Source organism: Staurois parvus, unplaced genomic scaffold (genome assembly GCF_062004578.1).
Source record: "Staurois parvus isolate SC_StPar_1 unplaced genomic scaffold, SC_StPar_1.0 ptg000893l, whole genome shotgun sequence".
NCBI classification, from domain to species: Eukaryota; Metazoa; Chordata; class Amphibia; order Anura; family Ranidae; genus Staurois; species Staurois parvus.
Window position 1 is genome coordinate 1 of NW_028318689.1, and position 66,800 is coordinate 66,800.

A 66,800-nucleotide genomic window follows, 5' to 3' on the forward strand; every position below is an offset into this window, starting at 1 on the left:
ATCTATTATCTATCTATCTATTATCTATCTATTATCTATCTATCTATCATCTATCTATCTATCTATCTATCTATCTATCTATCTATCTATCTATCTATTATCTATCTATCTATTATCTATCTATCTATTAATTATCTATCTATCTATCTATCTATCTATCTATCTATCTATCTATCTATCTATCTATCTATCTATTATCTATTATCTATCTATTATCTATCTATTATCTATCTATCTATCTATCTATCTATCTATCTATCTATCTATTATCTATTATCTATCTATGGTTGAATTGGATGGACTTTTGTCTTTTTTCAGCCAAACTAACTATGTAACTATACGACTCCAATCACACATTTATCACTTCCATCATCTTTACCCCCACAGTTATAACCCTTTGTACCACTTGTCCCACCCTATTAGATTGTGAGCTCTTATGTGCCGGGCCCTCTTAATTATTTGCATTGTAACTGTATTGTCTCCCTTTATAATGTAAAGATCTGTGCAATCTGTTGGCGCTATAAATCCTGTATAATAATAACAGGACAACTCTGAATTTCTGACATAATCAACAGCTATTTTTTTTTTATTTGCCTTCATTTTTAAAACAAAATGTTTACAATGGTATATTTAAGAGGCCAAACGGTATGAAAAAAGAGATGTTAATTTTTAGGGTTTTCAGACAATTACATTGAAATTCTCCATTATCACTTTTTGTGAGTACTATAATGTACTGTAAATAGTATTTATGTGTTAATATCACTTGACCAGTAGATAGCACTGTACACTAAGGTCACTAGTTGTGCATATCTGTAAAACCTGTTGGTTCTCCCTCTTCCTCTCTTCTCTCTCATCTCTTCAGGAAGTAAGATGTCTGCTATTACAACCTGCTGAAATGTGCTCTATACGTTTGCAACTTAAGCCACACAAGTAAAGTCTGAATTCTGCCATCACTACCAGTGTCTTCTCTAACACATAACCAACACTTTTTGCCTATTTATTTTTCATGTCTTTTTTTTTCTTTTCGTGCTTTTTTTTAAGCACATGGTAATGTGCATAATGTGCAGCCTCTACACATAGGAGTTCAACTGTGTGATATCTATTATCTATCTATTATCTATCTATTATCTATCTATTATCTATTATCTATCTATCTATCTATCTATCTATCTATCTATCTATCTATTATCTATTATCTATCTATCTATTATCTATCATCTATCTATTATCTATCTATCTATCTATCTATCTATCTATCTATCTATTATCTATCTATCTATCTATCTATCTATTATCTATCTATCTATTATCTATCTATCTATCTATCTATCTATCTATCTATCTATTATCTATCTATCTATTATCTATCTATCTATCTATCTATTATCTATCTATCTATCTATCTATCTATCTATCTATCTATCTATTATCTATCTATCTATTATCTATCTATCTATCTATCTATTATCTATCTATCTATCTATCTATCTATCTATCTATCTATCTATTATCTATCTATCTATCTATCTATCTATTATCTATCTATCTATCTATCTATCTATCTATCTATCTATCTATCTATTATCTATCTATCTATCTATCTATCTATCTATCTATCTATTATCTATCTATCTATCTATCTATCTATTATCTATCTATTATCTATTATCTATCTATCTATCTATTATCTATCTATCTATTATCTATCTATCTATCTATCTATCTATCTATCTATCTATCTATTATCTATCTATCTATCCATCTATCTATCTATCTATCCATCTATCTATCTATCTATCTATCTATCTATCTATCTATCTATCTATTATCTATCTATCTATCTATCTATCTATCTATCTATCTATCTATTATCTATCTATTATCTATCTATCTATCTATCTATCTATTATCTATCTATTATCTATCTATCTATTATCTATCTATTATCTATCTATCTATCTATCTATCTATTATCTATCTATTATCTATCTATCTATTATCTATCTATTATCTATCTATCTATTATCTATCTATCTATTATCTATCTATTATCTATCTATCCATTATCTATCTATCTATCTATCTATCTATCTATCTATCCATCTATCTATCCATCTATCTATTACCTATCTATCTATCTATTATCTATCTATCTATCTATCTATCTATCTATCTATCTATCCATCTATCTATTATCTATCTATCTATCTATCTATCTATCTATCTATCTATCTATTATCTATCTATCTATCTATCTATCTATCTATCTATCTATCTATCTCCCACAATTCTCTGATGGAAATCCCATTGCTAGCTGTGAGACAACACAAGACAGTTCATTTCCTCAGAAGCTCTGACCCCGATGCTCATTGTGTTTGTATTGTTCTTCCTGCAGACAGTGAAAACTGCATGAAATGTCCTGACGATGAATGGCCAAATGAGAAGAAGGATCGCTGTGTTCCAAGAGTGGTGGAATTTCTCTCCTACACTGATGACACCATTGTTGCAGTATTTTCAGCCGTCTCCATCCTCTGTTGCCTTCTGACTGGTTTAATATTGGGGATATTTATATATTACCAGGACACCCCCATTGTTAAAGCCAATAACCGGAACCTGAGCTATCTTCTCCTGGTCTCCATCATGCTGAGCTTCCTCTGTGTCTTCTTGTTCCTCGGCCATCCAGTAGATGTGACCTGCATGCTGCGTGTCACCTCTTTTGGTGTCATCTTCTCAGTTGCCGTCTCTTCTTTACTTGCCAAAAGTATCATGGTGTGTATTGCCTTTAAGGCCACCAAACCTGGGAGTCCCTGGAGGAAATGGATGGGAACCAAACTGGCCAATTGTATCATTTGTGTCTTCTCACTGGTCCAAGTCATAATCTGTGTCACTTGGTTGTCTATTTCTCCCCCCTTCCAGGATCGAGACACTCACTCTTATCAGGGGAAGATCATCATTCTGTGTAATGAGGGTTCAGTTATCGGCTTCTACTCTGTCCTGGGATATATGGGGCTTCTGGCAGCTGTGAGCTTCATTATCGCTTTTATTGCCAGGACATTACCGGACAGTTTTAATGAGGCCAAGTACATCACCTTCAGCATGCTGGTGTTCTGCAGTGTCTGGATTGCCATGATCCCGGCCTATCTGAGCACCAGAGGGAAATACATGGTGGCTGTGGAGGTCTTTGCCATAATGGCATCAAGTTCTGGACTTCTTGGCTGTATATTCTTCCCAAAATGTTACATAATTCTGTTCAGACCTGACCTGAATACAAAGACAGTTATCCGCTGATATGTGAGGAGCAACACTGGGCTACCTGTAGTTACGGCATTATCTCTATTAGTGTTCATTGTAGTATTTTGCTAGTGTATTGAGAATGAACACTGTATAGAAAAACATTTCATACTTATTTTTCTGGTGGATGGTGCATTTAATTTTTGCTCTGGACACCGTTGGTATCAGACACTTTGGGTTTGTTGGAAACCTTGTCCCCTGCTGGGTGTAGTGGTTCCTCCCATCGAACATTACATCACTACAGAACAATGTAATCACTTAGTGAGGAGGAACCACAGAGACCAGAGGGGGGGAGAATCCAAAACTTCCTAAAGTGTCAGATACCAGAGCCAATCACTCTTCAAGAGAGGGAAGATTTCACTCACCACCTTCCAGGAAGATAGATATTAAACGTTCTTCTGTAAGCTGATTGTGATTTATATAGTGTCAGGGTCACTTTTAATTATATTGTATGTAAATGTATCCTGCTATATCAATAAATACAATTTGCTTTGGGCATTCTAAAATCATTTTTAATATTACATATTTCTCCATGTATACTTTTTTTTTTAACTGCTGCCACAAAGGAGTATTTGGCTGCCCCATACAATGCTGGAGGGACAACACTCCTACTCCAGACCTTGCTGAGAGGCTAAGCCAGTTGCTGGTCCAGGCTCCTAGGTGGATCCCGACCAAATGGACCAGCTGAGTGAAGGCAGCGGACTGTCAGCTGAAAATGGGTGTGGTCTACCTTCTTGAGGGTCTGTGGATATTTTGGATCCCCCTAAGCTCTGTACAGCCAGGCAGCACACATTTTCCACCCTTTCTTCTAAAGTCAGTACAACAGTCCTTGAGCTTGGTTTTGTTGTTTTTATTATGGGTTAACAACTTGGATAGGGTCTAGGCGTATATGGGACCCGTACAACTTCAGAGGATAACTTCTTAGCAAAAATGGACAAAAACAGCAACAGTCTTAGTAAGGAGCACTGGGTCCCCTTTGGTGAACCTCCTCAGACCCCAGATGAAAATCTCCTCATCCACCCGGCTGTCCTGAGAGTATCCCTGGAGAAGGGATTCCAAGATCCACAGTAAAGTAGCCCCAGTGAGAACTAGTTGGGTATTGCACCTGACTGCCCTCTCCCTTCTCTGGCACAAGGGGTGTAGAAGTACCTGCACCGTCCTTTCCTATATCTTATCTTAGTTGGTTGCAGCTGCTTTCAGGCCTTATGCTGGGCTGGCTTCTTCCATGCTAACAGGCTGTCTTTCCTAGCAGATGGTGGGACAGTGAAAGTGGAGCTTCTTCTGCCAAGCTTCAGCATGTAGGTAGGCCCCCACTGCTGAGCCCCCTTCTACGTTCTATACTCCAGCACCTTCCTTCACTCCATCTTCCAACCGACTCCCCTGTTGTTCTGGCTCTTTCACATTTAAGGGCTGTCCTAGTCGCCATGCCAGGTCTCCTGCCTAAGGATTTGCCAGGTTCTGTCTTCTAGAAACTTCCATCAGTTTCTAAAGGGTGGGAGGGCTTCAGAAGCCCTGACCAGTAGAGCCTTCCAGCCAGTAGAGCCTGCCAGCTTGACCTGAGGTAACCTCCCTGCCTTACTCCCAGGCTGACTCATCCTAGGCATCTAGCAAGCCTCTGACTAGCACACACAAAAAAATCCTATTTAACTAGAGGGAGCTACAAAAGTAACAGGAGTGCAGAACAAACCATAGGAAAGGACAAACTACCCTTGGCTGTACTTTTCTTTTAAATGAGGCCCTATCAACACAAAATAATAAACAAGATACCAGGAATGAAATGCAAACACACAAATACCCCCCTCCTGAATCAAAAGCCAGAAGAAAGGGACGCAATGCAATAAAAAAAATGGATCCTTGCCTAGCAGAAGTGATGGCTACAAGGAATGCCACCTAGGGGAGAGTAGAGAGAGGGGACTCTCTAATGGGTTACAAAAAAACATTTCTAAAGGCCAGAAAGAACCAGATTTTCATGGATGAAGTGAATAGTGGACCCTCTGTGCTGTCTGCACATTGGAGAGGGTGGGAGCCCTTAAAAGGACTGAGGAACAGAGTCTATAGTACAGAGACCAGATCTTCACCAGAGACCCCGCAAAAGGCAGAAACTTCACCTTCGATAGTAGTGAGAGCAAAACGCTGGTCCAGACCCAGTCATTTCACACCCGCCACCACCGTTTTATTTTTTAATTTTTTTTCATTTTCTAAAGTTTTTTTTTTTTTTTAATAACCTTTTCTTTTTTTTTACATTATCTTTATTTTTTCCTTGTACGGCTGTTCTTGCCCTGATCAAGCAAACCAAGGCAGGGAAGGCAAGGCTACAACGAAAGTGTCATCATATCATCACATCTTTGGATTAGCGGGTGTGAAGGATGTACCATTGGCTGGAGGTGGCCAGTATGCCCTTGAGGTAGTAGGCTGTCCTGCTGTACATGTCATAGAAGGGAAAAGACCTCAATTAATATAAAAACAAAAGATAAGGTGTTGGCCATTGAAGAGTTAGCTATCAGTCATTTGTTGCAGATAGATATTGGTCCATAAAATGATTTTTGGTTGTAAAAATCTGTGCACACGTAAAAATGTCCCCCAGCACTGCAGTTCAAAGAACTCAAACATATTGATGTAAACCCAACCACTTACATCACATAGAAGCTTTAACACCATAGCATTACTTGTAACGCCTATTCATATTTCAATTACTAGTTTTCAAGAGATGCCCTTAGCGAAAAGGAAGAAAAAGAAGAATGGTGCAGGGCAGATATGACTAGGGGGGGGGAGGAAAGAAAGGGAAAGGGTTAAAGAAAAAAGGCGGGAGTTAGAATATGGGCAAGTTACCGGATTGGTGACAGGTGTGCAGGGTGGGGCCTTCGACATCTTTGGGTGTGGATGGGAGGGTCGTCCAGTTCAGTGCAGGAGGAGACAGCGGTGAGCGAGCTTCCCTCCCACCCTCCCTTGGGGTTTGTTTGGGTGTTTTGTCGATTCCTGGTTTTTGTTCTGGTTTCGGGGGCGGTTGTTGGTCTTTGGAGGCGGCACAAACTGTTAAGCTAAAGCTAATGGTTGGGCCCCTGGGCCACAGTTATGAGACCACTGGTGTAGTGTTAACAGAACCCTGTACTACAAACACCTACACTAGATGATTTTGACGGCTGGCCACACAATTTGGACCTTTTCAAGAGTATGAAGAGCTTGAAAAGTTATTTTTTTCTTTATTAAGAAAACACAAGTCAAACAAAAAGTACAAAGAGATACAATGTGTCAATGAAAATCACAAAGTACAACAATTAGCAAATACCATGCAGTGAGAGATGCTAAGATAAGCAGACAGAGACAACGATCTCATTTCACACATATTATCAATGGCATTCGATTAGAGAAGACAACATAGGATGACGGCAAAAATAAAGCCCATAATAACCATAACCATAATAAGGCTTCAGAAATCCACAAGACAGGCGGGATAATTTGTTTGTTCCCCCACAGGCCTTTCGTCATATAAAAGCAGGGTAGAGGGGCAGAAGGTATGAGTAGAGGCTCTAGGCATCTTATAGTGGAAAGATGGCATAGAGAACTCCAAGCTGTCCATGAGGTAAAGCGGGGGCTACGATTGGTGGTTGCCAGTGTATGAGGAGATGTCTTCGTGAATCAAATGAAGCACTTTTGCAGGTTGTGTATGGGTATGGGAGCATGTCACCTATGGGCAGGGGAAAGAGTGACAAGGGCAGGAAGAGAAGAGGAAGGTAAGACATAGAAAGGAAGAAAAGGAAGGGAAAGGGGATGGTGAAGAAAGAGTCAGAGGGGGGTAAGGAAGGTAAAGGGAAGGGGGGCAAGGGAGGGGAAAGGAGGGAGAGAGAAGAAAAAAAAGGGGGGGGGAGGTAAAGGAGAGGGGGAGGATGGGGGGGGGGCAGTGGGGTAGAAAGGTTTTTAACAAGTTTGAAAAGATTGAAAATAATATTGAAGTCACACACAAGCTATAATTAAAATTAATTAATGAAAGAATGAAATTATTGTAATTATTTATTTTCGTTTCTCAATCTTAACAGGTTTTCTTCTTGAAAATGACTTAAATAAGGCAGCAATAAATATTTAACATCAAAATTCTTTAGCAATTGCATTTCATATCTGTCGTTGTCTTTTAGTCCTATTTATGCTTTAATTAATATCATAATGACGATGACTATCGCAGCTACATGACTGAATGTGTTCATTCTGGTCTACAACATTATACATGGCTCAGTGTGCGGTATATTTACAGCATTCTTTTACCCAACATTGCGCTCCTTGTGTTCAGTTCTGGTTTTAAAAGCAAAATGTACAGTTTTGGACCAAACATACACAATAATATTCCAGCACTGGAGGTCAGTATGGCGAATACCTCCACAGCCACCATGTATTTCCCTCTGGTGCTCAGATAGGCCGGGATCATGGCAATCCAGACACTGCAGAACACCAGCATGCTGAAGGTGATGTATTTGGCCTCATTAAAACTGTCCGGTAATGTCCTCACCATGAAAGCCAGAACAAAACTCACAGCTGCCAGAAACCCCATATAACCCAACATAGAGTAGAAGCCGATAACTGACCCCTCATTACACTGTATGACGATCTTCTCAGGATAGGAGTCCATGTCATACTCCTGAAATGGTGAGGAGATGGACAACCAAAAAATGCAATTTGTAACCTGAATGGATGAGCAGAATACCATGACTGTATTGGGAAGATTGACTCCCACCCATTTACTACAAGAGCTTCCTGGTCTGGAGGCTTTAAACGCAACGAAGACCATGATGGTTTTTGCTAGAATAGAAGATACTGAGATGGTGAAGGGGACTCCAAAGGAGACTTGTTGCAGCATACAAGTGATGTCCACAGGACGGCCAAGGAACAGGAACACAGAAAGGAAGCTCAGCATGAGGGAGAAGAGCAGAATGAAGCTGAGGTTCCGGTTATTGGCTCTGACAATGGGAGAGCTCCGAAACCATAAAAACAGTCCAAATGTAAAGAGAGATGTTGTAGCAAACAGGACTGAAGTTGTAGAAAACAATAAAACTAGAATATCCTCCTCGTATGATAAATACTCATTGAACTTGTCAATACAAACATTTTTAGCTTTGTTAGGCCATTGATATTCAGGACATTTCATGCAGTTTTCACTGTCTGTAGAGTAAGAGAGAAAATACCAGTAAATGTGATGTACCGAGAATGCAGCTACCTAACATGTTACCAGTTGTTGAAGTGTAACCAGGCAGCACAATGGCTAAATGGTTAGTACTTCCGCCTGGCAGTACTCGGGTCATTGGTTCAAATCCCAACCACGGCCCCCCTGCCTGGAGTTTGCATGTTCTCCCTATACCTGCGTGGGTTTCCTCCGGGTACTCTGGTTTCCTTCCACACCCCAAAGACATGCTGGTAGGTTAATTGTTTCCTGTCCAAATTGGCTGTAATATGTATGAATGTAAATTAGGGACCTTAGATTGTACACCCCTTGAGGGTTAGGGAGTGATGTGAATGTACAATATATATGTAAAAGTGCTGCGTAAATTGACAGCCCTATATACAGTAAGTACCTGAAATAAATAAATAAACTAAACCCCGGACCTGCATTCACTGTATCCACTCTCCCCGGACCCCACATTCACTATATCCGCTCTCCCCAAACCCCACATTCACTATATCTGCTCTCCCCAAACCCCACATTCACTATATCTGCTCTCCCCGGACCCCGCATTCACTGTATCTGCTCTCCCCAAACCCCACATTCACTATATCTGCTCTCCCTGGCCCCCACATTTACTATATCCGCTCTCCCCAGACCCCGTATTCACTATATCCGCTCTCCCCGGACCCCGCATTCACTATATCCGCTCTCCCCGGACCCCGCATTCACTGTATCTGCTCTCCCCAAACCCCACATTCACTATATCCGGTCTCCCCGGACCCCGCATTCACTATATCCGCTCTCCCCGGACCCCGCATTCACTATATCTGCTCTCCCCGGACCCCGCATTCACTATATCCGCTCTCCCCGGACCCCGCATTCAGTATATCCGCTCTCCCCGGACCCCGCATTCACTATATCCGCTCTCCCCGGACCCCGCATTCACTGTATCTGCTCTCCCCACATTCACTATATCCGCTCTCCCCGGACCCCGCATTCACTATATCTGATCTCCCCGGACCCCGCATTCACTATATCCGCTCTCCCCGGACCCCGCATTCACTATATCCGCTCTCCCCGGACCCCGCATTCACTATATAGTTTTCCTCGGACCCCGCATTCACTATATCCGCTCTCCCCGGACCCCGCATTCACTATATCCGCTCTCCCCGGACCCCGCATTCACTATATCTGATCTCCCCGGACCCCGCATTCACTATATAGTTTTCCTCGGACCCTGCATTCACTATATCCGCTCTCCCCGGACCCCGCATTCAGCTGTATCCTGAAGGTTTTTTGCCTTCATCCTTTAGAACTACATTAGCATTGTTATTGTAGTTCAGATGTAATACTGAACATGAATTAAAAGTCAAGAAAACTTACTGGGAGTTGATTTCCTAAAGGCAAATGGGCTGTTCACTTTGGGATGGAATTTTTCCTTAGCTTAGTGAATACGGTTAAAAAAAAACACTTATGAATATCCAATCACATGCAAAGTAAATATAAAAACATTTTTGTGTGTGCAGATGATTGGATGATGGAAGTCAGCAGAGCTTCACCTCGTTCATAAAGCTAAGGGAAAAGTAAAGTGAATATCCTGTGAATATCTCCAGAAAGCTTTAGTCATGAACAAAGCGTATGATGCCCTCAGGTAATGCCATGACCCCATCCTCTATCTGTAACTGCATGTACTGTACACTAGATTGCCAAAAGTATTGGGCCGCCGGCCTTTACACACACATGAACTTTAATGGCCTCCCAGTCTTAGTCCGTAGGGTTCAATATTGAGTTGGTCCCACCCTTTACACACACATGACCTTTAATGGCCCCCCAGTCTTAGTCCGTAGGGTTCAATATTGAGTTGGCCCCGCCCTTTGCACCTATAACAGCTTCAACTCTTCTGGGAAGGCCGTCCACAAGGTTTAGGAGGGTGTCTATGGGAAGGTTGGACCATTCTTCCAGAAGCACATTTGTCAGGTCAGGCACTGATGTCGGGGGAGGAGGCCTGGCTCGCAGTCTCCGCTCTAATTCATCCCAAAGGTGTTCTATGGGGTTGAGGTCAGGACTCTGTGCAGGCCAGTCAAGTTCCTCCACCCCAAACTGGCTCCTCCATGTCTTTATGGACCTTGCTTTGTGCACTGGTGCGCAGTCATATTGGAACAGGAGGGGCCATCCCCAAACTCTTCCCACAAAGTTGGAGCATGAACTTGTCCAAAATGTCTTAGTATACTGATGCCTAAAGATTTCCCTTCACTGGAACTAGGGGGCTAAGCCCAATCCCTGAAGAACAACCCCACATCATAATCCCCCCTCCACCAAACTTTACACTTGGCACAATGCAGTCAGGCAAGTACCGTTCTCCTGGCAACAGCCAAACCCAGACACAGCCATCGGATTGCCAGACAGAGAAGCATGATTGGTCACTCCAGAGAACACGTCTCCACTACTCTAGAGTCCAGTGGCGGCATGCTTTACACCACTACATCTGATGCTTTGCATTGCTCTTGGTGATGGAAGGCTTGGATGCAGCTGCTCGGCCATGGAAACCCATTCCATGAAGCTCTCTACGCACTGTTGTTGGGCTCATCTGAAGGCCACACCAAGTTTGGAGGTCTTTAGCTATTGACTCTGCAGACAGTTGGTGACTTCTGCGCACTGTGCGCTTCAGCATGCTCTGACCCCGCCCTGTCATGTGACGTGGCCTACCACTTGGTGGCTGAGTTGCTGTTGTTCCCAGTTGCTTCCACTTTGTTATAATCCCACTAACAGTTGAGCGTGGAATATTTAGTAGCCAGGAAATGTCACGGATGGACTTATTGCCCAGGTGGCCACCTATCACGGGACCACGCTTGGAGTCACTGAGCTCCTGAGAGCGACCCATTCTTTCACCAATGTTTGTAGAAGCCGTCTGCATGCCTAGGGGCATGATTGTATACACCTGTGTCCATGGAGGGGATTGGAACACCTGAATCACATGATATGGAGGGGATTGGAACACCTGAATCACATGATTGGAGGGGATTGGAACACCCGAATCACATGATATGGAGGGGATTGGAATACCTGAATCTCATGATATGGAGGGGATTGGAATACCTGAATCCAATGATTTGGAGGGGTGTCCCAATACTTTTGGCAATATATGGTATGTAACAATTAAATTCTCTTCAACAAAATGGTGGCCATCTGCACACAGACCCCAACTCCCTGTTGCATAAATGTAATGTTATAGGTAAAAGATGGCCTCAGCTCCTGTTCTCCACCTGTTGGGAACTCCTCAGACACGTTTTGCCCCTTTTGAGGTTTAATCCTAGAATGGCCACCATTTTGTTGAAGTCTACTGGATCCTGACAGCCTGTCTTGCACCAGAATTTCCACATGCTGATCCGACTGACACAGTTTAGAGGGACATTCGACCCATACTATTCTCTTTGTTTTGGGCTACAAATGAATTTCTCTTATTTGATTCCTTTTGGTCTGTTCAGTACACCATTGAAAGTGTTTTATAGACAGTATCTGTGTGAGAAGAACAAAAATGTTGCAGAAGATCTCAAGAAGAAAGTAGGAGGAATACGTCTCTTCCTGTCTGCTTGAGACAACCTCCAACACTCTGGGGGTGTGGATGGAAGAAGAAAAGTGCAGACACTTCCCTGACAAATGACTTCACAAGTTTTCATTTTCTACTTCAGTTTCAGACTTTTTATGTAAAGAAACATGAAGCTTACCAGACTGATTTGATATTTCTCCTTGTGGGCACGGAGCGCAATTATAACAACACGGGTGATATCCTTCTCTTACAGATCTCCTGAACCCCGGAAGACATTCCTCGCAGCACCGACCTTTCGGGACCTAAGATAATATAAGATGATATGAACTATTCAGGAGCAATCCTGCAGATATAATAGTCCGATCTTCTGGTGTCCGAAATGTTATGTTAAGCATTTGTTTTTAGAATTTATCATATTTTTCACTCCATAAGTCGCACCTAGATTATAGAGGAGGAACACAAGAAAAGAAATATTCTGAACCAATGGACTGCAGACACAGAACAGGGGATGACCAGAGACTGCGGACATAGCACAGGAGATGACCAGAGACTGCAGACATAGTACAAGAGATGACCAGAGACTGCGGACACAGTACAGGAGATGACCAGAGACTGTGGACACAGTACAGGAGATGACCAGAGACTGCAGACATAGTGCAGGGGATGACCAGAGACTGCAGAAACAGTACAGGGGATGACCAGAGACTGCGGACACAGTACAGGGGATGACCAGAGACTGCGGACATAGCACAGGAGATGACCAGAGACTGCGGACATAGTACAGGAGATGACCAGAGACTGCGGACACAGTACAGGAGATGACCAGAGACTGCGGACATAGTACAGGAGATGACCAGAGACTGCAGACACAGTACAGGAGATGACCAGAGACTGCGGACACAGTACAGGAGATGACCAGAGACTGCGGACACAGTACAGGAGATGACCAGAGACTGCGGACATAGTACATGAGATGACCAGAGACTTCGGACACAGTACAGGAGATGACCAGAGACTGCGGACACAGTACAGGGGACGACCAGAGACTGCGGACACAGTACAGGAGATGACCAGAGACTGTGGACATAGTACAGGAGATGACCAGAGACTGCTGACACAGTACAGGAGATGACCAGAGACTGCAGACAAAGTACAGGAGATGACCAGAGACTGCAGACAGTACAGGGGATGACCAGAGACTGCGGACACAGTACAGGAGATGACCAGAGACTGAGGACACAGTACAGGAGATGACCAGAGACTGCGGACATAGTACAGGAGATGACCAGAGACTGCAGACATAGTACAGGAGATGACCAGAGACTGCAGACATAGTGCAGGGGATGACCAGAGACTGCAGACAGTACAGGAGATGACCAGAGACTGCAGACAGTACAGGGGATGACCAGAGACTGCGGACACAGTACAGGAGATGACCAGAGACTGTGGACATAGTACAGGAGATGACCAGAGACTGCGGACATAGTACAGGAGATGACCAGAGACTGTGGACATAATACAGGAGATGACCAGAGACTGCAGACAGTACAGGGGATGACTAGAGACTGCGGACATAGTACAGGAGATGACCAGAGACTGCGGACACAGTACAGGAGATGACCAGAGACTGCGGACACAGTACAGGAGATGACCAGAGACTGCGGACACAGTACAGGAGATGACCAGAGACTGCGGACATAGTACAGGAGATGACCAGAGACAGCAGACATAGCACAGGAGATGACCAGAGACTGAGGACACAGTACAGGAGATGACCAGAGACTGCGGACATAGTACAGGAGATGACCAGAGACTGAGGACACAGTACAGGAGATGACCAGAGACTGCAGACAGTACAGGAGATGACCAGAGACTGCGGACATAGTACAGGGGATGACCAGAGACTGCGGACATAGTACAGGAGATGACCAGAGACTGCAGACAGTACAGGGGATGACCAGAGACTGCGGACAGTACAGGGGATGACCAGAGACTGCGGACCTTTGGGGAGCGAGGGGGTACCTGAATTTGACAGGTACCCGCTCCCACTTCCGTGGAGTTGTCCTCCTTTTAGTGTGAGCACCTGGCTGACAGCCGGGTGCCCAGTGTGCATGCGCGAGAAGCTCTTAGCTTTGCGATTGGTCCGGCATCTTCTGGGACGCCTGTCATGCGCACTGGGTACCCGGCTGTCACAGCCGAGAGCCCACACTAAAGATACCGACATGGAAAGACAGCGCAGTGCTGGACTGAGGAACAGGTCCCGCTGCAGAGAACAGCTGAGCAGCCGGCCACAGCGGTGGAAATACTGGACTGGCTGCTCCATATTCGCTCCATAAGACGCACTGACATTTTACTCCCTTTTTTTGGGGGAAAAAAGTGCGTCTTATGGAGCGTAAAACACGGTAATTAATAAATCTTTGCCATTCTATCATGTTATGTATTTGCAGAGGGGATGCCCCAAGAAATTCAAAAACGTTTGGCAATGTTGGACTCATCTCCTGCCGGATGAGACTTTCCCACTGACACATAAGTACTGATTTGGGTCTGGATGTTGCTGGATTGCTTGTTTGTCTGTATATGGAAGGATTATTTGGGGTTTTACTTCTGCAGTATAAGTTGCTGACGAAGGGTACCTGTCAGGGCTCCATCCTCTGCAGAGGTGTTAGGAGAACTTGCACCCCTACCAGTACCTTGCATGGCCGCAGAAGTTCACACCGGCTCAAATTTGGCACCAAACGGCATTTATAAGGAAACCCTTCCCTACTCTCAGGTGCTGGTTGATCTCTGACTCCCCAGTACCTGGTTCCTGTTCCTGTGCTATTGTGATCTGTCATTTCCTGTTACCGACTCGGCTTGCTCCTGGACCTGTCTACTCTACTTAAATCCTGACCTGACCTCGGCTTGGCTAATGGATATTCTCTCTCGCTCCTCTGTGTATGACCTCGGCTTGGCCAACGGATATTCTCTCTCGCTCCTCTGTGTATGACCTTGGCTTGGCCAATGGATATTCTCTCTCGCTCCTCTGTGTATGACCTCGGCTTGGCTAACGGATATTCTCTCTCGCTCCTCTGTGTATGACCTCGGCTTGGCTAACGGATATTCTCTCTCGCTCCTCTGTGTATGACCTCGGCTTGGCTAACGGATATTCTCTCTTGCTCCTCTGTGTATGACCTCGGCTTGGCTAACGGATATTCTCTCTCGCTCCTCTGTGTATGACCTCGGCTTGGCCAACGGATATTCTCTCTTGCTCCTCTGTGTATGACCTCAGCTTGGCTAACAGATCTTCTCTCTTGCTCCTCTGTGTATGACCTCGGCTTGGCCAACGGATCTTCTCTCTCGCTCCTCTGTGTATGACCTCGGCTTGGCCAACGGATCTTCTCTCTCGCTCCTCTGTGTATGACCTCGGCTTGGCTAATGGATATTCTCTCTCGCTCCTCTGTGTATGACCTCGGCTTGGCTAACGGATCTTCTCTCTTGCTCCTCTGTGTATGACCTCGGCTTGGCCAACGGATCTTCTCTCTTGCTCCTCTGTGTATGACCTCGGCTTGGCTAATGGATCTTCTCTCTCGCTCCTCTGTGTATGACCTCGGCTTAGCCAACGGATATTCTCTCTTGCTCCTCTGTGTATGACCTCGGCTTGGCTAACGGATCTTCTCTCTCGCTCCTCTGTGTATGACCTCGGCTTGGCTAATGGATCTTCTCTCTTGCTCCTCTGTGTATGACCTCGGCTTAGCCAACGGATATTCTCTCTTGCTCCTCTGTGTATGACCTCGGCTTGGCTAATGGATCTTCTCTTTCGCTTCTCTGTGTATGACCTCGGCTTGGCTAACAGATCTTCTCTCTCGCTCCTCTGTGTATGACCTCGGCTTGGCTAATGGATCTTCTCTCTCGCTCCTCTGTGTATGACCTCGGCTTGGCTAACGGATATGCTCTCTCGCTCCTCTGTGTATGACCTCGGCTTGGCCAACGGATATGCTCTCTCGCTTCTCTGTGTATGACCTCGGCTATCCCATCTCACTACTTCTGCTCTGCTCCCCACCTGGTACCTGACCTCGGCTTTTAACCATCTATCCAGTAATCCTCTGTTCCCCGGAAGGGCTTGCATACCTCACACAGGAGCCACCTGTCTGCAGACCTCATCTCAGTGCATCAGCTGTGCTCCTGGGTGGACCACCAACAAGCACCTCTACAGGTGACCTGTGCCATTTTGGGCCTGACTCCTGCTGTCCCACTCTCAGGGGAGTCTGGAACGTAGCCACAAGGGAAGCCCTCTCTCCATTGGCCTCTTATACCAGGCATGTGACAGTACCATGTGGCCTTTAAGGCCCTAGTCTTATGAGTATGTTTCTTTTTGCTCCACACTGGACTGACCATGTTCCTCTCTGATAATTGCAGATGGTTGTGCAGGGGGAGGGGGGAGGGAGGTTTGTAGGAATTATAGCTAGGATGTTTTCTGTATAGATAGGCTTGGTCCTTGGGCCAATGTATGTCTATGTATATGTTTTGTATTTTTCTTTTTTTACTGTAGAACAACAAACAGCATTTTCCCACCAAAAAAAGTTTGTTTTTGGAGCTAGATAACTGTGAACGGGGAGTTAGTACTCAAAACTCAGTTTCTTTTTGTTTTAAAAAGACAATTGATTTCAGTAAGCCTCAAAAGAATCTAGCCAAAGATTATATTAGCAGTCTTTTCTCTTCTTCTTCTTCTTCGTGGGGTCCTTCTTTGAATGTCCATGTCACTGCCTGTGTGGTAAGAAAGGGGTTAGGTTGTACCCCAAGATGGGCTTAAAGCTCAAAACTAGTCTTTTTATATCCTACAGTTCAAGTCTTCTGGTTAGAAATATTTGGAATCCTTTCACGGCTCTTCAATACCCCCAGAGCCCACCATGGCCATTCTGAATAACAAAGCTGTGACTATGACCCACCATCAATTCAAGCTTCTCCTCCAAATCACCGATCGTGAAAGCATGGAAATCTCCCACCCTCTGTGCCCATGCAGCTAAGCATAGAATAACGCCATCCATGATCCACGCTAAGACAGAGGTCTTGCTGCTGGACGGAATGGCCAAATATGAAAAATGTTGGCACCCCTGGGGTACATAAATATTTACCATCTGGCTTTGACCGTTCACTGCTACTCCCTTAATCAGAAATACGGGCACACAACTCACTCGCTTAGCTGAAGTTTACCGAAAACCTAGCTACCCCTGAGGAAATCCCTCTCTTCCCTCCCCAGCCCACCTAGGGGGATCCTCCTCTCCTTTCTCTCCCCCACCAGCTACGGATAATTCCTCTTTCCTTCTCTTCTCTTCCTCTCCCTTTTATACTCTCAAGATGTTTCTGGAGGCCTCCTCCCCAGGCCGAGTGGACTAGCGACCCTTTGAGCAGGTGCCTCTCCTCTCCCAGGACAATCTCCCTGGGTGCAACTGCTTAGCCACGCTTGGAGGGGATGCCTTCACCGCCGCCACCCTCCTCCACCTTCTATACTCCACAGCATCCTGGCATAGTATATATGAGACACCCTCCGGAAGGCCCGGGATCTCTTGAAACCTTTTCCTCCAGCTTTCCTTCTTATAGGGTTCTCTTGAGGGTTACTCCCATCATCCCCTAGAATGCCTTCAGATCCCACATGATTCTAGAAAGACCTTTCCACTTTCACCTGTTGGGTCATTATCACTTGGTTTATAACCTTGTCTTCTTGTTACTAAACCCCCAACAGTGCAATCAGTCTGTAGATGCAGGAAAGCACGCTTGTTATACTCACTGTGGGACCTAAGGGGTTAATCCTCTGCATTGTGTAAAAAGGCTGTTTGTTCTGTGTACTGTGGGAGATCAGATATAGTGAACAACAGGTCCGGGGAGAGCGGATATAGTGAATGCAGGGTCCGGGGAGACCAGATATAGTGAATGCAGGGTCCAGGGAAAGCGGATATAGTGAATGCGGGGTCCGGGGAGAGCGGATATTGTGAATGCGGGGTCCGGGGAGAGCGGATATAGTGAATGCGGGGTCCAGGGAAAGCGGATATAGTGAATGCGGGGTCCGGGGAGAGCGGATATAGTGAATGCGGGGTCCGGGGAGAGCGGATATAGTGAGTGCGGGGTCCGGGGAGAGCGGATATAGTGAGTGCGGGGTCCGGGGAGAGGGGATATAGTGAATGCGGGGTCCGGGGAGAGCGGATATAGTGAATGCGGGGTCCGGGGAGAGCGGATATAGTGAATGCGGTGTCCGGGGAGAGAGGATACAGTGAATGCGGGGTCCAGGGAGAGCGGATATAGTGAATGCGGGGTCCGGGGAGAGCGGATACAGTGAATGCGGGGTCCGGGGAGAGCGGATATAGTGAATGCGGGGTCCTAGGAGAGCGAATATAGTGAATGCGGGGTCCGGGGAGAGCGGATATAGTGAATGCGGGGTCCGGGGAGAGCGGATATAGTGAATGCGGGTTCCGGGGGGAGCGGATATAGTGAATGCGGGGTCCGGGGAGAGCGGATATAGTGAATGCGGGGTCCGGGGAGAGCGGATATAGTGAATGCGGGGTCCGGGGAGAGCGGATATAGTGAATGCAGGGTCCGGGGAGAGTGGATATAGTGAATGCGGGGTCCGGGGAGAGCGGATATAGTGAATGCGGGGTCCGGGGAGAGCGGATATAGTGAATGCGGGGTCCGGGGAGAGCGGATATAGTGAATGCGGGGTCCGGGGAGAGCGGATATAGTGAATGCGGGGTCCGGGGAGAGCGGATATAGTGAATGCGGGGTCCGGGGAGAGCGGATATAGTGAATGCGGGGTCCGGGGAGAGCGGATATAGTGAATGCTGGGTCCGGGGTTCAGTAACACTTTAATGAACAACCCGCCTGGCATGTTCTCTGACATTACTATAGATCCCGTGGTCGGTGGCTCTTTCCGTGTCAGACACAATATCTCACAATACGATCATTCCCTTTATTGTACGCAGTTCTCTTGCACCCATAACATCTTTAATAAAAATATATGAACAAAAAACATTTTTTAGACTTTTTTGTATACATTTTGAATCCGCTTCTCCGGTGTCACTCACCTTGTCACCTTTCCATGATATTCGCTCTGGTTCCAGTGTAAGTTTCTGATCCTCTGAAAGGGACTCATCAAAGTGGCCCACGGGCCTCCAATGGATGACATTGTTACCTCCTCCTTCTAGTATTACCAGACTGTTGATTTCCATTGGGCTGGGCAGTTCTCCTTTATCATTAAATCCCACGACGTTGTCACCCGGATCCCGGTACCGCACTTCCTTTATATACCGGGGCAGCTTAGAGATGACAGAAACGATTATAGGTGACATAGACTGTCAGTAGGACATTTCAGCGTTTTTGTTTGTTTCAGATTGATTGTCTAGTCGTACCTCATGTAGGGGATGCCATCGGTATGAGGTGACCTGTGTGCTGAGGGCAGGAGCAGGGCCGTGGATAAGGGGGTACAACCAGTCCTCCTGTATGGGGCCGGCCAGAAGGGGGCCCAGGCAGCTAGTTGAATCAGATGTGGGTTGGAGGGTGATTGGTGCAGTGGGGGAGGGGAATTACTGGAACCAATCCCCTATATGGCTCTCTCTGCAGCAGCTGAAGGTATAATTTATTTAGCTCCTCTACCTCCTACCGGCTTTCAGCTGCTGCAGAGAGAGCCATACAGGGGATCGGTTCCAGTAATCCCCCCCCCCCGCCGCACCCATCATCCAGCCTCCTCCCCTGCAGTGCTGCTATCTTCCCTCCTCTCCTTCCCACCAGCAACTGCAAGTACACATTAGGATCCTTCAGGGTGGAGAGTGGGGGAAGGGTCCAGTAAACATGTCACATTTACTAGCCCCTTCCTTCACTGAATGAACACAATGAGTGATTGGTATTGATTGCTCACTGTGTTCATTCTTACCTAATGCATAGTAACCCACATGGAAAAAAAATATATTTGAAGTATATTTTAAAAATATTCTTCCCAAATATATTGCCATATATGTGAAAGGCTACAATTTTGTCCGCATTCAATATATTTCAAAGCTCTGAAGAAGGGAGTACGTCTCCCGAACCGCGTTAGCACCCCCTGCTGTCAGAATTACCGTTTTCTCTGACCCTCACATTGGCTCTTAGCTTGTTTTATGAATCTGGGTTTGTGGGTATACATTTTTGTCATTTTTAAATAAATTCCTTTTAATCATGTAATGCACGAGGAGAGTGCGCCCCTTCTTCCTTTCTTCCAATATTTCAAAATATATTTCAATACATATATATATATACTGCATGTTGAAATGCGTTGTGTTATACAGTGGGGCAAAAAAGTATTTAGTCACCACCAATTGTACAAGTTCTCCCACTTACAAAGATGAGAGAGGCCTGTAATTGGCATCATAGGGAGACCTCAACTATGAGAGACAAAATGAGAAAACAAATCCAGACAATCACATTGGCTGATCTGGAAAGAATTGATTTGCAAATTATGGTGGAAAATAAGTATTTGGTGAATATGAAAAGTTCATGTCAATCCTTTGTTATATATCCTTTGTTGGCAATGACAGAGGTCAGACGTTTCCTGGAAGTCTTCACAAGGTTGGCACACACTGTTGCTGGTATGTTGGCCCATCCTCCATGCAGATCTCCTCTAGAGCAGTGATGTTTTGGGGCTATCGCTGGGCAACATGGACTTTCAACACCCTCCAAAGCTTTTCTATGGGGTTGAGATCTGGAGACTGGCTAGGCCACTCCAGGACCTTGAAATGCTTCTTACGAAGCCACTCCTTCATTGCCCGGGCGGTATGTTTGGGATCATTGTCATGTTGGAAGACCCAGCCACGTTTCATCTTCAATGCCCTTGCTGATGGAAGGAGGTTTGCACTCAAAATCTCACGATACATGGCCCCATTCATTCTGTCCTGTACATGGATCAGTCGACCTGGTCCCTTTGCGGAGAAACAGCCCCAAAGCATGATGTTGCCACCCCCATGCTTCACAGTAGGTATGGTGTTCTTTGGATGCAACTCAGCATTCTCTCTCCTCCAAACACAACGAGTTGTGTTTCTACCAAACAGTTCTATTTTGGTTTCATCTGACCATATGACATTCTCCCAATCCTCTTCTGGATCATCCAAACAATCTCTAGCAAACTTCAGACGGGCCCCGGACATGTACTGGCTTAAGCAGGGGGACACGTCTGGCACTGCAGGATCTGAGTCCCTGGCGGCGTAGTGTGTTACTGATGGTAGCCTTTGTTACGTTGGTCCCAGATCTCTGCAGGTCATTCACTAGGTCCCCCGTGTGGTCCTGGGATTTTTGCTCACCGTTCTTGTGATCATTTTGACCCCACGGGGTGAGATCTTGCGTGGAGCCCCAGATCGAGGGAGATTATCAGTGGTCTTGTATGTCTTCCATTCTCTAATTATTGCTCCCACAGTTGATTTGTTCACACCAAGCTGCTTGCCTATTGCAGATTCAGTCTTCCCAGCCTGGTGCAGGTCTACGATTTTGTTTCTGGTGTCCTTCGACAGCTCTTTGGTCTTCACCATAGTGGAGTTTGGAGTGTGACTGTTTGAGGTTGTGGACAGGTGTCTTTTATTCTGATAACAAGTTCAAACAGGTGCCACTGATACAGGTAATGAGTGCAGGACAGAGGAGCCTCTTAAAGAAGAAGGTACAGGTCTGTGAGAGCCAGAAATCTTGCTTGTTTGTAGGTGACCAAATACTTATTTTCCACCATAATTTGCAAATAAATTCTTTCCAGATCAGCCAATGTGATTGTCTGGATTTGTTTTCTCATTTTGTCTCTCATAGTTGAGGTCTCCCTATGATGCCAATTACAGGCCTCTCTCATCTCTGTAAGTGGGAGAACTTGTACAATTGGTGGCGGACTAAATACTTTTTTGCCCCACTGTATATTGCAAAACATATAAAAAATATTTTTAAAATGTATATTTTTTTAAAATATATTCTTCACATTTTTTTAACATATAAAAAAGTCATTTTATCATATATGTTTACACATATTTGTAAATGCATTCCAAAAATGTTGATTAAATATATTTTTAAAGACATACAGTATATTTGGGAATGTATGTTTCTAAAAATTGTTCATATATTTTGTAATAAAAACGCATTTCAACATACAGTGTATATATATATATATATATATATATTTTTTTTTTTTTATTTCTTGAAATATATTTTGAAATATATTGATTACAATCAACATATTTGTAGTATTTCAAATTTATGTCAAAATATTTGGGAAGAATATTTTAAAAATATATTTCAAATACATTTTTCTTCCATGTGGGTTTACATATATAAACCTCAGGCTGCAGTTAACGAAATAAAAAAATGGTGCGCTCAATGACCAAGAATCTGATACAATAAATGTTTTCACCGTGTAATAATTAAACATTCACATCAGTCCCTAACCCTCCAGCAGTGTACAATCTAAAGTCCCTAACTTTTATAGCTTGGCCTGAAGAATATCTAAGCCCTCGTTTGCACATAGTTCTTGTCTTTGGAGAATTCCACCTAATTCCCCTCAACCCTATCCAAGTTCTCCAAAAAAATAAAAAAACATAAAAACAACCTCCCTAGACTGGCCATTGAAGTGAATGTGCTGAGTGCCTGGCTGCAGGGAAAGGTTTGTGGAGGAACCTGGACAGTATTCCTACGGGTGTAGCGCTACCTTCTTTTTGTCATACTTCAGTTTTCTTATTACTAGTGGTCTTTGGACAATGGACAATGGTCTTCTATTCTTTTGGACAATGGACAAAGGTCTACTTTTTTTGGACAATGGTCTTCTACTTTTTTGGACAATGGTCTTTTACTTTTAATTGGACAATGGTCTTCTACTTTTTTGGACAATGGACTTCTACTTTTTTTGGACAATGGTCTTCTACTTTTTTGGACAATGGACAATGATCTTCTACTTTTTTGGACAATGGACAATGGTCATCTACTTTTATGGACAATGGTCTTCTACTTTTTTGGACAATGGACAATGGTCTTCTACTTTTTATGGACAGTGGACAATGGTCTTCTACTTTTTTTGGACAATGGTCTTCTACTTTTTATGGACAGTGGACAATGGTCTTCTACTTTTTTTGGACAATGGTCTTCTACTTTTTATGGACAGTGGACAATGGTCTTCTACTTTTTTTGGACAATGGTCTTCTACTTTTTTTGGACAATGGTCTTCTACTTTTAATTGGACAATGGTCTTCTACTTTTTATGGACAGTGGACAATGGTCTTCTACTTTTTTTGGACAATGGTCTTCTACTTTTTTTGGACAATGGTCTTCTACTTTTAATTGGACAATGGTCTTCTACTTTTAATTGGACAATAGTCTTCTATGTTTTTGGACTATTTTAGCTTTTTTGTTGTTTATTTTTAAAGAGGAATACATGTCATGCAAGGCTCGAGCCAAAATATAGACTGCAGAAAAAACTCTAAAATGTGTCTTATTTACAGAAAACTTTAAATTCAATGAAAGTCTCTCCAATGGTCTTCTACTTTTTTGGACAATGGACAATGGTCTTCTACTTTTTTGGACAATGGACAATGGTCTTCTACTTTTTTGGACAACAGTCTTCTACTTTTTTGGACAATGGACAATGGTCTTCTACGTTTTTGGACAATGGACAATAGTCTTCTACTTTTTTGGACTAGCTTTTTTGTTGTTTATTTTTAAAGAGGAATACATGTCATGCAAGGCTCGCGCCAAAATATAGACTGCAGAAAAAACTCTAAAATGTGTCTTATTATCTGAAAACTTTAAATTCAATGAAAGTCTCTCTAATGGTCTTCTACTTTTTTGGACAATGGTCTTCTACTTTTTTTGGACAATGGTCTTCTACTTTTTTTGGACAATGGTCTTCTAATTTTTTGGACAATGGACAATGGTCTTCTACTTTTTTGGACAATGGTCTTCTACTTTTTTGGACTGTGAACAATGGTCTTCTACTTTTTTTGGACAATGGTCTTCTACTTTTTTGGACAATGGTCTTCTACTTTTTTGGACAATAGTCTTCTACTTTTTTGGACTAGCTTTTTTGTTGTTTATTTTTAAAGAGGAATACATGTCATGCAAGGCTCAAGCCAAAATATAGACTGCAGAAAAAACTCTAAAAGGTGTCTTATTATCGGAAAACTTTAAATTCAATGAAAGTCTCTCTAATGGTCTTCTACTTTTTTGGACAATGGTCTTCTACTTTTTTGGACAATGGACAATGGTCTTCTACTTTTTTTGGACAATGGTCTTCTACTTCTTTGGACAATAGTCTTCTACTTTTTTGGACAATGGACAATGGTCTTCTACTTTTTTGGACAATGGACAATGGTCTTCTACTTTTTTGGACAATGGACAATGGTCTTCTACTTATTTTGGACAATGGTCTTCTACTTTTTATGGAAAATGGTCTTCTACTTTTTATGGAAAATGGTCTTCTACTTTTTTTGGACAATGGTCTTCTACTTTTTTGGACAATGGACAATGGTCTTCTACTTTTTTGTATTCTCTCGCACTCACCTTGTACTTTATTCTGTGTAAATCTATTTTAGCTTTTTTGTTGTTTATTTTTAAAGAGGAATACATGTCATGCAAGGCTCGAGCCAAAATATAGACTGCAGAAAAAACTCTAAAAGGTGTCTTATTATCGGAAAACTTTAAATTCAATGAAAGTCTCTCCAGATTGCATTTCTTAAGAGGCCTCCTAGTCGTGCGTGGAATCAGAGAATTTTTAATGCGGTTTTTTGAAAAGCATCCATATTCAGATATGAGAATATCTTCCATCAATGGGTCATCTGGGCGGCTGGATGGCTTACAACTATCAAAATATTTCTGCAATCCTTTGATGTTGAAATGGAAGTACGTAAACACCAAGCTGCAGTTAAAGAAATTAAAAAATGGTGCGCTCGTTGACCAAGAATCTGGTACAATGAATGTTTTCACCGTGTAATAATGGGCGTTCCTCAATAAAAACTTGTAATAAGGCATAGTGACTGAGCCACAAATAATAAGGACTTCTGTGGTTGAGGTCTGCAGCTCTAAAGGAATTTTAATACAATTCTCTTTAGTCATCAGAATCTTGAATTCGATACAAATTCCACGATTGGATAAATGTTTTCCGAGTTGTTGGATCTCCCTCTCTCCGTATTCATCATCAGATGTGAGGATCCCAACCCAGTTCCACCTCAACCTTTCCAGTAACTTCGCTATGGCCAAATATTTCAGCTCATCATCCGGAATTGTCCGGAAAAAGGTTGGATACGTTCTTCTATCACTCAGTAAAGTGTCTCTCGCTCCATAACTAATCTACAAAGAAAGAAAATTGTCTGTTTAGTAACGAGCAACCTCATCCTACAGACATTCTAAGCTTTCAAATGTTTTAGTTCTTTTAATTAGACGTAGCGCCCTCTAGTGCGCTAATAGGATAGTGCTACAGGCAAAATCATTGTGGATGACTCGTGTGTGAGTCTGTGATTAACGATGGCCATACATTATACAATTCTCGAGATTTTTGGTTTAGATTTACCAAAAACCATATAATGAGGTCAAACCTAAACAACACTTTCAATTGTAACCAATTAGGCCGGCTCTTGCACTACATAGTTGAAAGTAAATCTAAAGGAAATTGGACAGAAAATTGTATAGTGTATGGCCAGCCTAAGGTTGGGTTATTGAAGGTCAACAGGTTGTGGCTCTACTCACATTGAAGAAAAATATATTTTAAATACTTTTTAAAAACATTCTTCCCAAATATATTGACATACGTTTGAAATACTACAATTTCGTCCGTATTCTATATATTTAAAAAAAAAATATATATATATATATATATATATTATTTTTTTATATATTGAATATATATTTACTGTATGTTGAAATGCGCTTTTATATATTACAAAATATATGAAAAATATTGTTCAAAATATATATTTTTTTAAATATAGTCTTAACATTTTTATAAAAATATAAAAAAAAGTAATTTTAACATATATTTGTAAATGTGTCCCAAAGATGTAGATTAAATGTATTTTTAAAGACATACAGTATATTTGAAAATGTATTTCTAAAAATATTTTCATATATTTAGAAATATATAAAAAATGCATTTCAACATACAGTAAATATATATTTAAAAAAATAAATTTATATATATAGTGTGTGTGTGTGTGTGTATATATGTGTGTATATATGTGTGTATATATGTGTGTGTGTGTGTGTGTATGTGTATATGTATGTATGTATGTGTGTGTGTATATATATATATAATTAATTTTTTTTACTATATTACACATACACAATGATTTATGGCCGGGACCTGCTGATCAGCTTAACGAATGACAGTACAGAGCCCTGTGTCTCCCACATGGAAGAAAAATATAATTTAAAAATATTCTTCCCAAATATATTGACATATATTTGAAATACTACAATTTTGGCCGTATTCAATATATTTCTAAATATATTTTTTATATATACATATACTGTGTAAAGCGTGTGGTGGCAACCAGGGGAGGAGTACAAAGACAAGCGTGTCTTGCCTACAGTCAAGCATGGTGGTGGGAGTGTCATGGTCTGGGGCCCCATGGTGGTGGGAGTGTCATAGTCTGGGGCCCCATGGTGGTGGGAGTGTCATGGTCTAGGGCCCCATGGTGGTGGGAGTGTCATGGTCTGGGGTCCCATGGTGGTGGGAGTGTCATGGTCTGGGGCTGCATGGTGGTGGGAGTGTCATGGTCTGGGGCTGCATGGTGGTGGGAGTGTCATGGTCTGGGGTCCCATGGTGGTGGGAGTGTCATGGTCTGGGGCTGCATGGTGGTGGGAGTGTCATGGTCTGGGGCTGCATGGTGGTGGGGGTGTCATGGTCTGGGGCTGCATGGTGGTGGGAGTGTCATGGTCTGGGGCTGCATGGTGGTGGGAGTGTCATGGTCTGGGGCTGCATGGTGGTGGGAGTGTCATGGTCTGGGGCCGCATGGTGGTGGGGGTGTCATGGTCTGGGGCCGCATGGTGGTGGGAGTGTCATGGTCTGGGGCTGCATGGTGGTGGGAGTGTCATGGTCTGGGGCCGCATGGTGGTGGGGGTGTCATGGTCTGGGGCCGCATGGTGGTGGGGGTGTCATGGTCCGGGGCCGCATGGTGGTGGGGGTGTCATGGTCTGGGGCCGCATGGTGGTGGGAGTGTCATGGTCTGGGGCTGCATGGTGGTGGGAGTGTCATGGTCTGGGGCCGCATGGTGGTGGGGGTGTCATGGTCTGGGGCCGCATGGTGGTGGGGGTGTCATGGTCTGGGGCCGCATGGTGGTGGGAGTGTCATGGTCTGGGGCTGCATGAGTGCTTCCGGCACTGGGGGGCTACAGTTCATTGAGGGAACCATGAATGCCAACATGTACTGTGACATACTGAAGCAGAGCATGATCCCCTCCCCTCAGAGACTGGGCAGCAGGGCAGTATTCCAACATAACGACCCCAACACACCGCTAAGAACACCACCTCCTTGCTAATGAAGCTGAAGGTAAAGGTGATGGACTGGCCAAGCATGTCTCCAGACCTAAACCCTATTGAGCATCTGTGGGGCATCCTCAAATGGAAGGTGGAGGAGCACAAGGTCTCTAACATACACCAGCTGCGTGATGACGTCATGGAGGAGTGGAAGAGGACTCCAGTGGCAACCTGTGAAGCTCTGGTGATCTCCATGCCCAAGAGGGTGAAGGCAGTGCTGGAAAATAATGGCGGCCACACAAAATATTGACACTTTGGGCCCAATTTGGACCTTCTCACTTAGGGGTGGACTTACTTTTGTTGCCAGCGGTCTAGACATTAATGGCGGTGTGTTGAGTTATTTTGAGGGGACAGCAAATTTCCATGTTATACAAGCTGTACAAATGATTGCTTATAGCAAAGAATTACTTTGCTATAAGCAATCATTTACCTGAATGACATCGAATAATTCAGGTTTTTTTTTTGTTTTTTTTTGTGCTTAGCTGTGATTTGGCCACAGCTAATCACATGACATGTGCATGTGACCTGCTGTGACCATTCACAGATAGACACTAGTATACAATGGATGGCATAAATGAAGCCATCCATTGTATACAACTGTCATGTGACCTGCTGTGATTGGTCACAGCAGGTCACATGGTACCGGCAATGGGGGCCGGTACTAAGATCTGTCATTGTCCGTGTCCGAGGTACACGGCCAGTGACAGATCGTGCCGCTGCGCGGCTCTGCAAGCGCGAAGACTGCGCAAATGGCGTCCACCCCGGAAATCTAGAGCGTTTTCCCAGCCGCCATTCGGCTATTGGCCGGGAGGGAAGTGGTTAACAACAAAACAAACAGAAGAAACCCTTTGAAAATATTTTATTTAGCAAAAGGTTTGGTGAGCAACAAATAGAAATCCTTGTTCTCTGCGCTATCATCTACAACTAATCTATAAGCGGTAGGTTAAAATATTTTTTCTGGGGGTCAAAAATAGATTTTGTCATAAAATACCGTATTTTCCAGCGTATAAGACGACTTTTTAACCCATGAAAATCTTCTGAAAAGTCGGGAGTCGTCTTATACGCCGGTATACGGCGAGCCGGTGTCAGGGCGGCACTTTTTCGAGGGGCGGCGCGGTGCCGCCCCCCTCCTCCTCCAATGGAAGGGACACTAAGTACAGGGGCGGGCAGGGGGCTGCTGTACCTTACCTGGCTCCGGTCCCACGACGATCCGGTCCAGGAAGCGTGGCTGCTCCTTCATTCAGTTCAGCCGCTCGATGGTTGCGCGGCTGCTCGGCTCCGCCTCTTTACCAGTGATTGGGCGCCAGCACTGGAAAGGCACACAGGCGACCAATCACCGGCGAGGAGACGGAGCCGAGCGGCCCCGCGAAAATTGAGTGAGGGAGCGGCCAGTAAGTGTGCAGCAGCACCATGCTGTAACACTCTTGGCGCTATTCCTCCCCCACTGACACCATGGATGAGGCACTATTCCTCCCCCACTGACACCAACGATGGGGCACTATTCCTCCTCCACACTGACACCAACGATGGGGCACTATTCCTCCCACTGACACCAACGATGGGGCACTATTCCTCCCACTGACACCAACGATGGGGCACTATTCCTCCTCCCCACTGACACCAACAATGGGGCACTATTCCTCCTCCCCACTGACACCAACAATGGGACACTATTCCTCCTCCCCACTGACACCAACGATAGGGCACTATTCCTCCCCCACTGACACCAACGATGAGGCACTATTCCTCCCACTGACACCAACGATGAGGCACTATTCCTCCTCCACACTGACATCAATGATGAGGCACTGTTCCTCCCCTACTGACACCATGGATGAGGCACTGTTCCTCCCCTACTGACACCAGCGATGGGGCACTATTCCCCCCCCCCACTGACACCAATGATGGGACACTATTCTTCCCACTGACACCAACGATGGGGCACTTTTCCCGCCACTGATACCAATGATGGTGTGCAATTCCTGCCACTGATACCAATGATGGTGTGCAATTCCTGCCACTGACACCAATGATGGGGCGCTATTCCTCCCACTGACACCAATGATGGGGTGCTATTCCTCCCACTGACACCAATGATGGGACACTATTCTTCCCACTGACACCAATGATGAGGCGCTATTCCTCCCACTGACACCAATGATGGGGTGCTATTCCTCCCACTGACACCAATGATAGGGCACTATTCCTCCTCCCCCCACTGACACCAATGATGGGACACTATTCCTCCCACTGACACCAATGATGGGGCACTATTCCTCCCTCTGACACCAAAGATGAGGCACTATTCCCCCCCACCGATACCAATGATGGGGCGCTATTCCTCCCACTGACACCAATGATGGGGCGCTATTCCTCCCACTGACACCAATGATGGGGCGCTATTCCTCCCACTGACACCAATGATGAGGCGCTATTCCTCCCCCACTCACACTAACGATGAGGCACTATTCCTCCCCCACTGACACCAACGATGAGGCACTATTCCTCCTCCACACTGACATCAATGATGAGGCACTATTCCTCCTCCCCTACTGACACCAACGATGTGGCACTATCCCCCCCCCCCCACTGACACCAACGATGGGGCACTATTCCTCCCACTGACACCAATGATGGGGCGCTATTCCTCCCACTGACACCAATGAAGGGGCGCTATTCCTCCCACTGACACCAATGATGGGGTGCTATTCCTCCCACTGACACCAATGATGGGGTGCTATTCCTCCCACTGACACCAATGATGGGGCACTATTCCTCCCACTGACACCAATGACGAGGCACTATTCCTGCCACTGATACCAATGATGGGGCACTATTCCTCCCACTGACACCAATGATGGGGCACTATTCCTCCCACTGATACCAATGATGGGGCACTATTCCTCCCACTGACACCAATGATGGGGCACTATTCCTCCCACTGACACTAATGATGGGATACTATTCCTCCCACTGACACCAATGACGAGGCACTATTCCTGCCACTGATACCAATGATGGGGCACTATTCCTCCCACTGATACCAATGATGGGGCACTATTCCTCCCACTGACACTAATGATGGGATACTATTCCTGCCACTGATACCAATGATGGGACACTATTCCTCCACTGACACCAATGATGGGGCACTATTCCTCCCACTGACACCAATGATGGGGCACTATTCCTCCCACTGACACCAATGATGGGGCACTATTCCTCCCACTGACACCAATGATGGGGCACTATTCCTCCCACTGACACCAACGATGTGGCACTATCCCCCCCCCCCACTGACACCAACGATGGGGCACTATTCCTCCCACTGACACCAATGATGGGGCGCTATTCCTCCCACTGACACCAATGAAGGGGCGCTATTCCTCCCACTGACACCAATGATGGGGTGCTATTCCTCCCACTGACACCAATGATGGGGTGCTATTCCTCCCACTGACACCAATGATGGGGCACTATTCCTCCCACTGACACTAATGATGGGATACTATTCCTCCCACTGACACCAATGACGAGGCACTATTCCTGCCACTGATACCAATGATGGGGCACTATTCCTCCCACTGACACCAATGATGGGGCACTATTCCTCCCACTGATACCAATGATGGGGCACTATTCCTCCCACTGACACCAATGATGGGGCACTATTCCTCCCACTGATACCAATGATGGGGCACTATTCCTCCCACTGATACCAATGATGGAGCACTATTCCTCCCCCTGACACCAATGATGGGGCACTATTCCTCCCACTGATACCAATGATGAGGCACTATTCCTCCCACTGATACCAATGATGAGGCACTATTCCTTCCACTGACACCAATGATGGGGCACTATTCCTCCCACTGACACCAATGATGGGGCACTATTCCTCCCACTGACACCAATGATGGGGCACTTTTCCTCCTGCAGTTGAAACCAGGGACGGACTGACAACTCATGAGGCCCCTGAGCAATAGGGGATCATGGGGCCCCTGTGTCCTTGCCCAAATTCAAAAAAGCCTATGAAAAAGGTACCAGGGGCATCTCATGGAGCCTAAACAATATGGTAGTGTGACCAGAGCACCCCTACTCTAGTAAGACGCCTAGTGTTTTTTAACATGATTTTATTTGTTTGACATGTTCACCGTGCTCATGTTTAACCTCCTTATGATCTACGTGATCAAATAAAGTATTGTTTGAATTTCTTTGAATTCATATTACTCCGCGTGGATCATTTAGTAACCTTCTTTTTTCAGGTTGGGGTGCTCTTGTCACTCTACCATATTGTTTAGTATGCATTTTCTGGGTTTTTTGATCCACACTTATACAAGTGAGTCGGAGATATGACAATGACACCAGTTATTCGTGTCATTTTAGGTGGCCTGTTTTTGGTTCTATTTTTGTGACATCTCATGGAGCCCCCTACTGACCCCGGGCCCTCAGGCAGTCCCCGAGTTTCCGAGTGGTCAGTCCGCCCCTGGCTGAAACATTTCTTTGCACCGTACATAATGGCTGCCAGCCCAATATCCACTTTGTCCCCTCTTGAGCGAGCATGTTTCAGGGACCCCCATAGGCGGGGCCTCATATCTTATTTATATTCCCTCTTCACGACCTCAACAGCATCTTCGTTACCCTCACACACATATAAATGGGAAGCGGACCTGGGCCGGCGAATTGACTCTTCGGGTTGGGACCTCATTTGGTCCAATACCAAAGAGTTGTCGCAAAACATTGTGGCCCTGGAGAGCAATTACAAAGTTCTGACCCGCTGGTACCTAGTCCTGGCTAGAATTGCCAAATATACTCCTGACTACCCCTCAGCTTGCTTCAGAGGCTGCACAGACCTGGGCACATTTTTTCATACGTGGTGGGATTGCCCAACTGTCCGAGCTTTTTGGGTGGATGTTTTTAAAATAATTTCCACACTTAGAGCCATGGCCCTTCAGCCGAAACCATTGGTGGCGCTGCTCAACCTGCGACCACCGGACGTCACAAAAGCACATTTCAAATCATCCTTCAAGTCACTACTGCAGCCAAGCAGGTAATCGCTAAATCTTGGAAATCCCCCTCGCTGAGCACAACTGCAGTCATGAACGGGGTCACTCAGGAGATGATTCACACAAAAATAGAAGCCACTATCTCAGATTCCATCCCCAAATTTAAGAAGATTTGGAACCCCTGGGTAGAACATTTCCTCCCACCCAATTTTGACGATTCACTTCTCAACCCGTAACCCACGTCCCCAGCTATACCAGCTATGGCTGATAAGGGGCTAATTGATGGCAATAAAGGGTTCAATAGAAAAGAGCAGAAAAAACATCAATAAAGTTGTTGAAGTTGACATAAACGGCTGAATAAAGGTCTCCCTTTCATCTGCATATGAACAAAATACTAATCCCATGAGGTTCCATTGCGTTTCTCAGTGAAAGGGTCAGTTCACCTTTGGTAACATGGAACATTTGACACCCACATTCAGAGTGTGCCATGTGACTGTAGCACCGGCCCCTGTATACCCTCCCCCGCCCTCTCCCCCGGGTCCCCCTAAAGGGATTATTGTATGTTAGGTTTACTTCCTTGCTGGCCACGGTGTAATGCCAACGGATCCTTTATCTACAACACTCCAGCTATCTGAGTATTTGTAACAGCGTCAAAAATTGCACTTGTTTTATGTTGCCCTTTTTTATTTTTATAGTGATCTGCCCGACGTTTCCTGCCCGACTTTTCCTGCCCGACTTTTCCTGCCCGACTTTTCCTGCCCGACTTTTCCTGCCCGACGTTTCCTGCCCGACTTTTCCTGCCCGATGTTTCCTGCCCGACTTTTCCTGCCCGACGTTTCCTGCCCGACTTTTCCTGCCCGACTTTTCCTGCTCATCAGCTCTTCTTATTGTTAGTGGTTTTTATATGTGACCCAAGACAATTCCTTTTCTTCCAATGTGGCCCAAGAGAGTCAAAAGGTTGGACACCCATGCTGTATATTACCTAACTTGTGCTTCTGGGGTTTTCCTGACTTTTTTTTGTGAATTTAAGAAGATACATAGCTTGTTATAACATAAAGAAAAATGCTGCTGGAATGAGAATATAAATTCTTTGTATAGAAAAGATGCATGCCATGGTCCTAACATGAAGACATAAAATACATAAGCACAGGAAAATCATAGTATTATTATTATTAGTAGTAGTAGTAGAATTAGATAGTAGTAGTAGTAGTAGTAGTAGATATTAGTAGTAGTAGTAGTAGTAGTAGTAGTAGTAGATATTAGTAGTAGTAGTAGTAGTAGATATTAGTAGTAGTAGTAGAATTAGATAGTAGTAGTAGTAGTAGATATTAGTAGTAGTAGTAGTAGTAGTAGTAGTAGTAGTAGTAGTAGATGTTAGTAGTAGTAGTAGTATTATATTATTATATTAGTAGTAGTAGTAGTAGTAGTAGTATTATATTATTATATTAGTAGTAGTAGTAGTAGTAGTAGTAGTAGTAGATATTAGTAGTAGTAGTAGTAGTAGTAGTAGAATTAGATAGTAGTAGTAGTAGTAGATATTAGTAGTAGTAGTAGAATTAGATAGTAGTAGTAGTAGTAGTAGTAGATATTAGTAGTAGTAGTAGTAGTAGTAGTAGTAGAATTAGATAGTAGTAGTAGTAGTAGTAGTAGATATTAGTAGTAGTAGTAGTAGTAGTAGAATTAGATAGTAGTAGTAGTAGTAGATATTAGTAGTAGTAGTAGAATTAGATAGTAGTAGTAGTAGTAGTAGTAGTAGATATTAGTAGTAGTAGTAGTAGTAGAATTAGATAGTAGTAGTAGTAGTAGATATTAGTAGTAGTAGTAGAATTAGATAGTAGTAGTAGTAGTAGTAGTAGATATTAGTAGTAGTAGTAGTAGTAGAATTAGATAGTAGTAGTAGTAGTAGTAGTAGATATTAGTAGTAGTAGTAGAATTAGATAGTAGTAGTAGTAGTAGATATTAGTAGTAGTAGTAGTAGTAGTAGTAGTAGTAGTAGTAGTAGATGTTAGTAGTAGTAGTAGTATTATATTATTATATTAGTAGTAGTAGTAGTAGTAGTAGTATTATATTATTATATTAGTAGTAGTAGTAGTAGTAGTAGTAGTAGTATATTATTATATTATTATTATTAGTAGTAGTAGTAGTAGTAGTAGTAGTAGTAGTATTATATTATTATATTAGTAGTAGTAGTAGTAGTAGTAGTAGTAGTATATTATTATATTATTATTATTATTAGTAGTAGTAGTAGTAGTAGTAGTAGTATTATATTATTATATTAGTAGTAGTAGTAGTATTATATTATTATATTAGTAGTAGTAGTAGTAGTAGTAGTAGTATATTATTATATTATTATTATTATTAGTAGTAGTAGTAGTAGTAGTAGTAGTAGTAGTATTATATTATTATATTAGTAGTAGTAGTAGTATTATATTATTATATTAGTAGTAGTAGTAGTAGTAGTAGTAGTAGTAGATATTAGTAGTAGTAGTAGAATTAGATAGTAGTAGTAGTAGTAGTAGTAGATATTAGTAGTAGTAGTAGTAGTAGAATTAGATAGTAGTAGTAGTAGTAGATATTAGTAGTAGTAGTAGAATTAGATAGTAGTAGTAGTAGTAGTAGATATTAGTAGTAGTAGTAGTAGTAGTAGAATTAGATAGTAGTAGTAGTAGTAGTAGATATTAGTAGTAGTAGTAGAATTAGATAGTAGTAGTAGTAGTAGTAGTAGTAGATATTAGTAGTAGTAGTAGTAGTAGAATTAGATAGTAGTAGTAGTAGTAGTAGTAGTAGATATTAGTAGTAGTAGTAGAATTAGATAGTAGTAGTAGTAGTAGATATTAGTAGTAGTAGTAGTAGTAGTAGTAGTAGTAGTAGATGTTAGTAGTAGTAGTAGTATTATATTATTATATTAGTAGTAGTAGTAGTAGTAGTAGTATTAGTATTATATTATTATATTAGTAGTAGTAGTAGTAGTAGTAGTAGTATATTATTATATTATTATTATTATTATTATTATTATTAGTAGTAGTAGTAGTAGTAGTAGTAGTAGTAGTATTATATTAGTAGTAGTAGTAGTAGTAGTAGTATTATATTATTATATTAGTAGTAGTAGTAGTATTATATTATTATATTAGTAGTAGTAGTAGTAGTAGTATTATATTATTATATTAGTAGTAGTAGTAGCAGTAGTAGTAGTAGTAGTAGTATATTATTATATTATTATTATTAGTAGTAGTAGTAGTAGTAGTAGTAGTATTATATTATTATATTAGTAGTAGTAGTAGTAGTAGTAGTAGTAGTAGTAGTATTAGATATTAGTAGTAGTAGTAGTAGTAGTAGTAGTAGTAGTAGTAGATATTAGTAGTAGTAGTAGTAGATGTTAGTAGTAGTAGTATTATATTATTATAATATTATTAGTAGTAGTAGTATTAGATATTATTAGTAGTAGTAGTAGTAGTAGTAGTAGTAGTATTAGATAGTAGTAGTAGTAGTAGTATTAGATATTATTATTAGTAGTAGTAGTAGTATTGGATAGTAGTAGTAGTATTAGATATTATTATTATTATTAGTAGTAGTAGTAGTAGTAGTAGTAGTAGTAGTAGATATTATTATTATTAGTAGTAGTAGTATTGGATAGTAGTAGTAGTATTAGATATTATTATTATTATTAGTAGTAGTAGTAGTAGTAGTATTAGATATTATTATTAGTAGTAGTAGTAGTATTGGATAGTAGTAGTAGTATTAGATATTATTATTATTAGTAGTAGTAGTAGTATTGGATAGTAGTAGTAGTATTAGATATTATTATTATTAGTAGTAGTAGTAGTATTAGATATTATTATTATTAGTAGTAGTAGTAGTAGTAGTATTAGATATTATTATTATTAGTAGTAGTAGTATTGGATAGTAGTAGTATTAGATATTAGTAGTAGTAGTAGTAGTAGTAGTAGTAGTATATTATTATATTATTATTATTAGTAGTAGTAGTAGTAGTAGTAGTAGTAGTAGTAGTAGTATTATATTATTATATTAGTAGTAGTAGTAGTAGTAGTAGTAGTAGTAGTATATTATTATATTATTATTATTATTATTAGTAGTAGTAGTAGTAGTAGTAGTAGTAGTAGTATTATATTATTATATTAGTAGTAGTAGTAGTATTATATTATTATATTAGTAGTAGTAGTAGTAGTAGTAGTAGTAGTAGTAGATATTAGTAGTAGTAGTAGAATTAGATAGTAGTAGTAGTAGTAGTAGTAGATATTAGTAGTAGTAGTAGTAGTAGAATTAGATAGTAGTAGTAGTAGTAGATATTAGTAGTAGTAGTAGAATTAGATAGTAGTAGTAGTAGTAGTAGATATTAGTAGTAGTAGTAGTAGTAGAATTAGATAGTAGTAGTAGTAGTAGTAGTAGATATTAGTAGTAGTAGTAGAATTAGATAGTAGTAGTAGTAGTAGTAGTAGTAGATATTAGTAGTAGTAGTAGTAGTAGAATTAGATAGTAGTAGTAGTAGTAGTAGTAGTAGATATTAGTAGTAGTAGTAGAATTAGATAGTAGTAGTAGTAGTAGATATTAGTAGTAGTAGTAGTAGTAGTAGTAGTAGTAGTAGATGTTAGTAGTAGTAGTAGTATTATATTATTATATTAGTAGTAGTAGTATTAGTATTATATTATTATATTAGTAGTAGTAGTAGTAGTAGTATATTATTATATTATTATTATTATTATTAGTAGTAGTAGTAGTAGTAGTAGTAGTAGTAGTAGTAGTATTATATTAGTAGTAGTAGTAGTAGTAGTAGTAGTAGTATTATATTATTATATTAGTAGTAGTAGTAGTATTATATTATTATATTAGTAGTAGTAGTAGTAGTAGTATTATATTATTATATTAGTAGTAGTAGTAGCAGTAGTAGTAGTAGTAGTAGTATATTATTATATTATTATTAGTAGTAGTAGTAGTAGTAGTAGTAGTATTATATTATTATATTAGTAGTAGTAGTAGTAGTAGTAGTAGTAGTAGTAGTAGTATTAGATATTAGTAGTAGTAGTAGTAGTAGTAGTAGTAGTAGTAGTAGTAGTAGATATTAGTAGTAGTAGTAGTAGATGTTAGTAGTAGTAGTATTATATTATTATAATATTATTATTAGTAGTAGTATTAGATATTATTAGTAGTAGTAGTAGTAGTAGTAGTAGTAGTATTAGATAGTAGTAGTAGTAGTAGTATTAGATATTATTATTAGTAGTAGTAGTAGTATTGGATAGTAGTAGTAGTATTAGATATTATTATTATTATTATTAGTAGTAGTAGTAGTAGTAGTAGTAGTAGTAGTAGTAGATATTATTATTATTAGTAGTAGTAGTATTGGATAGTAGTAGTAGTATTAGATATTATTATTATTATTATTATTAGTAGTAGTAGTAGTAGTATTAGATATTATTATTAGTAGTAGTAGTAGTATTGGATAGTAGTAGTAGTATTAGATATTATTATTATTAGTAGTAGTAGTAGTATTGGATAGTAGTAGTAGTATTAGATATTATTATTATTAGTAGTAGTAGTAGTAGTAGTATTAGATATTATTATTAGTAGTAGTAGTAGTAGTAGTAGTATTAGATATTATTATTAGTAGTAGTAGTAGTATTGGATAGTAGTAGTATTAGATATTAGTAGTAGTAGTAGTAGTAGTAGTAGTAGATATTATAATTATTATTATTAGTAGTAGTAGTATTGGATAGTAGTAGTATTAGATATTAGTAGTAGTAGATATTATAATTATTATTATTAGTAGTAGTAGTATTGGATAGTAGTAGTAGTAGTAGATATTATTATTATTAGTAGTAGTAGTAGTAGTAGTATTAGATATTAGTAGTAGTAGTATTAGATATTATTATTAGTAGTAGTAGTAGCAGCACTGTAGTAGTAGTGTTAGTATTAGATATTAGTAGTAGTAGTATTAGTAGTATTAGTAGTAGTAGTAGTATATATTATTATTTTTATTATTATTATTAGTAGTAGCACCGTAGTATTAGTATTAGGTGGTAGTAGTATTATATTATTATTATAAGTAATAGTAGCACCGTGATATTGTTATTATCATTATTATTATTAGTAGTAGTAGTAGTAGCACCACCGTAGTAGTAGTGTTAGTATTAGTATTAGATAGTAGTAGTATTTTATTATTATTATTATTATTATTATTATTATTATTATGAGTAGCAGTAGTAGTAGTACTATTATATATTATTATTATTAGTAGTAGTATTATTTTATTATATTATTATTATTAGTAGTAGTATTATAATATTATATTAGTAGCAGTAGTTGTAGTAGTATTAGTAGTAGATAGTAGTAGTCTTATATATTATTATTATTATTATTATTATTATTTATATTTCAGGATTTATATGGCAACAACAGTTTGCGCAGCGCTTTACAATATAAGGGGGGCAGTACAATTACCATACAGTTCAATACAGAAGGAATAGGAGGGCCCGACTCATGGAGCTTACAATCTAAAGGTAGGGGAAGGTGGTACAAAAAGGTGATAGCTGCGGGGGATGAACTGATGGTGGTGACTCCTGTACAGTTTTTAGGTGGGGGTGGGGTAGGCTTCCCTTAATAAGTGAGTTTTCAAGGATCATCTAAAGGCAGACAGGGTAGGAGCTAACCAGATATACTAGGGCAGGGAGTTCCAGAGGACGGGAGAGGCTCTGGAGAAGTCCTGAAGGTGAGTGTGAGAGGAGGTAACTGAAGAGCAGGAGGTACTGGGAGGAGCAGAGAGGGTGGCTTGTGCAATATATGCAGATGAGGTTGGCGATGTAGCCGGGGCGATGTTGTGGATGGCCTTGTATGTTATGGTTAGTATTTTTATACGTTGGGTTAGTGGAGGCCAGTGAAGGGATTGGCAGAGAGGGGCAGCAGTCGCTGATTGGTTGGTAAGGTGTATAGGTCTAGCAGCATCATTCATAATAGACTGAAGGGGGGATAGCCTGTGTAGGGGTAGGCCAGTGAGGAGGGAGTTGCAGTAGTCAAGGCGGGATATAACCAGGGAGGGAATAAGCTGCTTTGTGGTGTCATTAGTCAGGAAGGGGCGAATTCTGGAAATGTTGCGGAGGTTAAGGTGGGAAGATTTAGTCAGTGATTGGACGCGGGGCTGAAGGAGAGGTCGTAGTCTAGGATTACACCAAGCACCCTGGCATGTGTGGAGGGACCAATGGTTGTGCCGTTGGTCTCAGTAGTAAAGTCATTGGGGGGTGATCGGGGGGGAGGAAATATTACAAGCTCAGTTTTAGAAAGACTGAGTTTGAGGAAGTGGTGTGACATCCATACTGATATGTCAGTCAGTACATTTGTGATGTGGGAGGAGATGGAGGTTGTGAGTTGATGAATAGAGAGATAGATCTGGGTGTCATCAGCATAGGGGTGCTATTGGAAGCCATGGGAGGCTATCAACTGGCCCAGGGAGGAGGTACAGAGAAAGAAGAGGAGGAGCCCAAATACAAAGACTTGGGGTACCCCAACAGAAAGAGGAAGAGGAGATGGTATCATTGGAATAATCGCTATGCTAACAATAACATTGATGTCTCAGAGAAAATGAAGTGTGAAGTTTGGTGAGCTGGATTCATCTAACTGTAGGATTTCAGTCACGTAGATATCACATGCCGGGTGCAAGGAGGATTGGTTGTGTACATTACAAGACAACACAGCATTTGTAGGACAATTTAGTACTTTACAAAGGTTTGGCTTTTCAATCCCTTTTGCTCCAGCACCCCATAAGATCAGTGGTGTATAGAGGTTTTGTGCTGCCCTAGACAACACAAACATCGGCTCCCCCCTCAGAGAGAGCCTTTGACCAACAACACCCCTGCCTGCCACCCAAGAGAGCCTTCCACTACCACTGCTCCCCATACACCAGCCACCATCCCCCATGGCGAGAGAGAGAAAGACACTCACCTTCACAGTCGGGCTGTGCATACACCGTCATGAAACCCTCAGCCTATCTCGGAACCCACCAGGTCCCCATGCCACGCGTGTCCCTTCTTCTAAGGGGCAGTGCTGCCCTCCTTGAGATATGCCGCCCTAGGCAAATGCCTTGTTTGCCTTGTGGTAATACCCCCCTGCATAAGATGGCTAGCTGTCCTGGCCTTGTATAAAATAGAAAATTCTGCTTTCCTTACCTGGGTGTGACCATACAGATTCAGCAGCTGTGCCATTTGGAGAGTGGTGTCAGAACCGAGATCTCCAACGAACCCAGCCAAGGTACCCTGCTCCATGCAGGAATAATTTGGAGCTTCCTTTGTATGTCCAGACAATATCTGTAGAACATCTTTTATAGTTTTAATCACACATCCACAAGAATCGTACACATGATATCCCAGAGTCACATTGGGCAGAATATTTGGAGTGCGGTTCATCTCATTGATAGCAAATATAAAAGTCAGCAGATGTCTGTATTCTCTGTGGTAAACCCTGCAGGAAACGGGTCCGCGTTAGTTCTGTGTGAGTCTACAGGGACTGAAGCAGAAAGTTTCTATAGCAAACTGTAGAACACGTTTTGACTGCATCAGGGTAGGCCTAGGTGAGATTGGTGGCCCTCTACGTGGCCCTCTACATTGCTATGTGAGTCACAAAGTAAAATTCAATCATTCCTACATTTCTTTGACATAGAAGAGGGCTTGTCGATACAAGATATCAGAAGACTCAATGCCAACCGTATCCCTTCTGGGGATATGATGCATGAGAATGCTAGAGATCACCGCCATTACAGGCCCATTACAAAATCAACACTCCCAATGCTCATTGTTGGGGTTGGTTGGGGTTGGCTGTTGGGGTTGGTTGAGAGACCACATGGCAAGCAGGCCTTGGGCTATATGTTGGGCACCAGGAAAGGATCTAGGGGGTGCTGGGGTGGCCTGTACCCCCCCAGTTTTCAATCATGCCCCCCCCTAGGCTGCTATTGATACTGTTCTCCATGCTCTGAGCTCTTCCTTTCTGCATTTCCACATAGGGCTCCCTAGGTCCTCCCAGATACAACCTGCTCTTGAGTGTCAGTGCAAACCTGGCTACAGCAGCTGCACTGCTCACAGGTTAGACTCCACTCTAAATGTGGGTTTTTGCCCCACTCATTAGCTATCTGCTGTGTGAGGAGGAGGAGCTCTGCTAACTGTGCTGGCAGCAGTGTCAGCGCCTATGAATGCCGAGGACTAGTGACATTTGTGACAGGTTATAGAGATATGCAAGAGGAAGACCCTGTCAGTGATTGCGCCATCAAATTAAATCGAAAAATGGTTCCCATATTCTGCTTCCAATCCTCCATAGTAGGAGGAGTTTCTGATTTCTTGGAGAGGGCTTCTAATATAAATGTATTTTGAGTAACAACATAAAAAACACCCAAGAGGCATTGCTTAGGGTCTAGAATTAAGTTACTTTGACACACTAAATTGACCACCTCCTCCCAATATCGATGATGTTTTGGGCACCGCCATAGCATGTGAATAAGATCCCCAAGGTCCCACTTACATCCACAAAGAGGGTCCCGGCGTAGCCCCAGGGTACACATGTTAGCTATAATGAGCCCTAAGTATTATATACAATTGGGGAAAATCATCTTATTGTCAAAGCTTAACTGAACAAGCTGAAGTTAGAAGCTGATTGGCTACAATGCACAGTTGCACCAGATTCTGACTGATCCAGCTTTAGTAACCCCCCCCAATGAGTCCTGCACATTATCACACATATCTCCTAAAGATACATCCCTGTAGATCATATTGAAAGCTTTGCACTTCATATTTCACTTACGCTGAACACATGTAATTGTTAATAAGACTTCTGTCCCGATTCAACTGAGACACTGCAGCATGAACAGCGAATATCCCTCCAATAATGATGTCTCCATCCTGAGAATACTTGTACTCAAATGTATAATTCCTCATAGTCATAGCACAGGGGTGAGCAGAGTTGTGGGTGTCAGATGTGCAGGGGGTCACACACAAAGCCAACAACCACAATTTTCTATACGGACATCTGAAAACAACTTGGCTAAGTCTCTCATAGACTCCATTGAATTCTTCCTCTTCTCCCACCTCATTATCACTGACAGCAGCACTGGATCCTGACACTGATATCATGGCTCCTCTGAAAGCAGAAGAAAAAAAACAACAAGAATGCAGAGTACTTGAGATCTGGGATATAGAATATGAATAGAATATGGCATTTCATAAAGCTCCTAAAGTCAAGCAATTGCACATACACCATATTGCCAGAAGTATTGGGGTGCCGGCCTTTCCACACACATGAACTTTAATGGCCCCCCAGTCTTAGTCCGTAGGGTTCAATAGTGAGTTGGCCCCGCCCTCTGCAGCTATAACAGCTTCAACTCTTCTGGGAAGGCCGTCCACAAGGTTTAGGAGGGTGTCTATGGGAAGGTTGGACCATTCTTCCAGAAGCACATTTGTCAGGTCAGGCACTGATGTCGGGGGAGGGGGCCTGGCTTGCAGTCTCTGCTCTAATTCATCCCAAAGGTGTTCTATGGGGTTGAGGTCAGGACTCTGTGCAGGACAGTCAAGTTCCTCGACCCCAGACTGGCTCCTCCATGCCTTTATGGACCTTGCTTTGCACAGTCATGTTGAAACAGGAAGGGGAAATCCCCAAACTCCTCCCACAAAGTTGGCAGCATGAAATTGTCCAAAATGTCTTGGTATGCTGATGCCTTAAGAGTTTCATTCACTGGAACTAGGAGGCCAAACCAAACCCTGAAAAACAATGCAGTCAGGCAAGTACCATTCTCCTGGCAACCACCAAACCCAGCCACGTCCATTGGATTGCTAGACAGAGAAGCATGCTTCTTTGCTCCAGGGAAAACGTCTCCACTGCTCTAGAGTCCAGTGGCGGCGTGCTTTACACCACGGCATCCGACGCTTTGCATTGCACTTGGTGATGTAAGGCTTGGATGCAGCTGCTCGGCCATGGAAACCCATTCCATGAAGCTCTCTACGCACTGTTGTTGTGCTCATCTGAAGACCACACCAAGTTTGGAGGTCTTTAGCTATTGACTCTGTAGACAGTTGGCGACTTCTGCGCCCCCTTCCTCAATGCTATCATTGCAATGGACAGGGACTGACAAAGCACCCAACCAGCCTATGGGATTAAATAGCCAAAAAAATGTAAATAAAAAATATTATAAAAGTCTTCAATGAGTCTTCAATTTCCATCTAAGGCTTAACATTTGCATTTCCATGCTTTTCTTTCCCATCAGAGAGTACCCGGATAATCTTCGACCCAAAGACCCAGTAGGCATAAACATTATTTGGTTTCTCACAGTGGAAATATTGTCTCTCGGACTACACTACCCAGGTACACTCCTTTATACCACTTCCTCCACTGACCCGTCTAGCCACCCTGAGAATATCAGCTGCCCTTCATTGGTCCAAGATACCCCCACTGATGAGGGAGTGGCCATCACTCCTCACCATGCTGAGTCCCTCAATAATCACATGAAAGATTCTACCCCTCCTGTTCCCCGTGCAGTATGAATGAGGAACAAGCTTCCATCTTTTCTGCTTTCCCTTACCCCTCCTTTTTAGTACAGACCCCACCTTGTTGCCCCATAAGAAACTCCAAAGGAAAAGACAGGGGAGAGGGAGACAAGGTGGGAAGATTAAAAAGATTAAAACAGGTGACTCCTCCACTTCTGGCACAGTAAATTTTAATCTTTCCTCCCATATTTTACTCCCCATGAAACATCACTGTTAAAAGAAGGCTTCAGTTTTGCCCCCACCTGTCTACCCAATTTATTTACACTGTTTTGTGATCTTTAAATGTTTGTATGCAAGCTAACTTTAAAAAAGGTATTATTTTATCAAAGAATAATCAATCCTTAAGGCCCCATGTACACGGGACACTTCTGAACGATGGAAACTGACTGCTGGAAAACGTAAGTTAAAAACCATCTGTTTAGCCGCGTTTGCATAATGTGTTTATGTGTGTTTATGCGTGTTTGCGTTTAGAAGCGTTTTTTAAATATAAGCACAGGAGAACCTCCCAAATGCCCAGAATGCACTGAAAAGTGGTAAATTAGTAACCATTTCAGACTGTTTCAGGGAAATACAGAGAGTAGAAGCAGAGACAGCAGTATGTGCTAAGATTAGCTGAGGTGTGAGTTGCTCATTAACATTTCTTTTGTTTCCAAGGGTGGGACAGGTGCCTCCTGGAGGGAGTCATTAAGGTCACCTGGCAGGGGGTCTTCATGAGGAATTTGAGGTGTGAATGGTCATTAACATATCTTTTGTTTCCAAGGGTGGGAGAGGTCTGAGGTGTGAATGGTCATTAACATATCTTTTGTTTCCAAGGGTGGGAGAGATCTGACGTGTGAATGGTCAATAACATATCTTTTGTTTCCAAGGGTGGGAGAGGTCTGAGGTGTGAATAGGTCATTAACATATCTTTTGTTTCCAAGGGTGGGAGAGGTCTGAGGTGTGAATAGGTCATTAACATATCTTTTGTTTCCAAGGGTGGGAGAGGTCTGAGGTGTGAATGGTCATTAACATATCTTTTGTTTCCAAGGGTGGGAGAGGTCTGAGGTGTGAATGGTCATTACAATGTGTGACAAGCTTGGTAGGAACATCCTGTGTTCAGTGTTTTGTCTATCTGAGTACCTTGAAAATGCTTTGAATGCATTTTTCATGATGAAAAAAGGCTCTGGACAGCATCAGGAACTGGAAGAGTTTAAAAAAATTTGCAAATGCTTATAAACGCGATTTCTCACGTTTACAAGCATTTTGCGTTTGAAACGCTGATAAAATCGACTGTTGAACGCAAGTTTTCTGCGTTCAAAAAAGCGACTTTAAACTCAAATGCCTGTAAATGACTGTAAATGAAGATGTGTACACAGACACATAGGAGAACATTAGGGAGAGTTCAGGGGCTGCTGAAAAAAACGCAGAACAGCCCCTAAACGTGAGTTTATCAGCTGCAGTGTACATGAGCCCAAAAACTTGTGCTTCCAGGGCTGAACCTTCTCCTGGATGAGTCTATTTTACATATACTGTACTAGAGAGTTTGTGCTCTGATTCACCTTTTTTGAGTCAAGCTGATTACCCCACTTCCTTAGATTTTTTGGAGACTCCCCATAGTACATAATGACCTCCATTCTCTGTCTACCTTCAATCCTGTTCATGTTAAAGGGTCATTCATCGACACATTTTATCATGTCACCTTCTCGGATATTTTGCAATTATGGTCTGCTGTACATTCTTATAGTTCCAACATCCACAATCTCACTGGGCTCCAAAAAAAAGCCCTTGGATCCCTTACTGATAATCATGATGTTATCATAGGACAAAGAAGGCCGTAAAGTCCTTCAAGACCAATTGGATTATCTTGCCAAAGCTACTTGGTTACTTTCAGATGACTCCACCTACCTTAGGCTTCCCCGTGAACCCCTACCTGGTTACCAGATGGAGCTAAAATCCCTCTTAGATTCAACTCTGTCTGATAAAGTCATAAACAAAGGTGAATAGATGTTTATGTATAGGGAATTTTTTAAGCCCCCCCATTTATATCACCTACTGAAGGTGCATAAGAATCCCCTATGCCCACCAGGCTGACCCATTGTAACTTGCATGAAGAGCATTACCAGCAAGCTCTTTCAATACATCAATTGTTTCCTTCAGCCTGTTGCAAAATCATTGCCTTCATATGTTAAAGATTTGTAGCAAATCGTAGACATTTTGAGGAACTACTATTCCACCTACCTCTGATTATCCCTTTATGTCCAATCATTGTACACTTCCATTCCTTATAGAGTTGGCCTTATAGTCCTTAGTTTTTTCTCCCCAAGGAGTCCAATTTGCATCCTGCGCAGGCTTGGGTCATCATGGAGGGTACTTGTTTTTGTTTGGAGCACAATTATTTCTTTTTCCAAGGTGACTTCTTCCTCCAAATATGGGGCATGGCACTGGGCACATCCTTTTCACCCTGCTACACCAATCTTACCCTTGGTTGCTGGGAAGAGTCCCGAATCTGGAGGAACAATCCCTTTGCCACCCATATTGTCCTTTACGGATGGTATATTGATGACATTATCATCATATGGGACAGCCTACCCTCCACAATTGAACCCTTTGTGCAGTATTGCAATAATAAGACTCACTGCAATCCCACCTCAGGTAACTCTTACCTGTATTACCAGAGCTGCCACCACCCGAGGTTGGCATACAATAATCCCAGGGGATAGTTCAGCTGATTTCAGAGGAACTGTACATGGGACCGAGATTAATTTTCCCAGGGTCAGGTTCTAAAAGAGAGATTTCTTGACAAGGGTTTTGATCCTGCTCTTCAGTAAAAATCTTTCAAGGCATGTTCTACTTCTTACGCCAGTGTTGTAAAAAAAAGAGATCACCTCTGGGTCCGACATTAAATTTATAACTCAATTCCATTCTTGGTTTAGACAGATGGAGAAGATCATTGCCTGACATTGGGAGATCCTGTTGGAGCACCCTAAGCTTCCCAGCAGACCCAAATCTGTCTACAGAAAAGCCCCCAAAGTGAAAAGCAGGATTGCTCCGAGCGAATTACCATCTACCTAGAAGCCCATATCCCATCTTCTCACAATTCTTGACAATATTGTGGGGGAGGCTTGGGTGTAAGAAACTAAAATGCAAAATGTGTAAATTTGTCAATCATCACAAAAAAAAAGTTTCATTGACGTTAAGGGCAAAACGTATCCAATCGGTTGCTTTTTCTCCTGTTCCACAGATTTTGTCATCTACTGTCTCTCTTGTGTCTGCAGTCTCCTTTACATGGGCTGGGAATGTTTTGGTGAACACTGGAGATTGAAGTGGACAGTACCCCCTGTTACTCTGCGGCAGAGGTTTCATACCCTTTGCTGCAGAGAAAACTTCAGAATTTACTATCTCAACACTTTATCACCAGAGGGTCTGCATGAGGAGCATGAGTGTAGACTATTTTGTAGTATGCCTGTTTCCCTCACCCGGTTACCCTCATTAATATTTCTGGTTTACCTAGTTTTTTACCATTATGCCTGTCGGCTTTCTGTTTTGTTTTATTATTGTTGGATTTTCTAGTCTTTTTCTATGACATGTTATTGTGAGTTGGGTTTCATTTATAGGTTCATTATAGTCATGGTTCTCCCCACAATTTACATATATGATTCTGTGTGTAGCTGCCCGCATGCATCTATTCACACACATTTTTGTTTAATTATTTATCTTGTCCTGTTACATTTTTCTTCTTATATCCTTTGTTAATCATTTTTATCTTCAATTTTTGTTTTCATATATCTTTGCAATATTCTCTCTTTGATTGCCACTTTTCATCTATTCTAATAAAAGCCTTTTTTTTAAAAAATGTTACTATCAATCCTTTTTTAGTTCTTGGTGGTTTTATATTTATAATTATTTTTGTAATATTTTTTAGTTAAATTTTTTTGGTTTATAATTTGTGTATTATCTGATCCATAGTTGTTTCAAATGATCTGGACAGATTTCACCTTTCAATATTTTTTCTTTGCATCATCCATTATTTTTTACTGAATTTTTCTTGTTTTTATTGTTTGCAGTTGTACATGCACCTGTCAGACGGCGAGAAGAGCAAGCAGTGGCTTGGTCTTATTCCTCCCCTCCCCTCTGATTCTCCTCCACCTTCCCACCTTGTTGGCTATTTAAAGCTCACATTTTCACCAATTCAATTGAAAAAGAGGGTGTAGTCCCTTGAAATGCGTCATGTCCACCCGCTTTCCCAACATCATCCAGGCAATCAGACAGCTGTCACCCCTCGATTGCAGCTGGGAATGCCACCATTACATCTCATACCCCAGGCTGGTTTGGCACCTTTCATTCCCTACCCTCATTATAGCCTCATTATGCCATCCAGGGACCACAGCTCATAGTGTGGGCAGTTTAGGTGACAATGTGTTCACTAGAACTCCAAATGATGAAAGACCTGCTATGTCCATTGAAGAGCATATGTTCCTTGATGTAGTTGAAACCGAGATGTTTGTGGATGTCACAATCCACTGGGTAGCACCCCAACACTTTTGCTCACCATGCCCTAGACTACCAAACAACAGGGAGCAAGAACAGAAGAGATACTTCGTTCTACAGTGCTCCTTTGCAAGAAAACCTGAAATGAAAGAACATTTTGCTAACTTTATGCAAAAGATCTTTGACCATGACCAAGCAGAACCTACTCCACCACTTAAACCTGGTGAAGAGATTTGGTACCCACCAATCTATCACCTTCAAAAACCAAGGCAGAGTAGTTGTTGATTCTAGTGCTCAGTATGACGGTATCTCATTGAATGACGTGCTCTGATTTGAATAATACACTGCTTGGTGTCCTCATACGTTTCCGCAAAGAGCAGGTTGCAGTTGCTACCGGTGTGCAGCAGATGTTTTACTGTTTCAGGGTTAGAGAAGATCACCGCAACTACTTGATGCTCCTTTGGTTTCAGGATAATGACTTCAACATAGAAATTATAGAGTTCAGGATGAAAGTGCATGTCTTCAGAAATAGTCCTTCTCCTTCCATTGCCATTTATATTCTAAGACAAATAGCTAGGCAAGGAGTGAGTATGGAGACGATCTACAGTTCATCTTAAGAAATTTCTATGCATAAGATGGACTTATATCTGTGCCTACTGAAGCCGAAGCATTCAGTCTCCTGCAGAAAGCTAGGGAGATGCTTGCAGAATCTAATCTTAAAGCAGAGTTCCACCTGAAAAAAAAATTAAAATCAGCAGCTACAAAAACTGTAGCTGCTAATTTTTAAAATACAGTCACTTACCTGTCCCTCGATCCAGCGGTGTCCTCACCAGCCGTCTTCTCTCCCTGGTGCCGGCATCTTCAGTGTGGGCACCCAGTGACAGCTTGTGGCTTCAGAGCCGGGTACCTACTGCGCATGCGCAAAAAGTGCTGCACTTTGTGAATGGCCCCGTAGTCTTCTGGGACCTGTCATGTGTCCCAGAAGACTATGGGGAGGGAGGGGGGTGGACAACTTCTGCTTCCGATCGCCTAGGCGATTTGGGTACCCGATCCCCCCCCACTCCCCAAAGGTGCCAAACCTTAATGGGGAGTGGGGGACAAAGGATTAAAGAGGAACTTCCCTTTTGGGTGGAGCTCTACTTTAAGTTACACAAGGTGGCATCCAATAGAAGCTCAGTAGTAGAAGCATTTCCTGCAGATAACAGAGCTAAAGAGTTAAAATATTTTGTTCTAGGTGACGATCCTTTGCCCCTTCAAGGAGGAGGAGTAAGTTGGAATATCCAGACCGACAGTTTTACCTTTCAAGTGTCCAGAGAGGTGAAGCCATACACACAGAGAAGTGTCCTAGCCACAGTAAATGGTCTTTTTGGGTGTGCAGCCCTGAACACTATGCAAGGCAATGCCTTAGTTAAAGAGCTCTCAATAGATCATTGTAATTGGGACTTCTCACACTCACCAGAAAGGGAAACTCAGTGGAGAACATGGGCAGAGGACTTCATTCATCTTGAAGATTTCAGTATTCCCGGACCTTATGTGCCAGTGTTGGTAACATCTACAGTGCGAAGAGAAGTATGTGTCTTTTCTGATGCTTCTACTGTGGCGATAGCAGCTGTAGTATATCTCAAGGTCATAGACAGCGACTTCTGTTCCTCACTGTATTTAGCTATGCCAATCATTTTCACCCACACTCCTCCCATATGTGATGAGTGGAGAGCATTGAAGGTCCAAGTGCATCTCTGACCTAGAAGGTAATTCTGGATCTCAGGATCTTCTGAGTGTATTTGGAATCCTTTGCAGGCTCCTATGAAGTTTGTTCCTTTGTCGGATCAGAATTGCTTGGCTGGTCCATGGAGAGACAGGAATCTTCTAAAGGATTTAATACAGTTTGAAGATTACATTGATTCAATCACTTCCAAATGAAGCACTCTAGTATTTAAAAGAGTGAAAATCACAGCCCATCTGTTACTGTCTGTAGAGTGTGCCCTAGTATGATGAGATGTTATGTTCCAAGGCCCAAATACATCAAGTCCTACATCTGAGAATGGAGGAGCTACGGCAAGTCTGTCTGGTGGGAGATCTGACATTTTCTGTTCCTGCACGTTTCCTCTCAACTCCCTGCAGATGATACACTTATGGACAACACTAGAAATGATTTTTTTAGCTCCATTGATCCATAAGCCTGACGAGCGTAGTGCACCTTCGGTAAAATGACAGCCGTGATGTGCTACCCCCTCATAGTAGCATTTGACTAACAGAGTGTCTATGTGATGGTTGGCTGGAATTACAAGAAGTACAAGATGGTGTTTCTCATTCTCGGTCATGTTTGTAATATGCATACGCCCTTCTACTCTGATTAGTCAACCCTCCAAACAAGAAAACAAGTGGAAAGAGGAGAAATAAAATGTTCAAGTAGGAGATCCTATTTTGTTGAAAGACCCTCAAGCCAAGCACAATGTATGGCCAATGGGTCTTATTATGAAAGCCATTCCAGTAAGACATAAGCATTGGAGCTCCCTTGATTTAGTATCAAATCCAGAACACACACCTTCTGATCATCAAAGCAATGCCTTCACAGCTTGGCAGACCTGCTTTTCAGGTCAGGCTTTCATGGGGATGTCGATCACCACACTTGCTGGTAGCCATTTTCCACTTTACATCACTGGGGTGCAGCAGTGAGGTCCATCTTGCTGGTCTTTGGCGTGTTGTCTTGGTGATTTGCTTGTAGAAGGGAGGAATCCTGGACAAGCCCCCACGTGTAGCACTACCCCCGAAGGAGTTATAATGGACTGCTGGACTCGACCTTCCCAAAGACTTCAGATCCTCTGACACCCCAGACTGAGTATACAAGTTTCACAAATAAATCACTGAGTGACACTAGTACCCAGCTATAATGCTTTTTTTCAAAAAATGCAAACACCATACCAATTAGTAAAGCAACCAAATATATTGTCATAAAATAAAACGTGTTAAGGCAGGAAAGAATTAAAGATGAAATGAATATTAGTGGTAGCAATACACTTAATTACATGAAAATTGTGAGTAACTTGGCCCAGGCTTTACCAATCAGCTTACACTCTAATACAGGCACCTATAGTATCATAAGGGCAGCCCGGAATGGATATTATGAACTTCCAGAGGCTAGGCTGCCTTAGGCCCTGGAGTGGCTGATAGGTTCACGTTTACCTGAAGGACTTCAGTGTTCAGAGAGGTGAAGAACTGCTAAAGTCTATAAAAATACTATAAAACAGGGAGAAAAAAAACTAGAACAATGAAAAAAAAGTTATTTCTGCTAGCATGGTTGGGGCCCTTTTGGTAGTGCACTAATGGCGACGCTGAGTGACTGCCAGGTGCTCCCAGTTCAAGAAGGTGAGAATTTGAGGAACAGATCTGGCAAGAATAACTTGAATGAGACTTAACAGCAATAAAAAAGACAAGCAACTAATGCAGGGAAGGGTTAGATGAGTCTGAGCTACTAGGGTAATCCAGAACAGGTGACGTGGCACTGTTCAGTGATATGCTGCGTAAGTATGGTAATGTCTCAGGAGCCTGACAGTAAACTGTGTAACTGAGGTTTGGCTGGGTTTTGTAGTGCAGTGTGTTTGGTGGGTTGGTGACCCTCTCACCAACCCTGTGCTCCAGAAGTGGGTTCCAACAGCAGTGGGGCTCTTCATGGATCAATGGCTTGAGCTCTGGTGAACCCGCTCTGTACTGCTGCAGATGATGATCGGCAAACCCACTCTGGCTGTGGATGCAGATGATGACTGTTTGGCCTGCTTTGTAAGCCTGTGGATGCAGATGATGACTGGTTGGCCTGATTTGTAAGCCTGTGGATGCAGATGATGACTGGGTGGCCTGATTTGTAAGCCTGTGGATGCAGATGATGACTGGTTGGCCTGCTTTGTAAGCCTGTGGATGCAGATGACGACTGGTTGGCCTGCTTTGTAAGCCTGTGGATGCAGATGACGACTGGTTGGCCTGCTTTGTAAGCCTGTGGATGCAGATGACGACTGGTTGGCCTGCTTTGTAAGCCTGTGGATGCAGATGACGACTGGTTGGCCTGCTTTGTAAGCCTGTGGATGCAGATGACGACTGGTTGGCCTGCTTTGTAAGCCTGTGGATGCAGATGATGACTGGGTGGCCTGCTTTGTAAGCCTGTGGATGCAGATGATGACTGGTTGGCCTGCATTGTAAGCCTGTGGATGCAGATGATGACTGGGTGGCCTGCTTTGTAAGCCTGTGTGTGCAGGTGAGTAGGTCGCTCGGGCAGTTGAGTGCCCTGGGGCTTAGCACTCTCCCTGGACATTCGTTCCTTTCTCAAGTGCCTGACTTTTCCCAGGCAGACAGTAAAGACAATCCCCTCATTTCCCCCTTGAGTCCTCCAGCCTCCTAGGATTTGTAGTTTCTGTAACCATCCAGCAGCATAACAGTCTCTCCCCGTGTGACTACCTGTCTCAAATTGCTTTGCAACATCGCTGTATTCTTCTTTCAGCTGCTGATTTGCTGAGCACCGGCTTCTGATGGAAAGGTGGAAGAGCGGGAGTGGGAGGAAGATGGCGGCAGCCACACACAAGCCCACCGCTGTAGAGCAGAGCGGCTCTAGTCCTTGTGCAGGGACTTTTGCGGGGGAGGAAAGCAGAGCGCTCTTGTGTCTCTCTGATGCAGGCAGTTGGGGAAAGAGTTGGTTTGCACCAAATAGAGGCACCTGGCTATACTATGAATATTAGCAATGATTAGCAACTATGATCTGTGTTGTTTAACCCTTTGCCTACCGGGCACTTCTACCCCCTTCCTGCCCAGGCCAATTTTTAGCTTTCAGCACTGTCGCAATTTGAATGACACTTGCACGGTCATGTAACACTGCACCCATATGACATTTTGATCATTTTTTTCACACAAATAGAGCTTTATTTTGGTGGTATGTACTCCCTGCTGGGTGTTTTATTTTTTGCGCTGTAAACAAAAAATAGAGCAAAACAATTGAAAAAAAAAGTTTTTCTTTGTCTCTATTATAAAATTTTGCAAACAGGTAATTTTTTTCCTTCACTGATGTGCGTTGATGAGACTGCACTGATAGGCAGCGCTGATGGGCACTGATAGGCAGCACTGATGGGCACTGATAGGCAGCGCTGATGGGCACTGATAGGCAGCACTGATGGGCACTGATAGGCAGCACTGATGGGCACTGATAGGCAGCATTGATAAGAGGCACAGATAGGAGGCACTGATAGGCGACATTGATAGGCGGCACTGATGATGCTGAACTGATGGGCAGCACTGATGGGCAGCACTGCTGGGCACTGATGGGTGGCACTGCTGGGCAGCACTAATTGGTGGCACTGCTGGGTGGCACTGCTGAGCACAGCTGAGTGGCACTGCTAGGCACTGCTGGGCACAGGTGCGTGGTACTGCTGGGCACAGGTAGGGGGCACTGCAGGGCATAGGTGGTTGGCACTGATGGGCACAGGTGGTTAGCAATGATGGGCACATGTGGTTAGCAATGATGGGCACAGGTGGGTGGCACAGGAGGGAAGCACTGCTGGGCACTGATCATCAGGGAACTGATGATCAGTGCTGATCACTTCTCTGACAATTGCCGGTTATCAGCAATACTTTCCGTATGCTGTGACAGTGTGGGGGAAGTGCAGCCGATAACCAGCAATTGTATTTACTCCATGATTCGCTGTGTCATTGGACACAGCTGATCAAGTGGTAAAAGGCCGCTGTGATTGGCCATTAACCATATCATGTGATTAGCTGGGTGCCTGCCGCTGGGGGTGTGTTCTTAAATGACGTCCACGTCATCCCAGAACTAGACAACTGCGCTGTAGCCATATTTCAGCTATACCGTGGTAGGGAAGAGGTTAAAGAGAGTTTGTAATCTTGTACTATGCACAATTTTAAAAAAAGTGATTTTTCTGTTGTAAAAACTCTCCTGCTAATTCTGACCCCCTAATGGAGTAATACTTTTCTGCAAACACATGTCAATATATAACATTTAGTGAAAAATATACATCCTCATATTCCAGCACTGGATACCAATATGGCAAATACCTCCACAGCCACCATGTATTTCCTTCTGGTGCTCAGATATGTCGGGATCATGGCAATCCAGATGCTGGAAATGATGTAATTGGCTTCATTAAAACTGTCCAGTAATGTCCTCACTATGAACAAAGCTCACAGCTGCCAGAAACCCCATATAACCCAACACAGAGTAGAACCCGATAACTGACCCCTCATTACACCGGATGATGATCTTCCCAGGATAGGAGTCCATGTCATACTCTTGGTAGGGATCAGAAACCGACAACCAAATATCACAGATCAGAACTTGGACAGATGAACAGGTCAGGACAAAATAATTAGACATTTTGACTTTGACCCATTTTTTCCAGTAGCTGCCAGGTTTGGTGATATAGCAGAAGATGCCACGCAAAGTCTGTCTCAGCATGCAGGTGATATCCACAGGATGTCCGAGGAACAAGAAGACACAGAAGAATCTCAGCAAGATGGAGGCCAGGAGGACGGAGCTCACAATTCTGATGTTGGCTTTCACAACAGCGGTGCCCCAATGATAAAGAAAGGTTTTAAAAATAAATAATGCAGTAATTGAAAATAATGAAGGCTCCAATGAACAGATTACAACCATCACATTATTTTCATAGAACAAAAATTCATATATTCTAGAAACACGTATCTCTTTCTTCTCATCAAGCCACTCTTCATCATATTTCAAACAGTTTTTGTCATCTGCAAAGAAAAACAATAAAGTCACCATTTTTCTCTAAAATGAGAAGGATAGAACATTTTGAATTCAAAAGAAAAATCTCTCACGTTAGACTTTTTTTTTTGGGGGGGGAGGGTCATTGGAAGTCCTATTGCCTGTAGAGATTTTCCTAAATTTTGGTAATTTTTTTAATTCATAGAAGATTTACACAATTTGCAGTCACTATTCTCATGTGTAGTGCACACTACCCTTCTGTCAGTTTGAAGGTATGTCATGGTATTCTTGGACACTTAGCTGTCATTTCTCAACTGTCTTACAATGCTTCAGTGCTAGCTTACTCTGCTGATGGCCAGTCCTGTTTATTTCTCCTACACTACTTCCCCGTCCCCTACACTCCACCGAAACTGCCTTACTCAAACTCTCCAAAGACATTCTAACCGCCAAAGCTAATGGCCACTATTCAGTGCTCCTACTCCTTGACCTCTCTGTGGCCTTCGACACAGTCCACCACCCCCTCCTCCTCAAAAAATTACACTCCCTCGGCCTCAGAGATTCTGCTCTCTCCTGGCTCTCATCCTACCTGTCACAACGCTCTTTCAGCGTTACCTATAACGCTACCACCTCCCCCTCACTCCCCCTCTCTGTTGGGGTCCCTCAAGGCTCTGTCCTCGGGCCCCTTCTCTTCTCCATCTACACCTCCTCCCTTGGCCAACTTATACACTCTCACGGCTTCAACTACCACCTCTATGCTGACGACACACAAATCTATCTCTCAACCCCCCACCTCACCCCCTCGGTCTCAGCCCGAATCACACACCTACTGAGCGACATATCAGACTGGATGTCGCTCCACTTCCTTAAACTGAACCTCTCCAAAACCGAGTTTCTTGTCTTCCCCCCAGCCCGGACCCCACCCCCCATTGACTTCTCCATCACATCCAACAACGCCAATATCAAACCCGCCCCGCAGGCCAGAGTACTTGGTGTCATTCTGGACTCCAACCTATCCTTCCAGCCCCAAGTCCAATCTTTAACAAACTCATGCAGACTCCACCTCCGCAACATGCAGACTCCACCTCCGCAACATCGCCAAAATCCGCACGTTCCTAACCCCAGAAACCACTAAACAGCTCATCCACTCCCTCATCATATCACGACTCGACTACTGCAACTCCCTCCTCACTGGCCTGCCTCGCCGCTGGCTATCCCCGCTTCAGTCCATCCTGAATACGGCTGCCAGACTCATTCACCTTTCCAACCGCTCCGTTTCCGCCACCCCCCTCTGCCAATCCCTCCATTGGCTTCCGATTGCGCAACGGATCAAATTCAAAATCCTAACACTGACGTACAAAGCCGTCCACCATACTGCCCCGAACTACATCACCGACCTAATATCCAAGTACCGCCCAGCACGCACACTCCGCTCCTCACAAGACCTCCTTCTCTCTAGTTCCCTGGTCTCCTCCTCCCATGCCTGCCTCCAGGACTTCTCCAGGGTGTCACCCATCCTCTGGAACTCCCTGCCCCAACCCATCAGATTATCACCTACTCTCCTCTCCTTTAGGCGCACCCTGAAAACCCATCTCTTCAGGGAAGCCTACCCCACCCCCTGCTAACTTGCCGACCTCCTCCACTCTTCCTACCACTCCATCCCCCACAGCTATCTCCTCCTGTGCCACCATCTCCTCCCTCCTAGATTGTCAGCTTGAAAGAGCAGGGCCTTCGATCCCCTCATGTTTTGCATTGTATTGGTATTGTTCTGTCACATGTTCTGTCCCCCTTTGTAATGTACAGCGCTGAGCGAACTATCGGCGCTTTATAAATACTGTATAATAATAATAATAATAATTTCTCAAGTCATCAGAGACTCTGTCCTTCTTCTTGACTGCATGTCTCAGCTAGGGCTCTTCCCACTGTACTGCCTTATGTGGTTGAGTGTACAGAATGCATTAAGGTAAAAAAACCGTCTGTCTTTTGAAGCACTTTAATCCCCTCCTGGTGTACTGAGCATGTGCAACAAAGAGAGGAAAAAGGAGGCGCAAAAAAAAGAACAATGATAAAATAAATCTCATCTGTATAAGACCGCTCTCCTCCATCCTGTAGGGTACCGCCGGGCAAGGAGCTAGAGGATCCGAGCGTGTAGCCTGTTCTGTGTTCCCGAGATCTTCCTATCGACCCTCCTCACTCCTAGTGATGTCACTTCTGTTGGTGCGTTCCACGCTGGTCATGTGGCCATTTCCTGGATACAGACGCCGTTGTTGGGCTCCAGCTCAGCCACATACCCAGGGGAGATTCCCTCAACTACACCCACGGCTTCAGCTGTCACTTTGGCTTGCCCGGCGGTACTCTACAGGATGGAGGAGAGCGGTCTTATACAGATGAGATTTATTTTATCATTGTTCTTTTTTTGGTGCCTCCTTTTTACTCTCTTTATTTCTGCATACAGAGTTGGCCTTGCTCTATAGGACGGCAGCCATTAACCACCAATCATGCCATTATACAGAGACTCTTTATGGACTTTTTTACCATTTGTGTGTCTATACCACTTATCATGGTTTTCTGCTAGTTCATGTTGAACTATACCACCTACCTTATCCTTATTCCCCTAATTCCCCCCCCCCCTATTCCTTCAACTGTATGGGGGAGCGCCAGATCTTTTTCTGCTTTAAGCATGTGTAACACCCTGCTATAATGCAAGTTGCAGGATGTTAAGAGAAACACTAGATGGCGATGTCCTGCAATTCATTGGCACTCACACTCTGGAGAACAGCCCCATGGACCTTGTATGCTGAACCACAGGACTTTGCTGGGGAGAAATGTGTCAGATGACTACATTTTCCAGAGGATCTGGCGTGTGGGCGGGGGTATTTATATACAGAAGCCCAGGAGACTGGACAGGATGTGAGAGGGGAGAGAGCTGGAGAGCAGAAGTAGAGAGAGAGTTGTGCTGACTGCCAGAGGACCGGACCAGGCCTGCAGAGCTAGAGAGGAGAGAGGCAAGGAGGGGTCACTGACTGTCAGCCTTTCCACCCTGTTCAGTGAGACAGTCTGGCAGAAGGTGACCCGGAGCACGGTGACCGGAAGGAATGCTGCAAGTGAGACTGGAGAACCTGTGGGGGGCCCCATCTGCTGAGAGAGAGGCACAGCCAGGACCTGCTGTAAGCCACCAATCGAGTGAGACATTCTTCTCATATCTGCCACTTTCCTGCACACAGATGTGGACATTGCATATAGCTACCACGTGTTGTGGCCTAGCTCCCCCGGCCACTACTAGTGAACACATTTGTAGCAGAGTTCAATCATCAGAGCTGACCGCAGTGCATGCCTTCTGCAGGCCAATCCACATCAGCGTTCCCTTAACCAATGGCCTACCTTCTGAACTACTTGGTAACCGTATAGCTGAATGACGGCTACAGTGCGGTTACCCAGTTCTGGAAGGGAGTCATATGACGTCCTCCCAGAATGCGCTCTCCTGCGCGCCCCCCAGGCGATCTCACAGCTCATTCCACAACACCGCAGATCACGGAGTAAATACAGTTGCTGGTTATCGGCTGCACTTTCCTAACACTGTCACAGCATGAGGAAAGTACTGCCAATAACTGGCAGCTGTCACAGAGAAGATTGGCACTGATCATCAAGGCACTAGTGCCCTGCAGTGCCACCCACCAGTGCCACCCATCAGTGATCATCAGTGCCCTGCAGTGCCACCCACCAGTGCCACCCATCAGTGATCATCAGTGCCCTGCAGTGCCACTCAGCAGTGCCACCCATCAGTGCCCCACCAGCAGTACAGCCAGTCAGTGCCATCAGTCAGTGCTGCCAGTCAGTGCTGCCAGTCAGTGCCATCAGTCAATGCCACCCGTCAGTGTCGCCCATCAGTACCCCCTATCAGTGGCCATCATTGCTGCTTAGCAGTGCCACCTCTTCAGTGCAGCTTTTTTTTAATCTCATATTTAAACCTTGCCATCAGATTCTGGGGGCCCAAAGTGAGTTAGTTCAGTCTTTGATAATTCCCCTTGTTACATAGTTAGTCTGGCTGAAAAAAGACAAAAGTCCATCCAGTTCAACCATTAAAAAAATAAGTTATAATCCTCCACCCACAGTTGATCCAGAGGAAGAAAAACAACACGAAGGAAAAATTCCTCTGCTGTGTGACCGAGCTTACATGGAGGTTTAATAGGAACGTCATATCAGGTGACTGCGATCCGTGTGAGTCTACTTTCTGCTGATAACTTACTCCGGTCAGAAGAGTACGGTGGTGTCAGCTGGGGTGTATTTTGGTTTTCTGCTAACCTAGGCAAGACTAAAATCGGGCACCCCCCCAGATCTAAATTTGCCCCACCCCTTCCTGTTTAAGATCCACCCCTTCATCTGTAAACCCCACCCATTCTGCTTTAGACTCCACCTCTTTCTGTTAGAGCTCTGACCACTGACAACACTAGGGCACTATTGGGCACTATTCCTCCCACTGACACTAATGATGGGGCACTATTCCTCCCACTGACACCAATGATGGGGCACTATTCCTCCCACTGACACCAATGATGGGGCACTATTCCCCCCACTGACATCAATGATGGGTCACTATTCCTCCCACTGACACCAATGATGGGGCACTATTCCTCCCACTGATATCAATGATGGGGCACTATTCCTCCCACTGACACCAATGATGGGGCACTATTCCTCCCACTGACACCAATGATGGGGCACTATTCCTCCCACTGATATCAATGATGGGGCACTATTCCTCCCACTTACACTAATAATGGGGCACTATTCCTCCCACTGACACCAATGATGGGGCACTATTCCTCCCACTGATATCAATGATGGGGCACTATTGCTCCCACACTTACACCAATGATGGGGCACTATTCCTCCCACTGACACCAATGATGGGGCACTATTCCTCCCACTGACACCAATGATGGGACACTATTCCTCCCACTGACACCAATGATGGGGCACTATTCCTCCCACTGACACTAATGATGGGGCACTATTCCTCCCACTGACACCAATGATGGGACACTATTCCTCCCACTGACACCAATGATGGGGCACTATTCCTCCCACTGACACTAATGATGGGGCACTATTCCTCCCACTGACACCAATGATGGGGCACTATTCCTCCCACTGACACCAATGATGGGGCACTATTCCCCCCACTGACATCAATGATGGGGCACTATTCCTCCCACTGATATCAATGATGGAGCACTATTCCTCCCACACTTACACCAATGATGGGGCACTATTCCTCCCACTGACACCAATGATGGGGCACTATTCCTCCCACTGACACCAATGATGAGACACTATTCCCCCCACTGACACCAATGATGAGACAATATTCCTCCCACTGATACCAATTATGGGGCACTATTCCTCCCACACTGACACCAATGATGGAGTACTATGGTTCCCACTGACACCAATGATGGGGCACTATTCATCCCACTGACACCAATGATGGGGCACTATTCCTCCCACTGACACCAATGATGGGGCACTATTCCTCCCACTGACACCAATGAGGGGGCACTATTCCTCCCACTGATATCAATGATGGGGCACTATTCCTCCCACTGACACTAATGATGGGGCACTATTCCTCCCACTGACACCAATGATGGGGTACTATTCCTCCCACTGACACCAATGATGGGGCACTATTCCTCCCACTGACACCAATGATGAGGCACTATTCCCCCCACTGACACCAATGATGGGGCACTATTCCTCCCACTGATACCAATGATGGGGCACTATTCCTCCCACTGACACCAATGATGAGGCACTATTCCCCCCACTGACACCAATGATGGGGCACTATTCCTCCCACTGACACCAATGATGAGGCACTATTCCCCCCACTGACACCAATGATGGGGCACTATTCCTCCCACTGATACCAATGATGGGGCACTATTCCCCCCACTGACACCAATGATGGAGCACTATTCCTCCCACTGACACTAATGATGGGGCACTATTCCTCCCACTGACACCAATGATGGGGCACTATTCCTCCCACTGACACCAATGATGGGGCACTATTCCTCCCACTGATACCAATGATGGGACACTATTCCTCCCACTGACACCAATGATGGGGCACTATTCCTCCCACACTGACACCAATGATGGGGCTCTATTCCTCCCACTTACACCAATGATGGGGCACTATTCCTCCCACTGACACCAATGATGGGGCACTATTCCTCCCACTGACACCAATGATGGGGCACTATTCCTCCCACTGACACCAACGATGATTCCCCATGGCAAAGAATCTCACTGTATGTCCATGCATTGCTGTCTACAAACATGCAACAATAGAAGTCAGTATGATGTCATGTTCTACCCAATCACTGCTCTGCCCTCACTCAATATGGCTCCTGCACACTTGTGTTCCTGGTTAGGAGAAGTAAAGATGGCGGCCCAGAATTTAGGTAGGAGCTGGAGGGCCCATGTGTGTATCTGGTTCTGCTGATGGACAGAGCAGGGAGGAAGATGGCGTCTGCCGGTGGGGAGCCCTGAGTATCCTGAAGTACTTTGGAGGAGAGGAAGGGAACCCGTGTAGGTTTTGTGAAAGTGAAGCTGGGAATGTCTCCCACGGTGAGGAGCCTATGATGTCACTCTGCTTCCAGCATGCCTTGCCAGCCCTGGACCTAGAGGGCATGCTGGGACTTGTAGTTCATCAGTGGTTGCAGCCAATGGCTTATCTGCCTGTGTTTTCTTCCTGACTGGTGGTATGATGGGTGTGACACCTTACAATACCTCCATTATAATGCAAGTCAATGTGAGGACAGATCGGTCCATTCACATACTTGTTATAGTCTATCCCTTCATTATATCAAAGTAGAACTACAGGTGAAGGTTTTTTTTTTTGGGGGGGTTCAAGCAGTTGGTCTTGCCTAGGGCACAAAACAGTCTTGCACCGTCCCTGGCTATACCTCCTGGGATATGTGACATGCATACCTCAGGAGGCACATTCGCCTAGGTGAGTGATGTACATGGCGGAGGGGGGGGGGGACACTTTTTAAAAAAAAAGTAAGCAAAAAAAATAGTGCTACCCACATACAGGATGGGGAGAGGGTTGGGGCGGAGGGGCCTTCATTAGGAGGGTAAAGATCAGCTTTAAGGATTAGGATTAAGGAACATTTTTTAGCAGACATTCTTATTCCAGGCCAGTGACTGAGCAGAGGCTGGGAAAGACATCCCAGGAACCTCACATCAGTCAGTGGCAGTTCACAAATGTCAGTTATCACAGATTTCCTTTACAAAAAACAGTTAATGTTCAACAAGTATCACACTTCAATGTTTATAACACCCCCTTGCTTTTTCCTACCTGTCACATTGGAGACTTCCCCCTCAGAGCATGGAACGCAGTTATAGTAGCACAGATGGGTCCTCTCAGCTTTCCTGGATTCGGGAGGACTTCTGTCATTGCACAGGGATCCTGGCTTCTTGAACATACAATGAAAGATAAATGAAAGGTCACACTGATATCTATCACACATTGAATGAGGACACCAATTCACGATGTCTGCCTAAGAGAAACGAATAATGTGGTGTTCACATGGGGGCTTCATTCTGTTACTACATCTGTATTATTTTTTACAGTTTTACAAAAATTCACTTTAGTATTTCTCTGAGGCAAAGAGATAGTCAGTATCCTTGTTTAAATACACAATCAGTGTCCCGGATGGACTGTATCCATGGCTGGCAGTGGCCTGGTAACAGTAGCAGTGAGTGGAGGATGATGGATCCACTCTCTGATAGATCCCAGGCTGGAATTCCCCAGGCAATGGGAGGGGGGGGGTAAAACGCTGCTGAACTGAGCGATCCCACACAGTGACAGATCCGACACAACACACCATCACCAACAATGACACCGATCAGTGGGCCGAGCAGGCTGTGGGACCGTGATGAGGTCAGCACTCACTGGCACATTGTACATGGGATGGATGGCCGGCCTGCCGGGTCACTCACAGACAGGAGACATCCTCCGCAGGTGCTGCGCTAACACACAAGATAATAATATGTAATAAATAAATGATATGACACACAGTATATCCCCTTGTGGAAGATATATACATATAAGAAGTACGTATATACAGTGGGGATTGAAAGTTTGGGCACCCCAGCTAAAAATTTGTATTAATGTGCATAAAGAAGCCAAGGAAAGATGGAAAAATCTCCAAAAGGCATCAAATTACAGATTAGACATTCTTATAATATGTCAACAAAAGTTAGATTTTATTTCCATCATTTACACTTTCAAAATAACAGAAAACAAAAAAATGGCATCTGCAAAAGTTTGGGCACCCTGCAGAATTTATAGCATGCACTGCCCCCTTTGCCAAGCTGAGACCTGCCGGTGTCATGGATTGTTCTCAATCATCGTCTGGGAAGACCAGGTGATGTCAATCTCAAAGGTTTTAAATGCCCAGACTCCTCTGACCTTGCCCCAACAATCAGCACCATGGGTTCTTCTAAGCAGTTGTCTGGAAAACAGAAACTGAAAATAGTTGACGCTCACAAAACTGGAGAAGGCTATAAGATAGCAAAGCGTTTTCAGATGTCAATATCCTCTGTTCGGAATGTAATTAAGAAATGGCAGTCATCAGGAACATTGGAAGTTAAAGCAAGATCTGGAAGACCAAGAAAAATATCAGACAGAACAGCTCGCAGGATTGTGAGAAAAACAATTCAAAAACCACGTTTGACTGCACGATCCCTCCAGAAAGATCTGGCAGACACTGGAGTTGTGGTCACTATTCCACTATAAAGAGATACTTGTACAAATATGGTCTTCATGGAAGAGTCATCAGAAGAAAACCTCTTCTACGTCCTCACCACAAAAATCATCGTTTGAACTTTGCAAATGAACATATAGACAAGCCTGATGCATTTTGGAAACAAGTTCTGTGGACCGATGAGGTTAAAATTGAACTTTTTGGCCGGAATGAGCAAAGGTACGTTTGGAGAAGAAGGGGCACAGAATTTAATGAAAAGAACCTCTGTCCAACTGTGAAGCATGGGGTTGGATCAATCATGCTTTGGGGTTGTGTTGCAGCCAGTGGCACAGGGAACATCTCACGAGTAGAAGGAAAAATGGATTCAATAAAATTTCAGCAAATTTTGGATGGTAACGTGATGCCATCTGTGAAAAAGCTGAAGTTAAAGAGAGGATGGCTTCTACAAATGGATAATGATCCTAAACACACCTCGAAATCCACGGGGGATTACATCAAAAGGCGTAAACTGAAGGTTTTGCCATGGCCTTCACAATCTCCTGACCTCAACATAATTGAAAATCTATGGATAGACCTTAAAAGAGCCGTGCGCGACAGACAGCCCAGAAATCTCAAAGAACTGGAAGACTTTTGTAAGGAAGAATGGGCAAAGATACCTCAAACAAGAATTGAAAGACTCTTGGCTGGCTACAAAAAGCGTTTACAAGCTGTGATACTTGCCAAAGGGGGCAGTACAAGATATTAACTCTGCAGGGGGCCCAAACTTTTTTAGACGCCATTTTTTTGTTTTCTGTTGAAAGTGTAAATGATGGAAATAAAATCTAACTTTTGTTGACATATTATAAGAATGTCTAATCTGTAATTTGATGCCTTTTGGAGATTTTTCCATCTTTCCTTGGCTTCTTTATGCACATTAATATGCACATTAATACAAATTTTTAGCTGGGGTGCCCAAACTTTCCATCCCCACTGTATAATCCACTTCACTGAATATAAACCGCACTGAAAATGGTAAATTAATAAGTGAATAAATAAAACCTTATCAAACCAAATCAAAGAAACTCACAAGAACAAAATTCAAGACAAGCCCAAAGATATATCTTTCTAGTTAGTGAAGGTAATGTCAGAGAGGGAAGACCGCACAACGCTCTCACCGCTGCTGGTTCTTCGCTCTCAGACAACTTGCGTCACTTCCGGTTCCAAAGATCGTCACTTCCGGTTCCAAAGATCGTCACTTCTGGTTCCAAAGATCGTCACTTAACAATCTTGGCTGAGTGAAAACCGGAAGTGATGATCTTTGGAACCGGAAGTGACGATCTTTGGAACTGGAAGTGACGATCTTTGGAACTGGAAGTGACGATCTTTGGAACCGGAAGTGCTGATCTTTGGAACCGGAAGTGACAATCTTTGGAACCGGAAGTGACGTGAGTTGTCTGAGAGCGAGGACCGGCAGCGGTGGGATCGTTGTGCGGTCGTCCCTCTCTGACATTACCATCACTAAGTAGAAAGATACTGTATATCTTTGGGCTTGTCTTGAATTTTGTTCTTGTGAGTTTCTTTGAGCAGAGATGAAAAGGTAACCTGGAGGGAGGAGATATGGCAAGCACAGGATAACCTGGGGGGTGGAATTATAGAGGGCACTGAGTTTCCTGGGGGGGGGGGGATTTTAGTGGGCACAAAGTGTACACAAAATCATATCACCCTTTGGTCATCATCTTTACATCTGGAGAAAAAGAAATGTAATCTCCAAACATGGAAAGGTTTCTTCACAGTGAGAGCTGTGAAAATGTAGAATAGACTCCCTCAAGAGTTGGTTGTGGCCAGGTCAGTGGATTGCTGTAGGAAAGTCCTGGATTCTTTCTTGGATTCTTGGATTTTTTTTTTGCTTTGCCTTTTTTTTTTCAAGCAATGGGGCCCCACTTATGATCTTGCACAGGGGCCCACTGATTAAAAATAAAAACCCTGGGGCAGCACAGTGGCTAAATGGTTACCACTTCCACCTGGCAGTACTCGGGTCGTTGGTTCGAATCCCAACCATGGCACAACCATGGAGTTTGCATGTTCTCCCTGTGCCTGTGTGGGTTTTGTGCGGTACTCCGGTTTCCTCCCACACTCCAAACACATGCTGGTAGCTGAATTGGCTGTATGAATGTGAGTTAGGGACCTTAGATTGTACGCCCCTTGAGACTTAGGGACTGATGTGAATGTACAATATATATGTAAAGAGCTGCGTAAATTGAAGGTGCACTATAAGTACCTGAAATAATAATAACATCAGTATTCACCCCAACTTCCCCTCCCCCCATGTATAGATATTAATCCCTTTCTGCCCCCGACATTGACCCCTTTCTAATTGGCCTCATCATTAACCCTTTACTGCCCAGATATTATCATGTGAAAAATGGTCTGCTCAGTCTAAAATGCCCAGGCCTGCTTTTCATCCCAGTCTGGGCCAGGGATGGAGGATCTCCCCATCACCGCTGACCTTGTCTTCAGATCTCTGACAAAGATGGGTTCCACATCATCCTCATGGGCCCCTGCAACTGGACTTTGCTGTAACATTCATCCGGAGGTCATTTTACTAATAACTATACATATGTGGGTTAAAGTCTTGATGAGACCTTTGCTGATAATACCTTCCTGTATATTGGAGGTATCTACTATTAACCTATTCCTGTATAAAGCTTGTATTATGTCCATGCTGGTATGTATATATACTTACGGTGTATTCTTATGAGTGATGTTGTATGCTGGTTGCAGTAGTTCCTCTGCCCCGATGACTTTGATTCGTTTACTGGTTAATTTCCCAGGAAGGGAATCCCGTCTGT

General features: G+C 43.5%; 3 protein-coding genes across 3 annotated transcripts; 1 reads left to right on the top strand and 2 right to left on the bottom strand.

Annotated features, from left to right (window-relative positions):
* Nucleotides 1-2,403: 2,403 nt before the first annotated feature.
* LOC149442374 (vomeronasal type-2 receptor 26-like) lies at nucleotides 2,404-3,800 on the top strand. Its single transcript, XM_089656163.1, has one exon. It carries the CDS (start codon nucleotides 2,410-2,412, stop codon nucleotides 3,286-3,288), a length of 879 nt encoding a protein of 292 aa, XP_089512289.1. The 5' UTR covers nucleotides 2,404-2,409; the 3' UTR covers nucleotides 3,289-3,800.
* A 3,513-nt stretch (nucleotides 3,801-7,313) lies between these two features.
* LOC149442375 (vomeronasal type-2 receptor 26-like) lies at nucleotides 7,314-19,213 on the bottom strand. Its single transcript, XM_089656164.1, has 3 exons — nucleotides 19,040-19,213; nucleotides 12,166-12,289; nucleotides 7,314-8,439 (listed from the first exon to the last, which is right to left on the bottom strand). Exons 1-3 carry the CDS (start codon nucleotides 19,181-19,183, stop codon nucleotides 7,532-7,534), a joined length of 1,176 nt encoding a protein of 391 aa, XP_089512290.1. The 5' UTR covers nucleotides 19,184-19,213; the 3' UTR covers nucleotides 7,314-7,531.
* A 3,115-nt stretch (nucleotides 19,214-22,328) lies between these two features.
* LOC149442376 (extracellular calcium-sensing receptor-like) lies at nucleotides 22,329-48,992 on the bottom strand. The gene is made up of 5 exons (XM_089656168.1): nucleotides 48,838-48,992; nucleotides 42,272-42,607; nucleotides 40,651-40,942; nucleotides 24,480-25,289; nucleotides 22,329-22,343 (listed from the first exon to the last, which is right to left on the bottom strand). Exons 1-5 carry the CDS (start codon nucleotides 48,990-48,992, stop codon nucleotides 22,329-22,331), a joined length of 1,608 nt encoding a protein of 535 aa, XP_089512294.1.
* Between the last annotated feature and the right edge of the window lie 17,808 nt (nucleotides 48,993-66,800).

Bases quoted from the DNA above. Each gene is read 5' to 3' on its own strand.
- LOC149442374 (XM_089656163.1), top strand. From the start codon at position 2,410: ATGAAATGTCCTGACGATGAATGGCCAAATGAGAAGAAGGATCGCTGT.
- LOC149442375 (XM_089656164.1), bottom strand. From the start codon at position 19,183: ATGGAAATCAACAGTCTGGTAATACTAGAAGGAGGAGGTAACAATGTC. The intron at 12,290-19,039 runs GTGAGTGACACC...ATATTATCTTAG, and splicing joins TATCATGGAAAGGTGACAAG to GTCCCGAAAGGTCGGTGCTG. The intron at 8,440-12,165 runs GTAAGCTTCATG...CTTACTCTACAG, and splicing joins AGAAATATCAAATCAGTCTG to ACAGTGAAAACTGCATGAAA.
- LOC149442376 (XM_089656168.1), bottom strand. From the start codon at position 48,992: ATGCACTTTCATCCTGAACTCTATAATTTCTATGTTGAAGTCATTATC. The intron at 42,608-48,837 runs GTATGAGGACAC...TTCTGCTTTCAG, and splicing joins AACCTGCTCTTTGCGGAAAC to AGGAGCCATGATATCAGTGT. The intron at 40,943-42,271 runs GTAAGTGAAATA...CGTTTCCTGCAG, and splicing joins AACAATTACATGTGTTCAGC to GGTTTACCACAGAGAATACA.